Source organism: Chiloscyllium punctatum, chromosome 30, assembly GCF_047496795.1.
Source record: "Chiloscyllium punctatum isolate Juve2018m chromosome 30, sChiPun1.3, whole genome shotgun sequence".
NCBI classification, from domain to species: domain Eukaryota; kingdom Metazoa; phylum Chordata; class Chondrichthyes; order Orectolobiformes; family Hemiscylliidae; genus Chiloscyllium; species Chiloscyllium punctatum.
The window spans coordinates 42,096,701-42,163,685 of NC_092768.1; the positions used below are offsets into that span (position 1 = coordinate 42,096,701).

At 41.9% G+C, this 66,985-nt stretch overlaps 1 protein-coding gene across 3 annotated transcripts; it reads right to left on the reverse strand.

Annotated features, from left to right (window-relative positions):
• Window positions 1–30,502: 30,502 nt before the first annotated feature.
• On the reverse strand, window positions 30,503–57,744 carry LOC140455440 (major histocompatibility complex class I-related gene protein-like). 3 transcript variants are annotated; one of them, XM_072550314.1, is made up of 6 exons: window positions 57,554–57,744; window positions 49,965–50,225; window positions 44,998–45,273; window positions 44,557–44,823; window positions 36,447–36,551; window positions 30,503–31,219 (listed from the first exon to the last, which is right to left on the reverse strand). In XM_072550314.1, the coding sequence occupies exons 1-6, from the start codon at window positions 57,624–57,626 to the stop codon at window positions 31,203–31,205; spliced, it is 999 nt and encodes a 332-aa protein (XP_072406415.1). In that variant the 5' UTR covers window positions 57,627–57,744; the 3' UTR covers window positions 30,503–31,202. The 3 variants fall into 3 exon arrangements, with proteins under 3 accessions (XP_072406415.1, XP_072406413.1, XP_072406414.1); XM_072550312.1 differs by having other exon boundaries at window positions 30,503–31,790; XM_072550313.1 differs by lacking the exon at window positions 30,503–31,219 and having other exon boundaries at window positions 36,221–36,551.
• Window positions 57,745–66,985: the final 9,241 nt, after the last annotated feature.

Here is a 66,985-nt window from a genome sequence, read left to right on the forward strand (position 1 = left end):
ACCAACTCAGAGACAGGGGTGTCGTTGTTGAGAGAACTCGCTGTCTTAGCCATAGCCAATTAGTCTTACAGTGAAGGCTCTTCACCTGAAGGAGGGTGAATCAATGTCAAGTTATAGATTGAGTTCAATTTCTTGAGTTAGATTCAATTCATGGGTCACGATTAATTTCTGGGAGAGAATTGATTCCTCGGTTGGGATCCATTTCTTGGATGCATCCAGAGTTTACATAACGAGTTGTCTTTTTGAGTTTAATCTTACCTATATATTCTACTATTAGTTAAAAATGGACATATTATGGAGAGGAGTAAGTTTGCAGTTTGCTGTTGTTTTGTTGGTTGGTAACAGTTTACACTTCATACTCGGTTTATTTTACAAGCTAAGTTTATCAAATATCTACACGATTTATTTACAGTGTCTTTGCCCATTGCAATAACCATTACATCTCCCTTTGCCAATCAATGTGATTTAACTACCCAAATTATCTAAACTAAGTTCGGAACTCTCTCTCTCTCTCTGTCCCTATTTCTGCTTCCCCCGCCCCCAACCCCACCACCCACATTCTTCCTTCATCTCTGGTCTATGATGGTTTAAAACTCATCGCATTTCTAACTTCACTGTGTTACGAAGATGTAATATTATCCTCGAAGGATTTAACTCGCATTGTCTCCACGGATACAATCTGAAGTCAGTGTGGTTATACACATATTGATTTATTATTTTCAGTATAATTCTGTAGATTTGCTTTTGTTTTTACTTATTACGTAATTCTAACAGGATAGAAATAGTAGTATCATTTTAGACAACTTCTGTACAGAATATTTTCAAACTGAGTATGCTAGTAAAAGTGATTCAGGCCCTTCCCTTCTTTCTTGATGACGTCTTTGTGATTCTCTGACGTGAAAAATGTTTTCTTTTCTTCGAAAGGCAACATTTGTCGGACGCTGCCGTGCCAGTGGCAGGTATATTGATGGGATTATTTGAAGTAATATTGTATGAAATAAAAATATTTTATTTCTCATATCCATCTTCATAATAGACGAATGTTTGTAGTCTCAATGTGGAGAGCCTTGATTTTTTTCATTGATAGATTCCTTTTGTTCACTGTTGAATTTTATCTTTGATTGATATGTCGCCATTTCATAGTCATAGTCATACAGACACGCAACAGGTCCTCAGGGCCACCAAATCTATGGCAAGCAACAAAAAAACCAAACGACAGCAATTCCATCCGTCTGCACTTGGCCCACCGTCTCATGTGACCTGGCATTCTCAGTGTTCATCCGGAAGCATCTTGTTGACAAACATTGAGAATGATGTGGTGCACTAACACAAGGGCAAGGAGGGTCATTGTTTAATTATGAACTGAGATTTGTAGACAGAACTCCAATTTAGTCTGGCAATGACCCTTTGCAACAGATTGTCAATTTACTTTGGCTATGCTGTGTAAAAGCAAGTCATTCGAGTTCAGTTATAAGAATATGTTACATTATCACGATTGGCGTTACCTTTGTCAGTTATATTGCTCAAAGCACAAAATGTATGGGCATTCCATTGATTAAGAGAAAAAGTGAAGGGTCTGTGGTGAGCAATTATTTTGGAGGACCAGGATGACCTAGAATTGGGGAATACAAGGAAACCTATCAAATGCTGTTTGTCTTCTCGAGCAGCTTTACGTTCTTGTGGACGTTAACAGTTGAACATTTCCTCTGTTTACACAATGAAGATCTTCAATTTATGCTCACAGATAACAATGATCCATTCGCCATCGTGGAGCACGTGATTGATTTTTCAATGTTTGAGTTCACGCACAGAAACTTATACTTACAAAATGATTCAGGGTAATTTCAGAGAGAAATCGAAGAATGATATTAAACATCCCTTAACTTTCATTGTTAATGACGGGTTTCACAAATACCTACCTCAATCCTATCTAATCTAATTGCCGCAATTAACCAAATGCATCACAATATGTTATCTGGAACGATGTAAGGTGTCTGACACTCTGTATTCTATCTCTCTCACTCTTTCGCTCTCTTGTCCCTCTTTCTTTTTACCTACTAACAAAGGACAACACAAATTTAAAGAAATACTGAATCACATGACGGAAACAAAATGAGGTCCTCCAACCTAATATTAGTTTTTTTGGCAGAATTGCAAAGTGGCCAATGTTGGTAATGTCAAGCTGGCGCTATATCGCCGGAGGACCATCATGGAGCATGTCCCTGCTCACCTGTCAGCATTCATTCATATCCATGGGTGCATTAGACAGATCCCTCTTCGCACGACCGATATGTGACAAACGACTCATATAAAGCTGCTCAGCGAAGATTGGCTCTTAACTTCTCCCGAGTATTCTGACAACAGAAAAGTTTGTGTTCAAGTTGTGTTGGCAACAGTAAATTCTTCCCGAGTGAAAACAAACTGCAAATTTCATACAGCATTCCAAAATTATCATTCAATGTTATTATGAAATAATTAGACACAAGGTCGAGGCCAATATAGACAGCTAATTTGAATCAACTGGGTGTGGAGTTTAGTGTGGAACAGAACATCCAAATGCTTCACCGCTGCTTTAATTGGGGTGTATACTTTAGAAGAAAAACACTTCAGCAGAAATAAAAGAGGGGTAAAGCGAGGTCATGCTCAAAAAGTAGACACAAATGCGAAAGCAACATGCAATTTGATCATAGAACACAACAGCGCTGAAATGCGCCTTTCGATTTATTATAAGTGGGCCGGCCCATGATGCCGCTCAAAACTAATCCGATTTGCATGCACAAAATATGTATCACTCTATTCATGTGTTTGTCTTAATACTTTGTAATGCCTATCATATCTGCTTCTACCACCTCAGCGGCAGCGCATTCCACTCATCGACCATCCAATGTGTACAAATCTTGCCTTGACACGCGTTTTAAACATTTCCCGTCTTACTTTGAACTTAGTTTTTGACATTTCACACTGGGAAAAGTACTCTGACTATCCACCTTTTTCATGCTTCATTATTTCGCTGAGAAGTATGTAAAATTATTTCTTATTTCTTCGCCTCAGCCTCTGATAACGCAATAAATATATTCCAAGTTTGTCCAACCATTGCTCATGCGTTCCAATTCAGGCAATGCCCAGGGAAAGTTCTTTTTCGGTGTCTCCAAACCTTCCACGTCCTTCCTGTCGTGTGGCAACCAGAAGTGCATCGACTACTCCAAATTGCCTATCTAATATCTGATACAGCTGCAACATGAATTGCGGACTTTTATACTCCAGACACCAACTGATGAAGGAAAGCATGCTCGACACCTTCTTTTATCACATTATCCACTTTTAATGCCTTTCCAGGATGCCATTGGGCACAAGGTCCCACTGTATGCTACTTTCCTAAGGGCCCTGCAGTGTACTGTATATAGTGACATAAGTAGAATGTCGACATATTCTTCCCAAATTTGCACGCCCTTTTTCTTGCTGAACACTGATGTGAAGTACTTATTAAGTACCTCACAATCGTCTGCTGCTTCCTTGTCAAATTGACTCCTTTGTTCTTAAGTAAATGAACTTTATTGAGTTGATAGATTTTGTCGAAAATATGATTGCAAGTGTTAGAAATTCTTCAATATTACTTAGATATGCTTTTATTTGATATGAGAACATTGCTAAAAGAAAACAAGGTGCCAAACAATCCCACCTATTGAAGAAGGAAGGTGTGAAAACGCAGAAATTATGAGACTATCATTTAATTGTGAGGAATAGAGGAAGGTTCAGAACGAATGAATTAAATTTAATTGCAGTTTGACATATTGCGGTGCGTGACTGCAATTTTCATAAAATAACCACAAATTGGATTAGAATGAGTGGAATGTCTCCTGAAGCAGTGCAAAGTTTTGGTGAAGGCAACTGTGTTAATGTGGTCCATTAGCAAGTTAAGAATGCATTTGATAGCATGTTGCATTTTTGAATTCTTTGTGAAAATGGAGCTAATGCCGCTATATTAAACATACAACACTGGATCACGGAAATTAGAGCATGTTATTCTTACTACTTTGTCCTTAGATTAGATAGATTCCCTACAGTATGGAAACAGGCCATTTGGCCCAATAAATACACACAGAACATCTGAAGAGTAAGCAAGACCCATTCCTCTCATTTATATTTACCCCTGGCGAATGCACTTAACAAAATGAGCAATTTAGAATGGCCAATTCACCTAACCTGCACATCTTTGGACGGTGGGAGGAACCCCGAGCACCCGGACACTGGAGAATGTGGGCGGCACGGTGGCACAGTGGTTAGCACTGCTGTCTCACAGCGCCTGAGACCCGGGTTCAATTCCCGCCTCAGGCGACTGACTGCGTGGAGTTTGCACGTTCTCCCCGTGTCTGCGTGGGTTTCCTCTGGGTGCTCCGGTTTCCTCCCGCAGTCCAAAGATGTGCAGGCCAGGTGAATTGGCCATGCTAAATTGCCCATGGTGTTGGGTAGGGGGTAAGTGTAGATGTAGGGGTATGGGTGGGTTGCGCTTGGGCGGGGCGGTGTGGGCTTGTTGGGCCGAAGGGCCTGTTTCCACACTGTAAGTAATCTAATCTAAAAAAAAATGTGCAAACTTCATACAGTCGCTACATACGGATCCATGGCGCTGTGAGGCAGCAATGCGAACCACTGAGCCGCCCAAGACCACCAAGGAATGTGGCATCGGTTCTTCACACAATGTACCTATTCACCTGTCATCAGTTTCAAATAAAACGAAATCTAAAGTCTCCATGAAAGTGACCTCATTAGTTTTCAGCATTTGCTCAAATATAAAACTTGTTTGTGAAATTTCTCCTCGTGCATCACGGTCAGATTTGTCTTGACTTCACAATGTCCTCCCTCAAAAGGACAAATTATCATTTGTGATGTATCGCAACTTGAGCAAAACACATACAGCTAAATAAGGACTTTCTATCAGTGAGGCTGAGTGTCAGCTCTTTTATTTACTCGAAGTCTAATTTAAACAGAAAGCATTCCAAACCTATTAACTAGAGGCCTGTCAGCCTGATATCAGTGATGAGAAAGTTGTTGGAGGGGATTCCTAGAGATAGGGTTTAGGAATAGCAAAGGTCTGTTTCTACGGATAATGTCCATCAAAACTAGCCAGCACACCTTCCTAAGATGTGAGGAGAGAGTTATAAAAGAGAACTGATAGGCAAGTGTTTCAGACAGGGTGTGGTTCATTTGTGGAGTCAACTGCCAGACGAAGCAGGTACAGATACAACATTAATAAGATATTTGAATAGTTAGGTGAATAGGAATGATTTAGTGATGTATGGGCCAAATACAGACAAGAAAGATTAGATTAGGTTGGTAAACGTAGTCGCCCTGGACGAATTTTCCAAAGGATGTGTTTCCTTGCTATTCTTGCTATAGTTCTTTAAACATAGCATCAGGGGTGGATGGGGTGGTTAAGAAAGCGTTTAGCACGTGACGCTATGACGCTAAAGACCTGAACAGAGCATTCTGAGAGTGCAACTTGTCCCAACAAAGAAATGATACAACCCTGACTGTCAATTAAGTGCAGGCATCCATTTGGGAAAACATGGAATACATAAAATCTTGATGAGGTTAACCGCTTTTCTGTGGACAGGTAAACGGTGTTAAACTCCCACGATTGACCAAATCTTCACTTGTTGCTTGTGAAAAGATGGTGGAGATGCAATGAACCCATTAATAGCTATTCGTTTGGCACCAATGGCTTCAAAATTCAGCAGGAGTAGGCATTATTATATTTTCCAAGTTCACATTCAAATACTAGTCAGACAATTTAGTAGATTGCTGGATGAACTTATTCAAATGTGACCAAGTAAATGACTGAAAAATTATAGGTATGTGAAATAATAATTATTATTATTACTACGATTATTTTTATTGTTGTTGTTAATTCATGTGTCGTGGGCATCACTGCTGGGCCAACACTGATTGGCCATTCCTTGTTGGCCTTGAGAAGGTGATGGTCAGGGCGTCTTCTTGAACCACTGCAGTCCACATGCTGCAGGCAGACCAAAACTACCATCAGGGAGGGCAATCCCTGTGTCATCAGGTGTGACACAGAAGGAATAGCAAATATATTTCAAAACAGGGTGGTGTGTGACTCACAGGATCAAGTGGTAATGTTCCACGTTACCTGCTGCCCGTATTCAAAGTGATAATTGTCCTGTATCTAGGTGGTGCTGTCTGAGCTTGATTGGTGATTTTCCACAGTGCATCTTGTAGATAGTATACGCTGTTCCCATTGAGTGGCGTGGTAGGTAGAATGGATGTTTGAGCCATGGTGCCAATCAAGCAGGCAGCTTTGTCCTGGATGATGTCAAACTTCTTGAGAGCTGCGTGTACCCATGTAGGCAAGAGAGAAGACTTCCATCACACTCTAAAACATGAGTTGAGCTACTCATCATCGAATTGGAAACTTCCAATATGTCGTTGCAGCTACATTATTTATATGGACACGTCGATGGTGCGTTAATTTGTAATGGCAACATCACTGATTTCTAGAGTCAGAGGATCATAGATATCTGTAGCACAAACAAAGGCCCTTGAGCCTATCACGTTTACGCCAGTCAAAAACAATCAACTGAACTAGAAAAATCCAAGTTTGTAGCGATTGGCCCATATGCCTTCACACCACAAGTGCATGTCGAAATACTTATTAAGTGTTATAAGGGTTTCTGTCTGTATCATTCTAAAAGGTACTGAGTTCCAGATTCATACCACCTTCTGAATGACCGCGTTTCTTCGCACATCTTCAGTAAACCTTTGGCCCTGACCTTAAATGTGTAACAACCGGTTATTGATCGATCAGGAAAAAAAAAAGTTGATTCCAATTTAGCTTATCTATGCAACTCATAATTTCACAAATCTCAGTCATGTCCCCTCTTAACCTCTTCTACTCGAAGGAAATCAACTGCAGCCTGTACATCAAGAGCAAAGTTTTTTTTTGTTAGTTGGGGATTGTCATTAGTTGATATGAGTGTGTCGAGAATCTCCTTGCTACTTTCAGCTACAGCCTAAGTGTATTCCAGATCTTTTTGTATCTTAACATGGACTGTGTCCGTGTCTGAGGGGTCACTGATATTGCTTAAAATTGTACAATCATTAAAAAAGATCTCCATTTGTGGCCATTATAATGGATAAGTGGCAAATAGTGAGGATGCCATGAATCGCCTGCAAAGGTACATAGAGCAAGCTGAGATTTCAAGCTGACAAATATGAAGTGATACGTTTTAGATTAGTTAATAATAGGGATGAATGGATAATTGCATAATTCCATACATTGCACAAGAACATGGTTGGGATTGGGGTGGTCAGGGGTCGCTTGGAATGCATGGTTCTCAACTTTTAAAGGAAGCACACCACATTATGCAAGGTACATGGGATCCCTTGTTAGTACATTGTATCAAGATCTATCGCCACACTTCGTAAACATCTGAATGTCCATAATAGTAGAGATAAAATCACACAATACCGGGTTATAGTACAACAGGTTTAATTGGAAAGCATTGGCTTTTGGAGCTCTGTTCCTTCATCAGATGGTTGTGGAGTACACGATTGTAAGACACGGAATTTATAGGAAAACTTTACAGTGTGATGTAACTAAAATTATACATTGAAAAATACCTTGATTGCTTGTTTAAGTCTCTCATCTATTAGAATGACCATGTTAGTTTCAATTCTTTCATATGTGTGTATGGGCAGGATTGTTGTGGTGCCTGTGAGAGAGTGTATATATATAAGAGTGAGAGACTGTGAGAGAGTCAGAGGCTATGGCAATGTATGATTGGGCACCACACAAAATCAATAGTCAGGAGCATACCCTCCCATTTGGAGATCACTTCAGCAGTCCGGGACATTCGGCCTCAGACCTTCTCATTACCAAGCTCCAAGGTGGACTTTGGGACAGACAACAATGAAAAGTGGCCGAGCAGAGGTTGATATCCAAGTTCTGTACCCATGAGGATGGTCTCATCCAGGACCTTGGGTTCATGGCACATTACAGGTGACCCCATTGCAATAGACACACACACAGACACTCCTACACACACACACACATTCATACAGACACACACACTCACACATACACCCTTTCACAGAATTAGACCCCTTTACACACACGCGCATCCGCACTCTCTCACAACCACCCCCACCAACGCACACACACATACTCATATAAGTTTGTGAGTTGAATTTGTACTTGCAGAGTTACATTATACTTTGCTCCAAAACTGCACGAATCCATGTCAGATTCTGTTAATTCATCTTCTAGATGAGAATCAGTATAAACATTATGGCACAGAATGCAGCACACAGAGGTGCGAACACATTCAATACAATATATGGACTGAGATAAATTGTTAAAGTTCATTTGAGAATGCAACTTTTAAATGTGGTTTTGCCATTTACATATGAAAGAAGTGAAACTAACATGGTCATTCGAACAGCTAAGAGACTTAAACAATCAAGGTATCTTTCAATGTATAATTTCAGATACATTACACTGTAACCTTTTACTATAAATTCTGTGTCTTACAGTCATGTACTCCACAATCGTCTGATGAAGGAGCAGCGCTCTGAACGTTAGTGCTTCCAGTTAAACCTGTTGGACTATAACCTGGTGTTGTGTGATTTTTAACTTTCTACACTCCAGTCCAACACCGGCATTTTCAAATCATAATAGCAGAAGGCATTTATCAAACGGGCCCATTGATGTTGGGTTGTGTTCACAAAACCACGTTGAAAATGCTGTGTCTTCTTTCAATGGTGTACTTGAGATTGTCGAAAGATTTAATTAAGGTAAATGTGATAATGACAGACAGACAATATACCAATATTCGCATTCGCTGATTCTGCAAAGAGCCTGAACACAGATAGCTTTACGATTTGGTAGAATTGTTTGGGGGCACAAAGAATGCAATGTGTCATACTCGCGTTCAGTAGAAGAGATTGCAAGATTATTAAAGGGAACTTGTTTCTCACTTGATTGTCAAGCCTGCAATAATCCAGTGGGTATTTGCTGTTTACTGAATTGCTGTTTTTGAACCGCGGACAGCATAGATTAGTTAAACGACTTTCTGCAATGTTATGCTTGGTCAGTTTATCCTGTTTGATGGAGCACGACTTTGTACCAGTTCCATCACAACATCCTACTGTATTATGCGTAGAAGAGTGCAAAGTGAAAAGGCCCCCTACAGGATTATTAATGTCACTTGCAGTTGTTGAAACTTCTACTTGAAGAATCAAAGTTTCTTTCAGCTTCCCTACCTTAAACTCAATGAAATCAAAACAACCTGCAGACAATCACTTTGTGATTTTGACAAGAACACCACTGACGAATGCAGGTGCGGAAAGTTCTCCCCCTCCCCACCCCCTAACCTCCATACCCAAACCCACCACCCTCTCTCTCTCTCTCTCTCTCTCTGAGACCTATCCAGAGTTCCATAACTGTTTAGTGTCACTTCAGTACATTTTGTACTCATTGCCTATATTGATGAAGCGCTCAATCCCATATGCCTGATTCATTTTTCAATTTCTTTGGAATTCTGCCTTTCAGACCAACAATCTATGTGATGAAGCAGCTTAGATAAAGTATTATACACAAGCGTTTGTGGTGCAGCAAAGTGACCCTACCTCTGGACCGAAACTAGTGCTTTAATTTAGAGCCAGGAATGTGCAATCCTAAACAGGGTTCAACACAGACTAAAAACTCAATCTTGGCATTTTTCGATGACTTCCCAAAGTCTTTTCCTCGAAGGAACAGCTTTCATCACAATATAATCGAAACTTAAACTGTACGTGAGCTAACACATGAATTTTTTTAGAACATTCTTCAAATACATTTCTTCCAGAGTTCAATGGCATATTGTTTTGGTCTCTAATACATGGCATTTACTAATTCTAGAATGACAGCTACTTTGCTCTTTCACTGCTGTTTTGTTTTTAATGGTATGTGGATCGTGCAAAGTTGATCATGAGCCAAACATTTCAGTGATGATATCTGCTCAACAAACCTGCAATGTTTTTGTTTATTTACCAGATTCCGTCAATGCGACAACGAAAATTTCTTTCACATTGACTTCTACTTATTTGCCGCCGTCACAAACTGATTAATTGTATTAGCACAATATTTCATGGCTTTCCTCAGCTCCTCCCTGAATCTTGCTTGTGTAAGCGCATACATGCAGGTGCTTGTAGAGCAGTTCAGAACCCTAAGCATGCGCGAGGTTTCATTGACAATAGCAAATGGATCATTAAAGTCCCGGTAAAAGTAAGTGTTCGTCATTCGCGAAAACAGGAAGAGACCAACTGTCGCCATCCAAAGGATGATGAAACTTGCTGAGGCAGCAAAGAGTAACATCAGCGCTCTCCTCCGACTTTGCATCTCAGGGTCTCCCGCTTCTCCTCCACTTCCCCGAAATCCCCGCCGGATCTGACTAGCCACAAGTACATGCCTAATAGTCAGGAGGTTGAGCAGAACCACGCACACGTAGGGGACAAAGGGAGTTAAAATAGTGTGGAGCCAATAGAAGGCTCGCCACGCGGGAGATGTGTCAATGTTGGGATTTGTCTTACAGCCAAACTGTATGTTATTGTGCACATGGTGGGGTAGAATTGCAAAGTAATAGGGGAGGTTCCTGCAGTAGGTCAGGAGGTAAACAACTGTAATTACCAAAACCGCGCACTTCGGTGAACAATATATTCTTCTGAATCGCTGGAAGCAGATGATGACAAATCGATCGAAGGTAAACGACACTGTTAGCCAGACGGCGCAGTCAATCACTGCTGCGATCATGATCGAGATCAGACGGCATCCGAAGGTATAGACGTAAAAGACATGCTGGAAACGCGGGAGAAGGATGCGGTAGAGCAGAACATAAAAGATGAGGACCAGCAGATCGGCCGTGGACATGGACGTCAGGTAAATTCGAGTACTCCGAGACAGACCGCAGTCTCCCAGTTGCAGAGTCAAAAATGTGACCGCATTTGCTAGAGGGAAAAGAGGATGAAGATTAGAAAAGACAGTCTCGGGAGCTTTGCGAATATCAAGGTCTTTCGATCAACCCACAGCATCAAATATTCCTTACACTTGCAATTCCGTCAGAACTGGGACTCTCCAATTCTCCATCCTGGTCCAAAATTGACACCAATCCCTCAGCTGCAGTGAATCTAAACTCTGGAACTGATGGAAACACTTTTAAAACACGAGATTCATAGAATCCCTACAAAATGAAAGCAGGCCAAACGGCCCATTGAGTCCAGACCGACATTCTGAAGATCATCCCTTCGAGACCTACGCCCAATATCCTATCCCAGGAAACCTGCATTTCCAATGGTTAGTCCAAATAGCCTGCATATTCCTGAAGTATGGGGGCATGTTGGCATGGCTTGTACACCTGACCGCAAATCTTTGCATTCTCGAACCAAAAATAGACCATTAGCATTTCGAGCCTTCTCCCTATTCAACTTGATAATGGCTAATCACACAACACTCCCCGCAATGCTTCTTTTCCTTTCCGTCTTTACCTCCAAAAAAAACTGAGTATCAATGGATATTCTCTTCCTCTCCTTTATCTCACTGTAGCCATGTCTCAGTATCCAATATATATTTTACCTCTGTTTTATCTGTTTGTGTGACTTGTTTTTGTAAATGCTTGATGTATTCAGGGTCAAGGCTTTAGGTTTTGTCCAGTTAACATTGTTAGTCCAATACACACCGTTTTCCACTATGCTCCTGTTTGATTCTGAACTTTGACTTCGCTGTCTTTCACTTTTCTTATTTCTGGTCCTTCTTGTGTATCCTAACCTTTGATACCGTTCGCCGAAAAGAAAAAACACATCTAATTCATCTCAGTCTTCAATGCCTGTCCCATATACTTAACATGTGCTGCCTGGTACTGCATTTCTTCGCCATCCAAAATATCCTTCCTGTATGGACCTGGACAACATAGGTTCTTCTAGGTTTCTATGAGGTTTACCACCTCCGCCCATTCTTCCAAACTGCAGTGCACAGAATCCTAACCAATCAAGTTTCCGCCATTCCATCATCAGTCATCTAAATATTTGTTGCAGTTTTGCCATAGTCAGAATATCTTCCCCCGACAAGAAGATCAAATATGCAACATTTCAAGTGTGGTATCACCGGAACCTGCACAACTGCAGCAAAGTATGCCTGTCACTGTTCTTGAATCCTGTCGTTCTGAAAGCCAGCATCCTTGCCTACTTCACTGATTTTCAGCGGCTCTTTTACGAGGGCATCCAGGTTTCCTTGTGCTTCCCCTCTCACAATCTATCACAATTCAGATAACATTTTGTATTCTTATTGTTGATATTAAAGTATTCGCATTACACTCCATCGTGCATTTCCCAACTCAAGTAAATTGTCAAAATCATGGTGAAACATCATGACATCCTCCTTACAGTTCACCTTCCCAACCAGCGTTGCACCGTTTGTAACTTGGAAGTATAACAGTTGGTTTCCTGATGCAGGTCACTCACGTAAATTAGGAATAGCTAGGGTAAAATCATTAAATCTTGCCGTGTTTTGCTGCTCAGTAGTGGTATACGGAAAGTTGCACCTTTTGTCCTAATTCCTGTTTCATGATGGGGAACCAGATCTCTAACCACGTCAGTACATTGCCTCCAGTCGCATTCGCTTTAATTTTGAATGTTAATGCCATCTGTGGGACTTTATCGAGATCCTTCTGGAAGTCTAACCTAACCGTATTCATTAGCTGATCTTATCAACTCTACGAGATACATTTTGCAACAGTTGTGGTAGATCTGTCGTGTTGAATTTGAGTATGCATCAAAGACAAGATATGCAACAGGTTAACGCTTTCCAATAACAGTAATATGTGACAACTAATTAGTTGCCAATTCACTGAAGTGTCAGGATTAGTAATTGAATTAGGATCATGTGCTTGTGGAGTCAGATGTGAGTCAGACCAGGTAAGAATGGCAGAATTCTTTCCTGAATGCATTCGTGAACAGTACCTGATATTTTAACAATTCGATGGTTTGATGGAAATCAAACAGCCACAAATGGTTCAATTTCCATAATTAATTGCTGTCGTTGGCAAGCAATTTTAAGAGATAATTAATGACATAGCTTCTTCTTATTTCAGTCATGTATCTGAAGTAGACACATTCAACAGGTCCTTAAAATCAAAGATATAACTGCTCGTTCGTGTTCATTTTCCAGACGGAGGATTACATCAGAGACCAGGTTTTCCAGTCCATTCCATGAAACGTTGGCAATTGGCTTTGGTTTTTTAACATTTGTTTCGGAGAAGTTTTGAACATGTCGTGGGGATACCTTTGCCCTGAAACTGAACTGACCTAGCCTTAAAAATGCTGTGAAAACAGAAAACCGTCAGAGATTGAGGTGAGTAAATAAACTGCTCACTACCCAATACCTGCACAGCACATGCAAGGCGCAAGGCAGCATTGTGATGAAATTTGCGGATCTATGAACGAATATACCCCAAGTACCTTCAAGAATCTCGATGCCTTTCAGAAACCATTTGGCTGGCAGCCCATCAATGTAAACATTCTCTGTCTCCACCACGAATATAGAGTGGCAGACATGTGAAAACATGCTTCACTGGCAATGGCAGAATATTTTGATCCTCTCGAATGTTATTGTACTGAATGGTTTGTTAGCGCCATTTCAGAGTCAGCTACGCTCCTATGGATCTAAAATTAAGCCAGACCAGGAAAGAAGGCACATTTTCTTCCTTGACTGCATTCATGGATCAGATGGCATTTTTTTCCACAGGGTGGTATAAGTTCCAAAATTAATTGCTGTTTTAAAGATTTGAGTCCGACGACCCGTCTTCAGAACTTACCATCTTATGGATTCAAACTCAAACCCAAACACCCACGGGGAAGACATGTAACAGTTATCCCAATATAAGTGCATAAGTATCCACAACATTAGTGCGATTTTAAAGCAAATTGTTTGACGGGGAGTACTTTTCTACTTAATATGCGACATGATTAACTCCATAGCTCTGAGACAGTTGTCCGAAATCAGCAATGGTGAATAAAACTTTCTAATTGACTTTTCTCGAATGCTGACTCAACCCACACGCATTTGAACATCAAGCATGAAGACCTCGGTTTTGGGGGAAACAAATATTCCTACGCTTACAGTTCCTCAGGACAGGAATCCACAAAATACTTTAAGACACAATTTTAAAACAAACTCTCCAGTTTTAAAACACGAAAGATAAAAGTTTTCCTACACTCTGCAGATTGTTGGTATCAGAGAAGATGGTTGAAATCGTAGGAGTCATCCAAAATCGTTCCTGCTGAACTATCAGCAGTTAAGAACAGTGCCCATCGTGCGCTTTTTATTGCTGAGTGCCAGCCATCGTTCAACAGATGACGGTCACTGTTTTTTGTGATAAGAAGAGTGCATTTGAGGTCTATTCCAATGGCAATAAACCATCTAAACGTGGATAGCATCTCAAAAGTGTCATCTTTCCCTTCAGGCTTTACATCACAGCGCTGTCTCTCAGGCCTAAGTATTTCAAAGGCAGATATGTGAACACTCAATCAATATTCATTGCTCGGCCTGCATATCTAAAGCAGATTTTCTGAGCCAGCCAAGAAGACACAAAAATGATTGTCGGGTGATATGACCTCCGAGAAGTGGAACATTGGAGTGGAAGTCCAAAATATTGCCTTTACATAGGTAGAATGTGAATTTTGGCGATAATTGTAAATCGAAAATTCAAGAAAAAACCAAAGAAACAATGTTCATCCAATCTAACATGGAGAACAGTATTAGAGAGTTTTGAGAAGATTTCTGACTCAGATTGAGGTTCCAAATGGAGGTTTGTTTTGGTGCTTATTGAAAACTACGTATATGCGTCCCTCATTATGGCATCACATAACAGAATTTATACTATAGTTACCATCGGAGCTAGAAATGTCAAATTCATCTTCCGTGCAAGAATCATTCTTATGAAATAAATCGTATCCTGGATTGATGCGATTGAGGCAGTCTATAGCGCAGGATGGTTTTACAACTAGGCATAATACAGCTGTTAAAAGAAGTGTCGGGTTGAACTTGTACTTGCTGCAAACAAAGCAAAAGTCGAAATAATAGAGAATGGCATTGCGCTGAAGGGAGCATTTTTGAAAAGGGCAAGTACATAAGCCAAATACAGAGAACGAATGTAAGGAAAGAATGCAAAGAGTGGCACGAAAGTGCACACGACAGCACAGAGAAGGAGCCACATCACCCTGTCAACGTTGGGACCATTCGGGACTTCTGCAGAATTGCGTGAATGCTCTGACCATCGGTCGATTACATGCAGTACTAGAGTCTCGGTACTTTCTTGGCATCATGTGCAGTGAATGAATTGCTTGAGAGTAACAATCGATTACGCCAAAATGCATCTTCCACTCGGATTTCCGTGTATGTCTCAAAATAATTATCCAGTTAGACATCACGTGCATCCAGCGAAGGAAGGTAGTTACACTAAAAACACCAAAATTACGAATGCAATTCTAGTAATCAAAGAGACAACAGTAATACTGAACTGAACTGTTTGTGCCACAATATTCAGCCTAATGCAATCAGAGTTCCGAATCCTAGATGGGCATTTCGTCAATCAGACGGGCCGAAGTTAGACTGAAACATTATAATCTCCGGATGCTTCTGTCTCTTCTGTTCGCTCAGTGAGAGTCACAAGGTTTCCCACAGATTACAAATTAATCCGCAGTTGTAACGACACTGGCAACTGATAACAACAACTGACAAATTCCGTTGTTTACAGTTATTAGAGTCAGCTATTGGCGAGAAAGTTACACATTCAATGCAAATTCATCGACGGCAGTCTGTCGAATTTCTGCCATCTGTTGTAAAGAAAACAATCACCACCTTTTCGAGGAGAAAAGAGAAGCTGTCACGACAAGAATGTCAGGCAGCGCTTGGAATGTCGAAAGGTATCCGAGGGATACCTAGGAGTGTCATCAAAAAAAAATTGACACATCATTCGGTATTACGTTGGCATGAAGACAACTGGTTAACGACCTTGACAGAGACATAGATATTAGTGGGATCATAAAAGAAGAAAACAAAGTAATGACAGAGTTGCAGTGAGTTTGGGCAAGTCCACAGCTTAGGTCCCATACAGTCGTAGGGAGGGCTGCCAAGGCCTCTATATAGGGAATCCATTGGATCCCCTTTGCAGGTGAAGGAGGGGCAGATCTCATATCGCAGTGCATTCCGAGGCTGGTGCAGAGAGAATTGATAAAGGAAGGAATTAAATTTGGTTTGGCATTTTAAATATAAAGGCTTTCCTGCAAAGGGAGTCAATATACCTCAGTAAGAACAGGGGTGATACTTGAACGGAACATTGCATGAGTTGGAACAGTATGGAGAAATTAAAGATCCATTACCAGAACATTGAAAGGTTCTCTGACCTCACAACATGGAGGGTAAAACCCATTAATGCAATTACTGTACATTCCCGTATTTTAACGGATTAAATATTTACCTGGAATTCCTAGTACTACCAGAGCACAGTAGAAAATGTTGCCGACCTGGAGAATTGGAGCTTGTTCCATTTTTATGTGTTGATTCAGATAGAAGTGCAATGCGTCCAAACTGTATCTATATATATATATACACACACAAACCAACCTCAGTGAAGCAATTCACTTAAGCCCTTGTCGACATTAATAACAATCCATTGAACAAACACCATGATGACGTTAAATACACGGCAGCATATTTGCAGGGATGCCAAGCGCATTAATGCAATAAATTATCGAGGGTTTCAAATATCTAATCGCTTTCACCAGTTGTTTTTTTTTTAAATGATACTGATCTGTTAAACTATAGGAAGACTTTTTTTTAAGACTTCATCAATTGCTAATAATATTTCAGTACATGTCTACATGTGTAGTCATGTCAATTTTATTCAGCATTGCTGTAACTAAAAGCTTTTGTTCTCATGCATCGATGGAAAGTGTTGCTATTCATTTATATTCCACATGCTTTGTTATATGTGCTCGGTTATGTAAGGTTCCCAGCCTCACAAATGCCTTTGCCCATGCAGTTCGATTTCATCCCCAGATATCAAAGACCTGCTGAAGGTGCTGGATACTACAAGGTGATGAGCGATTACACATACTCCATAAACAGTACTAAAGACACGTGCTAAGAACTTGCGATCTCCCGAAACAAGTTGCTCCTTTCCAGCTATAAGACTAACAAACTTACAAGGAACAAAACTTCCCGGATACGTTCTGTGCACAAAACGAAGGAAAAATGCAACCTAGCCAATGACTGCTCCACTATATTACTGGTAAAGTGATGGCAAGTGCCATACGTGATATCAAACAACACTTGCTAAGCAACGAACTGCACACTGACGTTCACGTTACATTTCAAAAGTGTCATTCCGACCTCCGCTCGTTAAAAATGTGGCCAAAACAGAGATTTGTTTTTATTTCTGAAATCTGGTGTGATTGAATTTGTTTGATATTGTGGAGCCATTTAACCGAGCATAGTATCATGGAGCCCAGGAACATGAGAGTCAATGTGAATCTGGAGGAGAACGCTGTCCTGGTTTCAGTCACACCTGGAACAATGACAAATAGCAGTGGTTATTGAAGGTAAACCATGTCAGTTCCAGGAAATTGTGGCAGTGAGATAATGTCCATCCCAGATGTTTTTGGTGTTTCCAACAATGGATTTTTTTTTTTAACATCATGAGGTCAGAAGTGGAAGTGGTTGCGAAAGACTGTACAATGCTTAGAAACGCTCATGATTCTTTTGATACTGAAGTGGTTCGTGTCAATATGCCGCAAGATGTAAACAACATCCAGGCTTGAACTGAGAAGTAACTAGAGCAGTTGCCCTGCACTCATGCCAGGCAGTGAGTATCTCCCAGAAAGTCGAATCTAACAATTGTCCTTTGATATTTAATGACATTAACATGTCAGAATACCACACTATCACCTTCCGCGGGGCTGCTGTTTATAAATATAAATACTCCCAGCTACAAGATCATAACTCTGTCATTTGTAACTTACGTTCTGTTTCTCCAATGCCTGTACACCATCCACAAGGTATAAGTTACGACTATAATGGAGAACATTCGTCTTCTCCCAGCGAATACAATTCCATTAACACTCAACAAACTCAATGTTATCCAGGTCAAATCACGCATCGTGCATTGCACCCCATAAACATCGCCCTTCAGCTCACCATGACTGTGCTGTCCGTGATGCCATTCTAAACAAATCCAAACTGCTTGCAGAATCCATTCCCCACCTGTTGGTGTGCCTTTCTAAATGTCTCTTAAATGCCGCTATCATATCTGCTTCGACTACCTCCTGTCACTGTCTAGCTATCCACACCTCTCTTAATTTTTTTTAACATTTAACATAAAGTATACTTTTATATACTTTAATATGGTCTCGCCTTCGCCTCCAAAATCTATTGAAAACAAGCTATTTTTTTCAACCTCTCCTTCCAATTAATACACTCCTATCTAGGCAAAACGCTGTTAAGCTTCTTCAAAGCCTGCACATCCTTCCTAGACAGCCGCTACCATCCTACATACAATGTCCCAGATGTGGTCTGGCTAAAGTTTTACGCAGCTGCAACGTGACGTGTCGACATTTACAATCAATGCCCTGACCTCTGAAGGCATTAATCCCGTTTGCCTCCTTTAACAGCTGGAATACATACAGACTTAACCTCATACGTTTAATACATTCTCTGAGCTGAGATATCACCTTTTTTTCATAAAACCTTTATCTCGTGAATATAACTTGCAAGAAGTTCTTGGATTTATGTATTAATGAATCGAAACTGACAACCTATTCTCAAAGATGAATGACTTAACAGCAACCTAGGTTTGTTCAATATATCGCATCAGTGTATGACTGTGCTCTTTTGCTATAAATTCTGGGTCTTACGATCCTACTCCACTAGCTACCTGACAAAGGAGCAGCGCTCGGTCAACTTCTACCTTTCATATATTGTCTCCATCTTATTCCAGTCAAATTTAAATTCATTTCAAGACATTTTGGCGATCCCAGAAAATTTTAGATTAATATCGACAATATCAAAACATTCAATTCATTCCACGTGAGAAGCGCTGGAGACATTGGATACTGCAAAGGCTACAGTACCTGAAATATTCCAGCAATAGTACTGAAGACCTATGCTCCAGAAGGTGCGACTGTCCAAGACAAACTATTCCAGTAGAGATGCAAAATATCGGAGAAATCCAACCCAGCCAATTCCCACCCCTTCAGACGACTCTCAATCGTCAACAAAGTGGTGGAAGGTGCCGTTAACTGTGCTATCATGCAGTACCTGCTCATCAATAATCTGCTCACAGATGCCCAGTTTGAGTTTTGTCTGGGCCACTCAGGATCTGATGTCATTAAAGCTTTGTTCAAATTTTGACAAAACCACTGAATTCTATTGTGGCATCAAGGAGCCCGAACATATCTGGAATCAATGGGAATCAGGGCAAAACTCTACACTAGTTGTTTTTATGCCTGACTCACAAGAAAATGATTATTGCCACTGAAGGTCAGTCATCTCAAGTCCAGGACATGTCTACAGGAGTTCCTCAGGGTAGTGTGCTCGGCCCAACCATCTAAAGCTGCTGCATCAATGAACTTCCTTCCATCACAGGGATGGAATTAGGAATGTTCAGTCATGATTGCACAATATTCAACACCATTCGTGACTTGTCAAATACTGACGCAGTCCATGATTACATGCAGCCAAGCTGGACAAAATGTCGGCTTGATCTCATATGTGGCACTTAATGTTCATGGCAGAGAAATGCCATGCAATGACCATCTCCATTACGAGACCGTACATCTTGATATTCAATGGTGTTACTATCACTGAATACCCCAACTGGGAGTTACCATTGACCAGAAACTCTACCAGACTTGCCATATAAATAACTCCAAGAGCAGGTCAGATGTGAGGAATATTGCAGCAAATAGCTCACGAGCTCACTCCCATAGCCTGCCCACCATCTACAAGGCACGGGTCAGGAGTGTGATGAAATACTCCTACTTGCTTGGATGATTGCAATTCCAACAACATGCAAGCAATTTGAAGCTTTCCAAGACAAAGCAGCTCACTCAATTGGCACCAAATCCACAAACATCCATTCTCGTCACTACCTCCACCACTGGTAGCCATGTGTGATCTTTCCTACATGCAATTCAGAATTTCACCAAAGACTTTAGACAGCACGTTCCCAACCAAGAACTGCTCCCACATGGAAATGCTGTGGAGATGCTAATGTTGGGTCTCATGTGCAAAGTTAAAAATCACACAACATTACGTGAAAGACTAACAGGCAGTGGCCAAAGGTTTGTACTTGCAAATAAAACTGTTGGACTGTAATATAGTTTTGTCTGATTTTAAACTTTGTCCACAGAGAAAGATAAGGTCAGCATAGATGCAGGAAAACCGCCACCTGAAAACTCCCCTGCAAGACACTCACCACACTGATTTGGAAACATATCCGCATTCCTTGGCTGTCATTGGTGTAAAATCTTACAAATCCTTTCTTCCAGCTTGTGAAGCACTGCAAGAACACAACACAGCATCACGTGCTCAAGGGCAATACATGCTGACCAGCCAGGGACACACACAACCTTCGAGTGACTCCAAAAACAAGATCAACGTCGGTTTTAGTCTTGTGTCCATTTATTCACGGTGTTATATTGTATATCGAATGAATATTGGGCGCAAATTCAGCTTTGGTTGCCTTCGGTTATGAGTAGCTGACAATTTCTAGATGGTGTGTATTATAGATGCAATTTTTGCATTCAGCATATACTTGTTGAACCAGATCATTTAATGGAGGTGAATCATAAAGTAATTGATTCATGGAAATACAGCACAGAAACTGGCCCAGCAACCGTACCTGCCCGTGCCAACCAAGTTTCCTAAACTGAACTAGTCCTATTTGTCTGTTTTTGGCACATATCACTTGAAAAATTTTCATATCCAAGTACCTCTCCAATTATTTCGGTTAATTTCTGCGTCAGACAATTTTTTTTAAGTTGTAATTATTCAATGAGTTGGAATCAATTTAGAAAAAGTAGTCGCTTTATGTCTCGGGCCAATTTATGAAAAAATTTCATTTAATGGTTTGGGAAAAAAAAGTCGAGGAGCAAGATTAAACTCATGATAGCAAGCCAACTCAGAGTTAGGGGACTCGCTGTTGAGAGAACTCGCTGTCTTAGTCTTAGTCAATCTATCGGTCAGCAAATGAGGGTGAATTCATGCCAACTTATGGATTGAGTTCAATTTCTTGAGGTAGATTCAATTCATGGCTCACGATCAATTTCTGGGAGAGCATTGTTTCCTAGTTTAGGGTCCATTTCTTAAATGCATCCAGAGTTTACATAACGATTTGTTTTTTATCTATAATCTTGCTTTTATAGTTCTCTATTTGTTATGAAAGGACATGGTATGGAGAAGAGTCCGTTTGACGTTATTTTATGAGTTGGGGTCAGTTTACAGTTCAGACTCGGTTTATATTACAAAATGGGTATCTCAAAAAGTACTCAATTTATTAACAGTGTCTTTGGCCGTTGCAATAACCATGACATCTCCCTTTGCCTATCAAGGACATCTCTGATTTTACCACCCACACTGTCTCAATAAAGCCGAGCGCTCTCTCTCTCTCTTTCTCTCTCTGTAACCACATCTCTGCATCCCGCGTTTCCCCTTCTCAACCCACAACCCCACCACTCACATTTTTCCTTCATCTCTGGTCGCTGATGTCATAAAACCCATCACATTTCTATCGGCACTGTGTTCAGAAGATATACTGTTCTTCTCAAACGATTTAACTCTCATTGTCTCTCCAAAGATACAGGCTGAAATCAACGTGGTAATAAACATATTGGTTTATTATTATCATTATTATCCCTGCAGATTTGTTTTGTTTTTATTATTGTGTTATTCTAAAAGGATATAAATAGTGTTATTATTGTATGCAAATTTCCATTCAGAATATCTTCAAACTCAGTATGCTAGGAAAGTGATTCATGCCTTTCCTTTCTTTCTTGTTAATGTCATTGTCATTTTCTGACGTGAAAGAGGGGTTTTTTTTCTCGTCTAAATGCAATATTCTTCGGATGCCGGCCGTGCCAGTGGCAGGTATACTGCTGGGATTAGGTGAAGTAATATTATATGAAATGAATATGTTTTATTTCTCATATCCATCTTCATATTAGTCGACCGTTTGTAGTGTGAATATGGATAGCCGTGATATTTTTTCATTGATAGACTTCTTTTGTTCACCGTTGAATTTTGTATTTTATTGATATGTCGCTATTTCATGGTTATAGTCATACAGTTCCTTCTGGCCACCAGGTCTATGACAAACAACAAAAAAGCAAACAACAGTAATTCTATCTGTCTGCACTTGGCCCAACGTCTAAAACGCCCTAGCATTCTCAATGTTCATCGAGATGCATCTTGTTGGCAAATATTCAGAATGAAGTGGTGCACGAAGAGAAGGGCAAGGAGGGTCATTGTTTAATTATGAAACTGAGGCTTGTAGACACCATTCCAATTTATTCTAGCAATGACCTTTTGGAACAGATTGTCAATTTGGATTGGCTCTGATGTGTAAAAGCAAATCATTTGACCGAAATTATAAGAATGTTGTACGTTATCACTATTTGCACTATCTTTGCCAGTTGCATTGCTTATTGAACGAAATTTTGTGGGCATTCCATTGACATAGTGTAGGGGTGAAGGGGTTGCGGTGAGTAATTATTTTGGAGGACCAGGACGACCTAGAATTGGAAAATAAAACGGAAATCTATCCAATGCTGTTTGTTTTTTCGAGCACATTTACGTTGTTGTGGACGTTAACAATTGAACACTTCCTCTGTTCACATCGTGAAGGTCTTCAATTTATGTTCACAAATGACATGATCCATTCGCCATCATGGAAGACGTGATATATTTTTCAACGTTTGAGTTGACGCACAGAAATTTAGACTTATACAATGGATTATGGTAATATCAAAGAGAAGTCGAAGAATGTTATTCAACATCCCTTAACCTTAATTGTTAATGACGAGTTTCAGAAAAAGCGACCTCAATCTCATCTAATCTAAGTGCTGCCATTAACTAAATGCATCAGAATTTGTTCTCTGGAACGTTGAAAGGTGTCTGACACTCTGTATTCTATCTCTCTCACCCTTTCGCTCTCTTGTTCCACTTTCTTTTCAGCTAATAACAAAGGACAACAAAAATTTACGGAAATACTGAATCACATGACTAAATCAAGATGAGCTACTCCAACCTAAAATTAGCTATTGGTAGAAGTGCAAAATGGCCAATAACAGATCAACGGCCATTTTGCAAATCTTTTATTTCCCATTCTTTGAAACTTTTGTGATAGTGCCTTTGGTGATAATGTGAAGCTGGCCTCGGATGCTGCCGGACCTGCTGTGCTTTTCCAGCACCACTCTGATATAAAATCATGTAACATGTCCCGGCTCACCATTCCACATTCATTCATATCCATCCATACTTTAGATTGGCGCGCACAGACATCTCTCTTCGCATGAACTGTGTATGTCAAAAGACTTACATGAAGCTTCTCAGCGAATATTCGCTCTGAATTCCTCCCAAAGCACGAGTATTCTGACAACAAATAAATGTGTTAACAAATTGTGGTGTCAACAGTCAATGGTTTCAGAGAGAAAACAAACTGCAAATTTCATACAGCATTCCAAAATTATCATCCTATGTTATTATGGAATAATTAGACACAGTGTTAAGGCCAATATTGAATCCGATGGGTGTGGAAAAGAACTTCCAAACGTTTCTTCGCTGCTTTGATTGGAGTCGACACGTTTGAGATCAAAATAAGGAGCCCCCCAACTCAGACGGGCATGAGGAGAATCGTTTGCATTGCAGTGGAACTGAGGTCATTGGTTCGATCGGAGAATTAAATAGACACTTCTGATTAACAAGTGGAACAAGGGTAGTTTGGGAGGCGGGAGGAGAGAACAATCAAATCAACCGACTTTTATTGAATGATGAAGCAAGTTCGAGGGGTCTGATGCTGCTAATTCTTATGTTCTTATGAGTAGGAAATAAAACAAAAGTTCTTAAATTTCAGTACCGCCAAGGGATCATTAAAGAGCAGCACAGACATTTTTCAGTGAGACAAAGTGACGACAAATGTATGAAATTTCGAAGCTGTGCACAAATTTATTTGCATCTTTAAAATAAATACTGAAATACCTTCTAGTTGTTTTTGTTCTGATGTTTGTATCGCTAGTGAGATTCAAGTTATTCCCCAGTTCCTACAGTGCTAAGAATAGGCATGTCATATGCCAACTCATGTAGATGGGACGTGTGCCAATTATGACGTGGAAGATTATCTCTCCAGGTCTTCCTTCGATACATAGGAGCTTGATCGGCCACCTATCAGCTCTGTTCAGTTTTCTATAGTAAACTTCATCGTGGCTGGTAGAAAATGGAACGTTCAATAATTACACAGGTCGAAAAGATTTACTACCCTATACTTGCAATGTTTGGTGTTCCTTGTAAGTATTTCTTATCAGCGAATGTCTTTGCCAGTCTTTGACAGTGCAACTGCCTTCTGCCCGTATGACATTGCCATGTAAATCTGTTACTCGGTATAAATAACACTAGACACACTGTAAACGCGTTTATCAATCGTTACAGCTTAATAACTGATATTAAGTACGGTGTTCTGGGAGTTACCAGAATTTACGTTCTGCCGATTTGTTCGCATGCAATTTTGTGTAGAGTGGCATTCTGCTTCGAAGTCGGAGCGAGTAGAACAAATCTTCAGCCTGCCCATTACAATCGATTTATCTGGCCGTTTATTTTTGGAGCCTTTCTAAGCGAGGTGTGCCAGAAAGGGATCGCACAGCTCATTGACATATGACTGTTCTGTGACATTGAGTGTTAATAGACTTTTGAAACGTTTGAAGCGAATTAGTGAGGGAGAGCTGCAGAATGGCCAACGGCAGTAACTCTTCTCGGCAACACAAGTCTGCGTACTGTGAGTCAACAACGGTTTTCGCTTCTGAACTGAATCTATGGAACCAGGCCTGGCTGAATTTCGGGTTAAAAGAGATGTGTGGGTGTTTTCTCCTCCAAGGAGTCGGCTTATAGCGAGTCATCCTAATAACGCAGATGAGGTGTTGGAGCCTCAAATTATGATGCAAAAAGAATGGGAGCATACATAAAAGAGATTCCCATTTATTTCTCAGAATTACTTACAATTTGTTTCCAACTTTTTAACAATGGACGCGAATGTGAGCCGAGTGACAGCCCTCAATACGCACCTTGTCTAATTTGGCTTCTGTTTGACTTGCATTTTAATTTACAAAAGCTTGTGTCCAGAGCCTGGTTTATTTTAATTCATCTTCACAACATTGGACATTAACTTTCGGACTGGGAAGTGTCCAACCCAACACTGGATTTCTGAAGAGAGAAAACAAAATGAGTGAATATCCCTCGTAATAATTACAGACCATCAAGGAGGTGACATCAATCAGGAACGTAACTGCAAACTTTCGTGGTGGTAGGCAAAATTGCCTCCTCTTTTTTCGGGGAGAAGAATATTTATTTCCCATGTGCTGGAGATTTTCTATGTTTCTCCAATGAAGCCGTGCCGCAAGAAATCGCCTTGTGAATGTTGGACTCACATTTGTGGTAGCAAATAGAGTTACAGTATATGTTTTTCAAATGCTATGGGTACGTAGAGTAATATGCACAATCAGTGATACCGTAAACTAGCAAACGAGCCTCTCTTCATTGTCCGTGTTCTAGACAGCTTGCATTTACGTTTGTTTTGTTAGTCATGGGATGTGGACATCGCTGGCTAGAACAGCAGCAATTTCTCAGCCCTAATTTCCCTCCAGAAGGTGATAATGAGCAGCTATCTTGAACTGCTGCAGTCCTTGTGGCGAGAGGCAACCACAGTGTTGATTGCCAAAGTTTCTTCATTTTGGCTCTTTCAACAGGAAAGGAACTGTGAGAGGTGCATGTCACGGTGGTGTGGGGAGAATATACTTAGACCAAAACATGTAAGCGTGCTATTACCATTCATTTGCTTCCTTTGTCCTTCGGCGTGGTAGACGTATTAGGATTGGAGTAAGCTTGAATGAATTATTACAGTGCAGCATGCAGATGGAAACACTGCTGCCGCGATGCCTAGGTGATGAAGGAAATGGATATTGAAACGGGCACAGGTTGCCATTCAAGTGAGCTACCTTAGTATGGTCGATGTTGAACTTCCTGAGTTGTGTTGGAGCACCCTCCATCCATGAAAGTGGAGAATTTTCCATCGATTCATGACTTCTGCCCGGGGGACTGGAGACAGTCATTGACGAGACAGGGATTGAAATACATGCCTCTGGAATTGAAGTTTCTGACACGCTCTTACAGCCACAGTCTGGTCTGGTTCAGCTTTTGTTCCATGGAAACTTCCAGGGCATCTCTTTTGGAATTCAACGATGGTAATGCATTTGAACAGAGAGGAAGTCCGTTAAATTCTTTCCGTTGGACGCTGTCACTTCCTGGTACTTGCATGGCATAAACTACAGAATCTCTCGAGTGGGTAAGGTGGCCAGTCGGTCCATCGAGTCCACACCGATCTGCCTAATTGTATTCTTCCCAGACTCATTCGCTTACCTTGTGCTTGCAACCCTACATTTACCATGGTTAAAACACCTAATCTGCACATCAGGGGCATATCCAATCCACCTAACTGCACATCTTTGGACTGTAGGAGGAAAGCAGAGCACCGTATTTTAACTCCACACCAATCATACTGGGGTGGAATTCGAATTCGGAGCCCTTACACTGTGAGGCAGCCCCACCAACCACTCAGGCACCGTTCGACCATTCACTTGCACTCCTGTTGCTAACCACTTCTGGTCCAAGCCTGAATGTTGTCTAGGTCTTACTGCCTCTGGAGCCAGTGCTACAGTGTCTCAAGAAGAATGCATTCTGACTGTGACAGAGATGAGCATACAACAAGATTAGAGTGGTGCTGGAAAAGCATCCGAGGAGCAGGAAAATCGACGTTTCGAGCAAAAGCACTTCATCAGGAATGCTCCTCGGATGCTGCCTGGCCTGCTGTGCTTTTCCAGTTCCTTTCCAATCTTGTCTCTAGCATCTGCAGTACCCACTTCAAACTCGGAAAAGAGAATGGCACCATCTATTTAATACACAATTGCAATGGTGTACCCCAATTTTTAATAATTGCCGAAAGGATATGTTACTTCCCAGTTTTGAACTTTGAAGATAAACTTCATGGATTGCAGCAGTCGACGTGGTTCCACTTTTTAACAATTAGTTCATTATACGTGTCCGTTGCTGATGTGTGCCAACAATTGTTGCCCCATCGCTAACTTAGGGTGGTAAAGAGTCAAATTGCTATGGGTTTAGATTACCGGTATGCCAGATCATGTCAGGATAACGAAAAGGACAATAGTCAACCACGCACATTACTGGGCAGTGGTTAAAGTAACTTTTTTATAGAATTAAAATTTCACCAATTATCATGGTGCGATTGAAACTCATGTCCTTCAAATTTTTGCTTGGGCTTCTCGGTTGTTCGTCTAGTAACAACGTCAGGAACCCATTCATTTCACCCATTAGTCATCTGCATGAAAGTAACTTTCACTGAGGAGATAAAAGGAAACATTAATACTGTGATGGTCTATTTAACTTGGCCTCAAATTAAGCTAAATATCTAGAGAAACGTTTATTGACTGATGCATCTGGTAATAATTTTCACCAGTGCCTAGATGAAATTCATAACCCTGTCCAGACTGTTACTGGAACCTCATCGAGCGTATCAATCACCGAGTTCATACTTGTTCAGCGTTGGATTGGAAGAAAACGGATTGATCCTTATCTTCACAGCCTTTTCTGCTATGTCTTATTGACTTATATCGTCGATCTGGAGGAAAATTTTGAAATGTGGCACCAATTATAAAGTGTAGGAGTTGCAAGCAGTGAGAATACTGCAAAGTGTCTGCAACAGGGCACAGACTATCAGAATCCATACGTCAGTATGGAACAATGTAAAAAAAGTTTCTTCGATATATTTTGAGTGAAGAAATAAGGTAGGATGGCATAGATGGGATGCCATAATTCCGAGGGAACTTGCAGATGAGAAGACTAATAGGAGATTTGATCATACTCATTTGACGCCATTCCACACCATAACCGTGATTCCAAGGTTCTCGGATCATCAACTGAAAAGAGATAAACAAGCAAGCACTCTCCCCATAAGTGGATTGGATAAGCACGAAGGGACACAGATTTAGGATTGTAGACAAGAGATGAAGGAGTTCTTTTCTAAGGCAGTGAGTTGTAATTCTCTGATGCATTATGGTCATGATGAGATGGAAACAGAAATAATTAATGCTTTCAAGAAAAGGTTGAATAGATAGTTGAAGTAAATAACGTTGTAAACTGAGTAAGATTGAGCAGTAGAGCAATCGTGCCATATGTGTCAATAGTGACTGTGTTGCTGTACAAATGTTAGATTCAAGAGGAACAAATCATTATTTTGTGTGGTTTATAATATCATTGAGAAAATTTGTCACAATACATTAAATCTGCAAGAAATCTCTGAATTCACTGCTTGTCTGTAAGATTGTTTGAATGCAAATTAGAGAATTACGCACCAATTTCACAGCACCTCATTAATGTTGTTTCAAATGACTCTGACAATAAATGATATTTTACTGATGTGCATCCTCTGTATTATCAAATTTATTTTGGATGACTGTGAATGATGAGTGAATGGAAAAAAATGATTATTATTGCTTATTTTGCTCAAATAATTTTTCAATTTTACACACCTCATTTATTCCATTTCTTTTCCACTTACAGCCAATTTGGTGACAATTGTGATTCTCTCCCACGGAAAGTGTGGCCTCTCCAAATGCATCACAATTTACCTGGTATCCATGGCAGCAGCGGATCTACTAGTCCTCATTTTTGATGTGGTTGTTTATGAGATGAATGAAATTTATTTCCCAGATTCCTTCCTGGACTATACACCTGTCTGCAGTCTGAATTTCTTCCTAATTTTTGCTTCCATTGAATGTTCTGTCTGGTTGACTGTAGCTTTCACCTTTGACAGATTTATTGCCATTTGTTGTCAAAAAACAAGAACACAATATTGCACTGCAAAAACTGCAGCAGTAGTTGTGACTATGATATGGGTATTAAGCACCCTGGAAAACATTCCAATTTACTTTACATTTGAACCGCGTGCAATAATTGATGATACATTATGGTTCTGCAATGTAAAATTAAGTCTGTACACTGTCCCTCTGTGGGTTACATTTTTATGGATTGATATCACATTCATGCCTTTTATTCCCTTTCTCTTGATCCTTATATTCAATAGCCTGACAATCAGGCATATTCTACTCACAAGCAGGATCAGGAAGGGACTCCGGAGCAGTGACAAAGACCCAGAAATGGAAAACCGACGCAAATCTGTTGTTTTACTGTTAGCGATATCTGGCAGTTTTATATTGCTGTGGGTAGTCACATTTGCTCATTACATATGTGTGCAAATTATGGATGTGGAATACTTGCACACAGATTACAGTAATCCTTTCACCATTATGGAGCAAGCAGGCTACATGCTGCAACATTTGAGTTCCTGCACAAACACCATTATTTATGCAGTTTCCCAGACTAAATTCAGACAGCAGTTAAAAAATCTACTTAAATATCCGTTGAATCTTGTCAGTAATTTACGGAAATAACACAAAAATCTCACCTTAATTAGAATTGACCTCGAAATAAATAACTGCCTCGATAGCAGTGCAAATAGGAATGAGCAGATAAGACTTGTGACATGCCCGAAACAGCATTTTCCACAAAGAACAATAAACACCAAATGTTGAGCAGAATATATGATGGCAGCTAACAGCTCCCAATTTGGGGTCGTTAGGGCTGACTGCCTGCCCCTCTTCCGCAGTTACGTTCGAGCCTGGGTGACTCTGGAAAAGGAGCATGCAGAGTCCACCAATGCCCTGAAGTTGTTCAGGGAGAGGTGGGCACTGCAGGGAGTGGAGTGCATTATTTCCCCCTCCAATTCTATTTTGATTTAATCGTGCCCTCCCCTTCACTGTTTGCTCACACAGCATTGCCCTTTGATGTGAAGGGCACTGCTTGTCACTGGCAACTCGGGTGTTACTTTTCTTCCTGGTGGTGGAAATTTAAATAAAGCTTCGTGCACCTTGTGTCTCACTGTGTCTCACACCTGCACGCACACAACATGGGTGCGGGGGAGAAAAAGCACGACTGCAGTTATGTGGTAGTGTGGGGGAGAAACAAAATAGACAAAAAAGAAAAGAATACAAAAGACAACTCCCAATCTGCTGTGTTTTTTCATTCCCAATGCATATGGAGATTTATTTCCTTGGAAGAATGAAACAACAGTCTCTGAAAAGGCTAAAGTCAACTTATGCAAGGTTTGCAGTTGTCTCCATTCACTTTTAAAGCTTCCCACTGAAACACTCAGAAAACTCCTTTATAGTATGTTGTTGATTTTCAGGAGATGAACTCCATTTAAATGCTGACGGCTGAAGATTGAGCACAGGTTGGAGAAGATCTCTTAGTTTTATTTTCATTCGAATCATCCTGTTGCCAACAGAGGTGATACATATATATTTATAAAAGGGAGAAGTCACCTCAGAGCTCCCCTGACCGACTGAAACATGGAATCAATAGTTCGCTGGTAACTATGTCAAATGCTTGTGATCCTCAGTTGCATGTCCGCTGATTGAACATAATCATGATCTAACCCCACAATTTCAGAGCCTCTACCTGAGGCAATTATCCAGGAAATGTCAGGAGTGTAATAATATTCACAACACACATGCTGAAATGCCAGAAATGTCTAGTTGTTGTTAGATAATTTGTAGAATAAGTCAATACAATTGAAGATCAAACTTGTCAATGGTCATTTCCAAAACTGAGCAAATGGTTAATGCTAATGATTAATGATAAAAAGATAAAACAAGCATAGAATGATTTGCAATTAAAGCAACCACAGTTATGAAGTAATTGTCAATTTCGGTCTGTCCGTGCTGTCAATTCTAGCATTTAACCTTGTAAAAGGCACTGGTTAAACAAAACTGTAATCTAGAGAAAGGAAAATAAATGTTAGAAAATCCAGACATAACAGTGCAGACCATAGTATCATAAAATACAATGTGTTCATGCTCTTTTCACAATGGTTCCCTGCAGATTAGCTACAAGAGAGTGAATTTTATTAGGCCATTTCCTAACATCTCAACATTGGCTAAAATTAAATTTTCACACATTTTGCTTAAAAGTAATTTGAATGACCCCATTGTACGTGAATATTTGACGACAGCCTGTCATCTACTTCCGGTTATATGTTTGAATTCCAATCAATGAGAGGCAATTATTGGAATCATTGCAGAGGAATATATTGGAAGGAAAATTCTAAATAGGGAAAAGACCACCACAAGCAACTTTGTCATGCTTGCGTATGGTGACAGTAGGTCATGAGCTTAGAAGTTAAAAGTTGAGGGAACATGACGCAGAAAGGTGCAGATCTTGGCTATCCATTCAATCCTGTGGACACCCGCCAGTGAATGAGGTGAAGTGAGAAATCAGTTCTCCAATGAATACTGGATCGTGTAGCTCCTCAGAGTAGACACTGAGGCGAGCAAGCCCCTGTGAATCACTGTTAACAGGAAATAATGTTGAAAAAGTAGACTGTTATGACCCAGGATTTTGATGGTAAAAAAGATTACCAGTTTTTTTAAAAATCACGATTGGAAGATTTGAATCATAAGGAGAGGCTGGGATAGGCTGGGACATTTTTCCCTGGAGGGTAGGAGTGTGAACACACGAACATAAGAACTAGGAGCAGGAGTAAGCTTTCTGGCTCTTTGAGCCTGCTCCAACATTCAATACGATCATGGCAGATCTTTTCCTGGACTCAGATCCGCTTAGCCGAGCTCTCACCATATCCCTGCATTCTTTCATTGTTTAAAAAAAACTACCTTAGCTTTAAAAACATTTCCTGAAGTAGCGTCATTAACTTCCCTGAGCAAGGATTTTCATAAGTTTACAACCCTCTGGGTGAAGAAGTTCCTTCTTAATTCAGTGCAAAATCCACACCCGCTAATCTTGAGGCTGTGCCCTCTTATCCTAGTTTCCCACGCCAGTGGAACCATCTTTACTACTTCTGTCTTATCTATTCCCTTCATAATTTTAAATATCTCCGTAAGGCTCGCGCCCCACCCACCACCCGCCCCCCCCCCCCCCCCCCCAATCTTCTGAACATAATCCCAGTGTCCTTAGTCTCTCGTCAGAAGCCAATTCCTTCAAGTCGGAATTATCCTTGTGAACCTCCTCTGCACCCTGCCAGCACCAGTAAATCTATTCTCAAGTATGGAGACGAACACTGCTTGCAGTACTTCAGGTGTGCAGCACATTGTAAAGCTGCAACATAACCCTTCTGATTTTAAACTCATCCCTCTTGTAGTGAAGGTGAATTTTTTTTTGCATTCTTATTTATTTGTTGCACCTGCAAACCAGTCTTCTGTGCTTCATGAACAAGGACACTCAGCTCCCTCCTCAAATCAGCATGCTGCAATTTTTTACCATTCAACTATTTATCTTTAAAACTGTTACTCCTTGCAAATGGATGACTTCACATTTGTTAATAGTATGTAAACATCTGCCAGACTTTTGCCCTCTCACTCAATGTATCTATGTCCCTCTGCAGAGTTTCACAGTCCTCTGCACACTTCGCGCTGCCACTCATCTTCGTGTCATCTGCAAACTTTGACACTACACAGGGTCCCCAAATAAAAATCATCAACATAAATTGTGAATAATGCAAGACCAACACGGATCCCTGAGGCACACCATTAGTCACTGATTGCCAGCCAGAACACCACTCACGTATCCCCACTCTTTGCTTCCTGTTAGTCATCGAATCCTCTATCCATGCTCATACTTTACCTGTAACACCATGCATCTTATGCAGCAGCCTCATGTGCAGCACCTTGTCAAAGGTCTTTTGGATATCTAGGTACACCACATCCACTGGGTTCCCGGTGTCCACCTTCCTCTTAATGTTGTCTTAGAATTCTAAAAGATTTGTTAAGCATGACCTGCTCTTCATGAATGCACGCTGCATCTGCCTAAAAGGACAATTTCTATTGAGATGCCTTGCTACTTCTTCCTTGATAATAGACTTCAAGCATCCTCCCCAATACAGAGTTTAAGCTCACTTTCCTATAATACCCCATCTCTTGTCTACCAACATTTTAAAACAGTGGTGTTACATTTGCTGTCTTCCAATCTGCTGGGACTGCACTGAAGTTGAGTGAGTTTTGGAAAATTACCACCAGTTAACCTGCGATTTCTCCCACTATCTCTTTTAGTACCTTAGGATGCATTCCATCAGAGCCAGGAGACTTATTTATTGTTAGCTTGCCCAAGACTACCTCTTCTGTCATAATGATTGTTTCCAACTCCTCTGCTATCTTTGTTTCTTTATCAGTTACTTGCAAGTCAATAGTGTCCTCCACTGTGAACAATGATACAAAATACTTGTTCAATGCATTGGCTATTTCATTATATCCCATAACTAAATGTCCCTTCTCATCCTCGAAATGACCAAATGTAGCAACTCTTTTTTATTTTATATATTTATAGAAACTTTTGCTGTCTGTCTTTATATTCTGAACTCGTTTTTTTTCTATGCTCTATATTTCTTTTCTTTAGAGCTCTTTCTGTGGCTTTCTGTTGACCTTGAAAGCTTTGCCAATCTTCTCATTTCATGCAGTGTTTTTCCACTTTGTATGCCTTCTCTTTCAATGTGGCAGCCTCCCTTATTTCCTGAGACCCCCATGGCAGATTACCCATTTTCTTGCAGTCCTTCGTTTTCACTGGAATACATTTTTGCTGAGTGCTTTTAAAAAATTGCTTTGAAAGGTCTCTACTGATCGCCAATTTTCCCAACATAAATGCTTTATTTCCAGTCTACAGTAGACAAGACGTCTCTCATTCTGTTATAGTCTCCCTTATTTAAGCACAGGGCCATGGCATTTTGATTTTGTCTTCACACTCTCCAGATTTATTCTAAATTCAACCATACTGTATTTCTTTTTCTTCTGAGGGGATCCCTAAGTATGAGGTCATTAATTATTTTTATGTCATTACACAGGACCAGATCGAGGATAGCTTGCTCCCTCGTCAGTTCCATTATATACTGTTCAAGAAAACTTTCATGAATACACTCAACGAACTCTTCCTCAAGGCTACTCTCTGGAAGCTGATTCGATCAACTTACATGCAGATTAAAATCTCTCATGATATTCATCATCCCATTTTTCCAACATTAGTTATTTCTTTGTCTATTGCCCACCCCAGTGTGATGTTATTACTTGGAAGCCTATCAGTGACTTCTTCTTCTTCGAATTTCTAATTTCCAGCCAAATTGTTTCAAATTTATTCTTAATGGAACCTATACCATCTCTCAGCATCGCCCTGATTTTGCCCTTGAATATGAAAGATTCACCACCTCCCTTCCTTTCTTGTCTGCCCTTCCGAATAGTCTGATACATCTGAATATTTAACTCCCAGTCGTAACCATCCTGTAATGTCTCCGTAATGGTTACTAAATCATATTCTTTCACGACGATTTGTGCTGTTAACTCATCAACCTTTTTAAAATGCTATGAGCATTCAAGCAAAATGCCCTCATGCTAGTATTCTTACCCTCATAATTTCCAACATCTCTAATAATCTCTCCTGAGTTATCCATCCTTTTTGATTCTTTCATTTTCTGCATTGAAATTAAACCTTCCTGCACACATGTTAATTTGCTGCTTACCTTTTCAATTTACCATCATACTCCCTGTTGTTTTCCCTTTCCCTTCCTCCAATTCATAAGTTTAAACTTCGAGTGACCGTCCTATTTATCCTTTGCACTAGAACACAGGTTCTATGTCAGTTCAGGTGGAGACCGCCACCATCAGTACACATCCACCAGTTCCAAAACTGATGCCAATGCCCCATGAAATGGAACCCCTCTTTCACACATCACTCTCTTAGCCACATGTTTACTTCCCTAATTTTATTATCACGAGCCCAATTTGCACATGGCTCAGGGAGCGATCTGGAGATTATGACACTTGAGGATTCGCTCCTTAATTTTCTTCCTCATGCTACTGGTCATCCTTCCTACCCTTGCCTATGCTGTTTGGCCCAAAGTGAATCATAACAACTGGATCCTCCCCCTCCTGCTCCACCAGTCTTTCAAGCCGGTCAAAAATGTCCTGCACCCTGGCACCGGGCAGGCAACACACCATGTGGGACTCCCAATCTGACCCCTAATTTCGAATCCCCTATAACGACCATTTGTCATTTTCCTCCCCTCTCTTGAATGGCTTTCTACCCCATGTTGCCATGGTCAGTTGACTCATCCTCCCCACAGCCCTTTTCCTCATCCATGCTGGGAGAAAGTATCGACTACCTGTTGGATAAAGTCAAAAGCAGAAGCTCCTCCATTCCTGAACTCAGGATCCCTCTACATGCCTCACTTCCAGTCACACCCTGTTGTCCCATATCACTAACTGAATTTCAATTTGTTAATCTGTCTCTTGCTGCTGTCCAAACATATCAACTCACTCACCTCCTGAAATCACAAGTCAACTGCAATGAAGGCTGCTGCTCTCAAGAGGTAAGTTTTTAAACAAAAAACTTACCTTCCTGACAGCCCCTGATATCCGCTCTTGTCGCTCCCACTGCAGCAATGACAGGATTCATTACTGAGGTCTATACAATTGTCAAGGGCAGATATAAGCCAAGATCTTTTTTTATCCCAGGATAAGGGAGTCCAAAGCTACAGGGCATAGGTTTAAAGTGAAAGGGGAAAGAATTAAAAGGGTCCCCAGGAATGGCTCTTAAGCACAGAGGGTGGTGCATGTATGGAACAAGCTGCTAGTGCAGGTAGGTTCAATTGGAGCATTTAAAAGGACATTTGAACAGGTGCACGATTTAACAAGATCACAGCGTGATCATCAAAATGACTCTGCACAACATTTCCCGTGGTCATGTCACTTCATTTGTATTGAGTCTTTTTTGATACCTGTTGCTGGGTTTATCGTCCCTTCTTCACTTGACAATTTATGTTCCTGATGAAGCATAAAATTTCACTTGAAAATCTATCCTCAAGGAAACTGCAGTTCTTATGCAATAGAAACCAAGTGTCAATTGTTACTGCTATATCTGAATGTTGCAAAATCAACCATAATCATGGGCGTGGGTGAGAAAATACTGCAAGGTTCTTCTGTGATACATTAAGAAAAATTTGCCATACCTCTTCGTCTTCTCCACCATATAAATATGATAACAATGATTGCTAGTGAAACGAGTACAGCCAAGACAATCATCCCCACATTGTTGCTATCCTTCACTTTTCCTTCTGAAAAATATTAAGTAGCACTTTTTATTATAAAGTTTTGAATTGATGGACAATAATATACATGATAATCATCCAGTCATGAAATTGCTGAAGTAATGATGATGTTTAATATGAATTCTATTCCCATGACATGAAGTGCACAATTTATCATTTTACTAAGGAGGGAGAGGGAAGGGAACATAAATCTGAGGCTGCATCGGGGTTGAAAATCAAAGAAGAGGAGGGGAAGATAGGGCCAGAAAAAGTAGTAAGTGAGGTGAAGACAGAAATGATGAGGCATTGGAATGGAGGGCTGGCTACAATTCTATTGTCCAGAAAAAAGCTTCTCAATCCAATGATGGGAGAATACGAGGTAAATTACACTCACACCTCTGTGCAGTGGACGCAATGGCAAAATCTGAAATTTTCACAGTGCTTGAGGAAAAGGCCAACAGATGTCAGAATCTGCTTGTTGAATCAGAACATATAACCAAGGTGCAGCAGTATGACATTCAGTCACTCCAGTCTTTGCCACTGTTGGACAAGATCATAGCTTATCTGATGGCAACATCAAATCCACGCATTCACTTCGCACGGCAACGTTTCTGCTCCGGCCTGAACAGCAATATAACCATCCCTGCCTTCAAAGTATTCAAGGGCTCTGTTCCCACTACAATTTCAGGAAGAAAACAGCAAACACTTGTGTCAATCCAAGAGAAAAACAATTTTTCTCACACTTTGCATTGTTTGTGAGCCATAGATCATGATTCTTTCATAAGAGGAAAGATCTTCTTCACATCTACCCTATCACAAACCTGCAGACCTTTATACATTACAAAATGTGATCACTTACTCTTCTACATTGTCGCAGATACAAAGATTACTCAGCCAAACCTATCTCAGTGAGACACTCCATTCATTCCAAGTATGAAAACAGAAATGCTAAAGAAACTCATCTAGTCTCACAGCATGGTTGAAGAAATCAATCAAATCAGTAAAAGATCTTACTCCCAATATAACATTGCGGTCAGAGGCCTGCTGTTTTGTTCCATCAAAGATCAAAGAGTGCTCGATAGGCAGCATTTAATTTCCCACTTAGACATTTTACAGCATTCAGGATTCAAAATTGAGTTGAATATCTTCTGAGCATGAACACTGTCCTTCATTTGCATCACAAAATCACCTAACCCCATGCCACTTGTTTGTGTCTTGTTGGATTTGCCTCAGAAGAGCTGACTTATTTTCTCCTGTACAATGTAATATGAATTTCCATTTTGTATCTCAATCCCTCCTTTATCACCTTCTCTGTTGATCTGAGCACCTTTACTACCTGTTCTGCTTTCTCCTCTTCCCTCGTTATCAACATACAAACACACAAAAAAAATCATTTTCCAGTTCCATTCTGTCTCAAGGAGAGCCACTTGACTAAGAATGTTAACACTTGTCCTCTTTCCACAGATCCCATCAGAACTGGTGAGTTTCATCAGCACTTTATATTTATTTTTAGACTTGCAGCATCCACAGTATTCGGTTTTTATAAGCACTTATTCCAGGTGTTGATCAGGGATATCTTCGTTCAACTGTCACCAATTTATTTACACCCTCCCATAAATATCAAAATGGGTAAATGCACAGTAGTCAACCTGTAGTTTCACCAGTGCCCTGGATACCAAACTGCACTATGTACTGAAATGTTACATTCGGTCCTTCCAGCATGTTTCACTCTTTAGTGTGATCACGACTGTTTCTCTGTCGCAATGTGATATTCCTGCTTTCTCCCCAAACACCTTGATAGTTTTTAAATCTTCAAACATCTCTATTTCTTTGTTAAATATCTTCAGTGACTGTCTCCACAGCCAGATTTGGTAGAGAATTCCAAAGGTTCAGTCCACTTCAAGTGAAGAAATGTTCTCTCATCTCAGTCCAAAATCATCAACACTGTTGTGAGATCATGTCCCCTGGTTTGCAACTACTCAACCAGGGTAAACAACCTCACCTCATCCAGTCTGTTCAGCCTGTATGTTATTCAATCAGATCCCTTCTTATTCTTGAAACCCAAGTGACTACAGACCGAGTCATCCCCTGCATCTGCAGTGTAAACTTCCACTGCATTTTCTCTCTGGTAACTACATCCTTTCATTGGGAGCGAGAACAAAACTGCATGCAAAGCCCCAGTTTGGCTTCACTGTACAACTGCGGTCGTACGTCAGTATTTCTGAACTCAAATCCTTTTGCAGTGAAACATTTGCTTTCTGAATTGCTAGTGCACCTGCCTGTGTTCTTTCATTGACTATGTACAAGGACACATAGATCCCTTTATGCATTCACATTTCTAAATGTAGCTTTCAAGTTGTGGGTGGCATGGTGGCACAGTGGTTAGCACTGCTGCCTCACAGCGCCAGAGACCCAGGTTCAATTCCCGCCTCAGGCGACTGACTGTGTGGAGTTTGCACGTTCTCCCCGTGTCTGCGTGGGTTTTCTCCGGGTGCTCCGGTTTCCTCCCACAGTCTAAAGATGTGCAGGTTAGGTGAATTGGCCATGCTAAATTCGCCATAGTGTTAGGTCAGGGGAAAAATGTAGGGGAATGGGTGGGTTGTGCTTCGGTGGGTTGGTGGGGACTTGTTGAGTCAAAGGGCCTGTTTCCACACTGTAATGTAATCTAATATGCTTTCTTTCTGTTATTCACACTGAAGTGGAAAACTTCACATTTTGGGAAGCCAATGGTATGATCGTACGACTATTAACTCAGACTCCCAGATTCGAGTCCCGCCACCTCAGACTGGGAAATTTGAATTCAATTTTAAAAATAGAATTAAGTATCTACTGATGAGAATGAAACAATTGCCGAATGTTGGAAAAACTCATCAGGTTCACGAATTTCATTCAGGGAAGGAAGCCTGCCATTTTCTCCTGCTCTGGTCTCCATATGACTCCAGTCCCAATCTCCTGTGCTCTCAAAAATGGCCAAGCAAGCTGTTCAGTTGTCCAAAGTTTCAAAGAAATTAAACTGGATGGATCATCAGGTACCAGAAAAGACAACGGCAGAAACAGTCCAGTCGACCTTGTAAACGCCTCCTCACTAACATCTGAGGTTTAGTGCTAAAATTGGGAGGGCTGCCCAACGGATTAGTCAAGCAACAGTCTGACATAGTCATACTCATGAAATTATGCCTTACAGACAACATCCCAGATGCCACCATTGCCGTCTCTAGATATGCCCTGTCTCTCCAGCAGGACAGAGCTAGCAGAGGTGGTGGCACAGTGGTATACAGTCAGGAAGGAGTTTCCCTGGGCGTCATCAACATTGACTCTAGATTTCCTGCAATCTCATGGCTTCAGGTTAAACGTAGACAATGAAATCTCCTGCTGATTACGATGTACCGCCCTGCCTCACCTGATGAATCCGAACTCCTCCATGTTGAACAACACTTCCAGGAAGAACTGACGATGGTAAGGGCACATAATATACTCTGGGTGGGCAATTTCAATGACCAAGAGTGGGTCAGCAGCAGCACTACTGATCAAGCTGGTCGGGTCCTAAAGGACATATCTGCTAGACTGGGCATGTGGCAGATGGAGAAGGAACCAGCAAGACGAGAAAACAGACTTGACCTCAATCTGCCAGCTGCAGATGCATCTGTTCATGACAGTACCAGTAAGAGCGACCACTGCATAGCCCTTGTGGAGACAAAGTCCCACCTTCACTTGAGAATAACCTACATCGCTGTGCATCATTATCACTGTGCTCAATGGGAAGACTTCGAACAGATCTAGCCACTCAAGGATGCACATCCAAGAGGCACATGAGCAACCAACAGCAGCAGAACTGTACACCATCACAGGCTGTAACTTCATGGCCTGGTATATAGCCCACTCAACCTTGGTTCAATGGAGAGAACAGGAGGGCATGCCAGGAACAGCACCAGGCATACCTGAAGATGAGGTGTCAACCTGGCGAAGCCACCAAATAGGATTACTTGCACTCAAAAAAAAAGCAGCAACTGATAGATAGAGTAAAGCGATTCTACAAACAACGGTCATACATAAGCTCTGCAGTCCCTCCGCATCCATTCGTGAATGATGGTGGATGATTGAACAACTCACTGGAGGACGAGGCTCCACAAATATCCCATTCCTCAATGATGGAAGAGCCCAACATGTCAGTGTGAAAGATAAGGCTCAAACTTTTGCAGAAATTTTCAGCTAAAAATACAGAGTGGATGATCCATCTCAGCCTTCTCCAGTTGTCCCCAGTATTACAGTTATCAGTCTTCAGTCAATTTGATTCACTCCATTTGTCATCAAGAAATGGCTGGAGGCACCTGATACTGCAAAGGCTATGGGCCCTGAAAGTATTTGAGCAGCAGCACTGAATCCTTGTACTCCCGAACTTACTGATCCCTAAGCCAAGCTGTTCCAGTACAGTTAAAACACTGGCATCTTCCTGACAATTTAGAAAACTGCCCAGTATGTCCTGCACATAAAATGCAGGACAAATCCAACCCAGCCAATTACTGTCCCATCAGCCAAATCCCAATCATCAGTAAAGTGATGGAAAGTGTTTTCAACAGCGCTCTCAAGCAGCACTTGCTCAGCAATAACCTTCTCAGTGATGCCCAGTTGGGGTTCTACCAGGGCCACTCAGCTCCTAACCTCATTTCAGTCTGGTTTCAAACATGGATAAAAGAGCTGAATTCCAGAGGTGAGGTGAGAGTGACAGCCCTTGACATCAACACTACGTTTGAATGAGTGTGGCATCATGGAGCCCAAGCAAAACTAGAATCAATGGGTATTGGGGGAAAGCCGTCCAGTGGATAGAGTCATACCTCACACATCAGAAGATGACCATGGTGGTTGGAGGTCAGTCATTTTAGCTCCAGGACATCTCGGCAGGAGTTACTCAGGGTAATGTCCTAGGCCCAAACATCTTCAGCTGCTTCATCAATAATCTTGCCTTCTTTGTAAATTCAGAAGTGGGGGATGTTCACTGATGATTGCACAATGTTCAGCACCATTCACAACCCTCAAACACTGAAGCAGTCCTTGTTCAAATGCAACAAAACCTGGACAATATCCAGGCTTGGACTAATAAGTGGCAAGTAACATTCATGCCACATAAAGGACACTCTATGACCATAACCACAAGAGACTATCTAGGCACCGCCCTTGATATTCAATAGCATTACCATCACTGAATCCCCTATCTTCAACATCCGCGGAGTTATCATTGATCAGAATCTCAAGTGGACTCACCACATAAATGCAGTATCTACAAGAGCAGGTCAGAGGCTGGGAATACTGCAGCGGGTTACTCACCTCCTGACTCCCAAAATCCTATCCACCATCTACAAGGCACAAGTCAGGAATGTGATGGAATATTCCTCATTTGACTGGATAAGCACAGCTCAACAACACTCAAGAAGCTTGACATCACCAGCACAAAGCAACCCGCTTGAGTAGCACTACATCCTCAAAGCATCCACTTTCTCCACCACTGATGCTCAGTAGCAGCAGTGTGCACGATATGGAAGCTAAACAACTTAGAGAAATAAATGGTCATATATTGAAGTGGGTCCATATTACAAAGCATGTGGTACTGGACATCTTAAAATAATGGTGGATAAACACCCAGGACATGATCAGGTGTATCCCAAATCTTTGTGGGAAGCTCGGGAAATGAATGCACGGTCCCCTGCTGAGATATTTCTCTCATCAAGAGCCATGGGCGAGGTGCTGAAAGGTTGTAAGGTGGATAATGTGATGCTGTTATTTAAGAAAGGAGGTAAGGAAAAGCCAGGGAGCTATCAACTGACAGGCCTGACATCAGTGGTGGGAAAGTTGTTGCAGAGGATGGGTTCTTTCTGTATTTGGGACAGAGTAGGAATAGTCAATATGGCTTTGTGAGTGGGAAATCATCTCTCACTAATTTGACTGAGTTTTTTGAAGAAGTGGCAAAAAAAAACTGATGAAGGCAAAATGGTGGACTTTGTCCATATGGACTTCAGCAAGGGGTTCAACAAGTTCCACACAATCGACTGGTTAGCAAGGTTAGATTGCATGGAATCCAGGGAGAGCGGGCTATTTGGTTACAAAGCTGGCTTGAAGGTAGAAGACACAAGGTGGTGGGAGAGGGCTGTTTTTCAGGCTGGAGTCATTTGATCTGGGGTGTATCACAAGGATTGGTGATGGATCCACTGCTTTTTGACATTTATACAAATGATTTAGACGTGAACATAGCAGGAATGGTTAGTGAGTTTGCAGATGGCACCAAAATTGGTGGCGTGGTGGGCAGTGAAGAAGATAACTTCAGGGTACAGTAGGAATTGATCAGATGGACAATAGACTGAGAAGTGGCAGATGGAGTTGAGCTGAGATACACTGTAGAGGATATTGCATATCAATAAGGCAGCAGATTTACAGTTCCTTGAAGTTGAAAGCACGGGCAGAAGGCGGCATTTGGTACACTTGCCTTTGTTGACCAGTTTATGGAGCATAGGAGTTGGGATGTCATGTTCAGTTGTACAGGGCATTGGTTAGACCAGTCTTGGAATATTACATTCAGTTCTGGTCTCTGTGCTAAAGAAAAGATGCTGTTAAACTTGAACGTGTGCAGAAAACATTTACGAGGATGTTGCTGGGATTGAAGTGTTTTGGCTGTGCAGAGGCTGAATAGGCTGGGAATATTTTCACCGGCAGAACGGAGGCTGAGGGGTGACCTTATAGAGGTTTATATATTCATGAGGGGCATGGATTGGGTGAATAGTCAAGGACTTTTCCTCAGGGTAGCAGAGTTCCAAAACTAGAGGACACGGATTTACGGTGAGAGAGGAAAAGATATCAAAAAGAACAAAGGGCATTTTATCACACAAAGGACTCAGTGTATGGAATGAGTTACAGAGGAGATGGCAGAGGCTGGTTCAATTACAGCATTTAAAAGGCATCTGTATGAGCACATGAATAGGAAGGGTTTTGAGGGATATGAGCCAAATGCTGGCAAATGGGAGTAGATTAATTTAGGATAACTGGTCTGCATGGACGATTTGGACCAAAGGGTCTGTTTGCATGCTGTACATCTCTATTACCCCACATTATCCTGCCCCCCATCCCCGCTCTCTCACTATACCTGGCAACACCTCATCAAAACCTTTTTCAAAATCAACGTGCACCCTAGTTATTGCTTATCTATTCTCTTAGTTACATCCGCAAAATACGTCAGCAGACTTGTTAAGCCTGATTTGCCTTTCAGAAACCCAAGCTGTCATTGTCCAATCCTGTTAATCCTTTCCAAATGTCATTTATCACATCTCCTGATGGTTGGCTAACTGATCTGTAATTCACTGTTGTTTCTTCCCTTCCTTTCCAAATAACAGGGTTACCCTTGTCACTCGCCTTTCTGTAGGAACTGCTATAGAAGTTTGGAAAGCACACACCAATTTACTTAATTGTTTGTGGGCCTGTTCCTTGGTCAGGATCTGAACTGTAGTAACTGAAGCCCAACCTCTTTAATTTTGCCTTTACGATAAATGATAACATTCTGTTACTTTCCCAATAACTTGATGCACCTGCATGCAAATCATTTGGTGATTCATGCAGTGGGATACCTGGATCCCTTTGCATTTCAGACTCACCATTCTGAGAGTATGGTATCGTTATTCCTCCAACAAAAACTGATTTACAAAAAATGGCGGTTATGGAGAGATGCAGGAGCTAGTCAGGATTTTTCTTCTGTTTTTGAAACTACCTTCAGCTATGTAACCTGGTTGAAATATACAATATTGAAGATTTGGATTTGGAGATGTTGGTGTTGGTCTGGGGTGTATAAACTTAAAAATCACACAACACCAGGTTATAGTCCAACAGGTTTAATTGGAAGCACACTAGCTTTCAGAGCGACGCTCCTTCATCAGATTTGGAGGAGTAGTGGAGTAGACTGTGCTCTGATAGGCTTTCAGAGATTCAATTGCTTCAGGGCCTGTGGAGAACACATCGATCATTAGTTGTAGGAGGATCTAATGATACTGCTTACCCCACAGGACAGTCTTTCCACCCGGGATGCTGCTGTGCTCAATATGACAAGCATATTGGTTGCCATCATACGGATCAAATTGGAGGGTTGTCTTCAGTTGGAAAGTCCCATCTTCGTTGGGCAATAACCCAGTAGAGGTTGTCTCATCGGCGTGTTTTCCATTCTTCAACCAGGTCACATTGATGGACTGTGGGTAAAATCCAATCACAATGCAGTGCAGGAACCAGTGATGGCCATCCTTGGCAATAAGTGAGACCTCAGGAGAAACTGTATGACACAAAGACATCGACATCAACACAAATCGCAAGTTACATCATGAAATTAATGGGATTTGAAACAGCCACTGGTTAAAACGTACACGGTGAGAAGTGTAACATGTAAGTCAATGTATTCCACAATAACTAAGCGGAAAATTTAAAATAGTTTTTTTTTGGAACTTACTTTTTCTGCTTAAAGAGGCATTTCCAAAGAAATAGATTGCCTTCCATTGATCTATACAATCATTTTCCAGCAGATTCTTGAAGTAATGGTTCATCTTTGTTTCCTTATCCCATTTTGTTTTGAATTCCTCTGCAACTGGATCATGTACAATCCAAACTAATGCATCTTTGTCAAAACTGAGGATGTATTTGCCATCAAGAGCAAACTTCAAAATCCCTTCACTCGGAGTGGCCTCATGTAGTTCACAGCCAAATAGTCCTTGTAAGTAATGGGTACCTAAAACATTAATTCAGTGCATGAGTCCTTCAACATTCATTGTCTCTGATCAAATCAAATCCGAGAATTTCAGTTTTCCCTTTGTTACTTCACATCCAGTTATTCTCATCATTAGTTAAGTACTGAATGAAGTACATGAAACAAGTGTCCAAGCATTATCAGGTACAGCACAAAATTTACCTGTTGCCACCAAATGAAGCCAAAGTTATGAAAGAGTGGGAGATGAGGGGAGGATGAGAGGCTGGGGCAGGTCTAGTATTTGGAAGACAAGTGTAGTTGAAGCCACAACCAGATTACGCATAATCTCAGAGGTGGAGGGGCAGGATCAAAGGTTTGAATGGTCTCCCTCTCTTACGTTCCTATGTGAAATTCAAAACTGCTGCCTCCAGTGATTTGTCTCTTCATTTATGCATTATGTTCAGTTCTCAGTTATGCTGCAACACCAGTTTCAGTAATCATGCCATTGGTACTCGGGGATAGAGGCTGGGAATACAGATTTTCACTGTTACTCTCAAGTGTCTGGGGTGTACTTTGTTAACAATCAACCATGAGAATGCCCAATCTTGAGGAAATCCCTCAAATATCAAGTTAATTTCAAACACCTGAATTCATCTATTTCTGTGAAAATAAATTTGATTTCTCAAATACTGTACAATGGTGGACTAGAGGAAGAACACCTCATCTTCCATTTTAGGACCCATCAACCACACGGCATCAACAACAACTTCACTAATTTCCAAATCACCCCACCTCATCCCAGATCCAACTCTCCAACCTGGCACCGCCATTGTGACCTGTTCATCTTCCTTCCCACCCAGTTGCTCCACACTCCCATCCCCACCGACCTATCCCAGTTCCCTCCCACCTGCATCCAACTCTCACCTTCCCAGCTACCTTGATCACCGCCACCCCCCCCCCCCCCCCCCCCCACGCCCCACATCTCCCTTCACATTCCTGATGAAATGCTTACACCGGACACAGCGACTCTCCTGCTCCCCAGATGCTGCCTGACTGGCTGTGCCTTTCCAATGCCACACTTTTTGACTACCATACAATGGCTCATGACACATGGATCACTTCCCTATGGCTGTTATTTGTGGTTAGTTTCTCAAAGCCACTTGCAGGAATTTAAAAAAGAAACCTAGGTTTCCTTCAGGCCAGAGACCCATATTTCCATTTCAGGTGTAAAGCTGCACTCTGTTGTTCATATTCCCCTGATAGTGACATGAAAATGTCTCCTGGCAGCTGAGCTCCAATTCTGCAAACGATTGGCCATGAGCAATCAGACAGTCAAGCACCCTCTTCAACTATAGAGTCAGTCACAATTGTGAGGATGAGTTACAATCGTATTGCTAGACTATTAATCCAGAAATGCATTAATGTTCCTAGAATTATTGGCAGATGTTGAAATTCAATTCAATAAAAATTTCAAGAAACCGAGTTGATTCTTGAAAAGACCCACCTTGTGGTCCTTCAGAGAAACAGAGAAGATTCCTCATGTATGAGGAAGGGTCACTTGACCTGAAAAGTTAACTCTGATTTCTTGCCACAGGTGCTTCCCGACATGCTGAGCTTTGCCAGCAATTGCCCGATTTACACCATTTGCAGGTATTTTGTTATATTTTCATATAAAATAAGCTTTCAACTCCTGGTCTGGCCCACATGTGACTCATGTGGGCCAGGCCAGCAAGCCATTCAGTTGTAGCCAATCGTTGCGAAGGTGGAAGCAGCAGGGTAGATGGTGCTTGACTCCCACTCAACGATGACTGACCGCATCTTTTTTTTTTCCATCGTTTGAATTTTGAATCAAATCCATTTTATCTTCTTTCTGCAGCTGTGGTGGTGGAGAGAGGTTGCAAAAGCTAAGACTGAAGCAGAGGTGCCGCACAAATGATCCACCTTGGCCTCCTCCAGTGATTCCCTGCATTACTGTTGCCAATCTTCAGGCAATTTGATTCACTGACATCAAGAAATGATTGGAGACACTCGTTACTAAAGGTCGATGGATCATGACAGTATCTCGGCAATAATATCACGCATTACCACCCCATCAGTCTCCTCTTGATCATGGTTAAAGTGATCGAAGATATCGTCATCACCAGCATGATCAAGCATCACCTACTCAGTGATGCCCAGGTTGGTTTTCAGCTAGTCACTCAGCCCCTGATTTCATTACAATTTTGGTGCAAGCATTGAGTAAAGAGTTGAATTCCAGAGGTGAGGTGGGATTGACTGTCCTTGATGTCAAGCACACAACTCACCAAGTGTGAAATCAAGGACCTCTGGTGAAACTAGAGTCAACAGGAATCAGTGGAAATGTCCTCACTGGTTGAAATCATGCACAGTACAAAAAAAATGTTCTTTCTTGAAATCAGAGAACCCTTACAGTTGGAAACAGGCCATTTGCTCATCGAGTCCACATCAACCCTCCGAAGAATATTCCACCCAGACCACCCCATCCCTGAAACACTGCATATTCCGTGATTAATCCAACTAACCTGCACATTCCTGAACACTATAGCCAATTTTGCATGGCAAATCCATCTAACCTCCTTATATGTACTGTGGGAGAAACCAGAGCGCCTGGAGGAAATCCTTTCAGTCACGGGATGAACGTGAAAACTCCTCACAAACAGTTGTCTAAGGTTTGAATTGAACACGGTTTCTTGGCGCTGTAAGGCAGCAATGCTAACCACTGAGCGACCATACTGTGCTAACCACTGATCCACCATTCAGCACTATTCACAGCGCCATTCTTGTTGGAGATTAACCATCTCAGCTCCAGGACATCTCTGCGGGAGTTCCTCAGGGTAGTGATCTTCAGCTGCTTCAATGATCTTCCCTCCAACATAAGGTCAGAAATGGGGATGTTCATTGATGATTGCACAATGTTCAGCACCATTCATGACTCCTCTGATACAAAAGCAGACAAGCTAAAATGCAACAAGATCTGAACACTACCCAGGCTTGAGCTGACAAGTGTCAAGTAAAATTTGTACCACACAAATGTTAGGTAATGACCATCTCCAATAAGAAACAAAATAACTATCATTCTTTGGCACTCAGTGGTGTCACCAACATTAAATCTCCCACTATTAACAATCTTTGGTTATCACTGACTTGAAACTCAATGGACTCACCATGTAAATAAAGTGGCTTCAAAAAACAGGTCGGGGTGAGGAATACTGCAGAACATAACTCACCTCCTGACTTGCCAAAGCATGTTCTCATCTGAAATACTGAAGTCAGGAGAGGGATACTCACCACTTGCCCAGATGGAACAGTCAATCCCAACAGCACTCAAGTCGCTTGATATGTCTCAGTACAAAACAGCCTACTTAATGGGCAACACGTGCATAATCATTCACTCCTTCCACCACTCACATTCAGTCTGCACTGCTGCTGTTATCTACAAGATGCACTGCAGAAATTCACCAAAGCTCTTTGATAAGGTGCAGAGTATACATCGGGTTAATGATCGGTGTCTTTTCTACTGGGTAGGGGATTTCAATCCAAAGGGGAACATTATTAAGGTGAAAAGAAAGAGTTTTGAAAAAGATATGAGGGGCAATTTCCTTACACAGAAGGTGTTTGTAAGTTCCCTCACTGAGCTGGTAGGTCTGTTCTCAGACATTTCGTCACCATGGTAGGCAACATCATCAGTGGGCCTTTGGTGAGCACTGGTATTCTGTCCCTCTTTCTATTTATGTGCTGCTTTCCCCTGTTAAAGGTGGGGGAATATCATTTCTGATTCTTTTTTCTCAGATGTTGGTAAATGGAGTCCCCATTGACATGTTTCTTCATGGACTTTGAATGCCAGGCCTCTAGGAATTCTTGTGTGTGTCTCTGTTTAGCCTGCCCTAGGATGCAAGTGTTGTCCTAGTCGAAGTGCTGTGACCATATTTACCTACCTCTGAGAAGAACCGGAAATGATATCAGCCCCCTTAACAGATCAGGACACATAAAAGAATATGGGACAGAACACCAGCGCTTCACCAGAGACTCACGGATGACGTTACCTAGCATGGTGACAAAGTGTCTGACAACAAACCTTCCAGCTCAGCGAGCAAACTTACAACATCAACTCCAACCTGAGCTATAAATCTTCTCAAAAATCACACAGAGGGTAGCTCGTGTGCAGTATTTACTTCCAAAGGAAGTGGTGGAAGTGGGGCATAGTTATAATGTTGAAAAGACAATTCAAAAAGAACATGAAAAGGAAAGATTTAGATGGATAAGAGCCAGGATTATCGATCACTTCTATCCAGAAGGACAAAGGCACCAGATACATCGAATCACCACATCTACAAATTCCCCTCCAAGCCACTCACCATCCTGACTTAGAAATATATCTCTGTTTCTTCACTGTCACCAGTAGTACCCTCTCTAAGGGCTTTTTGCATCAACCTCAAACCAATGGACAGCAGAAGTTCAAGAACACAGCTTCCCACCACCTTCTTGATGGCAAAAAGGCACAGGCAATAAATGCTGCCCAGCCAGCGATGCACACATGGCAGAATTATTTTTGTTAAAAAGGGAAAGGTCAAGGAAAATCAAACTGGATGCAGAAAGGGAAAGGAAAGGAAAGGTCAAACACGCAGCAGAATAGTTCAACACTCCTGGTGCACAATAATCTCACATGAATATCATGTCTGAACCTCACTGCAATGACTTCAAATGGATAAACTCACGTGATGTTTGATTTTCTTTCTGGAGCCATCCATCAGCCTGTCCCTTGATTAGTCCATGGAACCCAACTTCAGTGATAGTGCACTCATCCCAGTAAGCCTTGTCGAATGCATCCACCAACCATTGTTGCCTTGGAATAGTTACTTTCATATTGCTGTCAAAATAGAATATCTCGCAGTCGTCCAAAATTCCCAGGAAACTGTACTCCGGTAGGTCTTTGTCCCCATGATTGAGATTGTACTGATAGAGCAGAGAGTGAGACTCTGGAAGAAAGCAAAAAGAAAAACCTCAAAATGAACGAATCAAACACTAGAATTATCATAAAACTACAACAAAATAAAGAACTGTGGATGTTGGAGATCTGAAACTAAAGGAGAAACTGCTGCAGGTCTGGCAGCAGGCTGGAGAGAGAAAACAGAGTTAATGATTCAAGTCCAGTGTCCCTTCTTCAGAATTGATTACAGCTTACTGAAAGGTTTGAAATGATAAGCAAGTTATGACACATTACACAGAAAGTAAAAGTCCTTCAATAAACACAAAAAAAAGCCTGAGAAAACACATTTGTTGAGAAGAATGTGTCTATGTTCAAGAAATTTGTTCCAACAATCATATTTTATGATAATGTGTGGTGTTGAATGGAGCTCCAGGAATTTGATTTGGTGACAATGAAGGAATGGTGACATAAGTTGCGTGGTGTGTGGGGTGGAAAGAAACACGCAGGCAATGATGCTTTCATGTATCTGCTGACTTCAGCCTTCCAGACTGGAGAGTCAAGGTTTGAGTTTTGAAGATCCTATCAAGGGAAAGTTATAGAGTCATAGAGTCATACAGCATGGAAACAGACTCTTCAGTCCAATCAGTCCTTGCTAAATATAATCACAAATTAAACTAGCCCCACCTACCTGCTCCTGGCCTATAACCCTTCTGGAGAAGTAGTCAATGCTCCTGACCCGTATCCCTCCAAGTCATTCCTATTCATGTTCTTGTCTAAATGTATTTTAAACATCGTAACTTTGCCTGCATTCACCACTTCCTCTGGAAGTTCATTCCACACATGAACCACCTTTTTTGAAAAACATTTGCCCCTCATGTCTTTTGTTAATCTCTCGCTTCTCACCTTAAAAATGTACCCCGTGAAATCTTGAATCTTGAAATCCCCACCAACCTAGTGAAAAGAGAGGCACCATTAACCCTATCTATATGCCGCATGATTTTCTAAGCATAAACACTGATACGTTGCAGACTCTCTGAACTGTCATAGCACACCTCTGACTCTGATCCACTGACAGAGGCTTGTGCACTGCCATGCTGTACATTGGGTCACACCTACAACTGCAGCTGCAGGGATACCTTGGACATTTGGACTAACACCCAGCTCTGCATTAGACCAGCCTGCATCTCAGAGCTGCTGGCATACTCCCTTTAAGCTCACTCACTTAGTAGCTCCCTGAATGTTCACACCATCACCGCAGTGCCTTGCCTATGGCATTCTTCTTCATCAACAGCACAATATATGCTCAGTACATTTTTTGCAACTTGCCTTTTAGCACACACATCAAGCCAGAAAGTTTGTCACACTTATCAGAAGTCAGAAGTCTCATGTTGCTGCTCATTATGATAACATGTCAAGAACAAACCTGCCACATATGACAGCGTGTATGCGGTGAAATCAGTTTGCAAGTCAATGGCAAGGTCTCAAAGTTGAAAGGAAGCCATCCTTTGTCACGTCAATGGGAGCCACTCTTCACTACTAGTCCAGGAACTTGGACATGGTCAGTCAGGAAGTGTGTGGAAGCTCACAAATCATCACCATAACACTGCACACAATCAAATTCTGGGTCTCCAGTTTAACACAAACTTCATCTTTAATCTTTGCTTCAATATCAGTTTGCTTGCATTCAGGGAAATATCAGTGTGGTGACTTTGGGAGTTAAGCAAACATTCCAGGTTGTTCTGATGAGAACTTTTGTGAATCATTTCGCTGTGTATGCATTCAGATAGGCACACACTGAACTGGAGAAAGAATTTGCTCTGGAAACGGCACTTGTCATGTTCACTGGGGGCCACCCACAGACCCAGGAAAATCCCGAAAAGTCAGTTCTGCTTTTCCACAGGAAGTTGTCCAAAAGCAGATCTGACTGAGGTCATGAAAGGTCTTAAAAGAGTAGACGTTCCTGCTCATAAGAGGCTCAAGATGAGGGTGCAGGTCAGAGAGACTTGCAAACTTGATCAATACATGATGAGAAGGAAAATGGTTGTTGACCTAAAAAGTGATTAGGGTCTCAAATGCACTGCCTGAAAGTGTGAGGCAACTGAGGCATTCAACAAAGCATTAGTGATTTAAATGAAAATGAGAGAAAGTAAATGGGAGCCTGGCAATCAAACCTCGATGTTCATTCAAGGGAGTTAATGCAGATATGATGGACTAAATTACCTTTTTCTGCACTGTCATAATTCTATGAACCATTGGAGACAAGTTAGACACAAGTGTAGTAAGTTGTGCATCCACTTCCTTATTTCCTTTCTGTTCCTTTAGGTGTCGACAACAAAATGCCACTTCACACACAATGGAAGTGGTGGAGATGGTGTAATAGTCATGTCACTGGAATAGTATTATCCAGTTCCCCAGGCCATTGCTCTGGGGACGTGTTTGAATTTCACCATGGGAGACGATGAAATTTGAATTCAATAAATTTTCTGTCAATTGTTGTAAAAGCCCAGCTAATTCATTAATACGCTTGAGGGAGGGAAATTTGCTGTCCTTACCAACAGGTGGTGCCAGACCCACAGCAATGTAGCTGACTCTTAGCTACATGATGGGCAATTACGAAGGAGCAATAAATACTGGGACCAGCCAGTGATACACAAATCCTTGAACAAATACTAAAAACATGTGAATACTCTTGAAAGTTGAATGTGCACCTGTGCTAAATATGTAATAGAAATCTGCATGTTACTGAAGCAACAGACCACATCTTCTGAAGATTAAATAAACATCCGTGCTTAAAGCGTGAATACAAATCCAATGAGAACCCAACTTCATATTTTAAAGAAATGTCAGATGTAGCACAACCCTCAAGTAGTAATAATTCTTCAAATTGTACAAACACTGTCTGAGTTAGGAAGAAGAGAAGGAACACTGCAGCCTTTAGCTCTAACAAACTCAAATCATGACAATTATTACTTGCCCAAAAAAGTCTTCCAAACCCACAACCACAATAGTTTAGAAGGACAAGGGCAGCAGATACAAGGGAATGCCCTCAGCTGTAATTTCCCCTCCAAGCCGCTCACCATCCTGACCTGAAAATACATCATTCATTCAATGTGGCTGAGTCAAAACACTGGAACTTCCCCTTTAAAAACAACCAACAGCACGAGGACTGCAGTAGCACAAGAAGGTAGTTCAGCATTGTAGAGTTTCTCACAAAGCCAGATGTACATCATAGAATGTGAGTTCCCTAACTGGGACTGTTAACCTGGTCTAATCAGGCAATCCTGAATAAACAGGAAAAAATAAATAAATAAACAGGAGATTCAGAGGTCTTCCCAAATTAGGGGACTGACCCTGTGCTGGCTGGTGTTACAGTCAGTGTGTTACTGTTGGTTTCTGCTTCCCTTTTTTCTGGAGGGGGAAAATCTGATTCCAGAACTGGCTGAATTATTTACCCAGTTTGTTAACTGGAATTTCTTTTAGTGAGGACGGATTGTTAAACTCCTGATGCACTCAGGTGTCTCAGCTCTCATTAGTGGATTATTGTTTCACTGGCTGGTTACAGCTGGTTTCACTTTTCTTTTGTCCTTTTCTGAAAAGTTTTTTTAAAAATGTAGATTTTTGTGGTAAGGCTTAGCCCTTGGATTCTAGTTTACTTTGGTTTTTTTTGGTATGTATCCTCACTGTTTTTTGGTGTTTGGACTGAGCCCTTGTGGAAGACATACATTTTACCAGAGGAGCTGTTTCTGTGGGGAGGCCTGGGACTGGGCCTCTGAAGATTGAACACCTCTGCGTGTGCTGGGAGGTGAGCACTTGCAATATCCTGGAGTTTTAGAGAAGACCTTGCCTTCAGGTGTGGACCAAAACCCCTGGGAGTTAACTGCACCTTTTTTGAAAAATACTGTGTTCCTGTGAGTGGGCCTAGCTCTCACAAGGATGTGCCAGGACTCCATGGAGACTGAACACCTGTGTGCTGTGGGGTGTGCATTTGCTGCCTTTGGGAGTGGACTCTGCCCTTGGTTGTGGACCCTGTTTTTAGTGGTTAACTCTGCAGTTGGAGTGGATTCCATTTCTGACAACGCACATTGTAAACTGGAGTGGACTCTGTTCCTGAGAATGGACTCTATATTTTGAAGACTTCATACTTGGACTCTGTGTGTACCAGAACGCACTCTGTTTGTTCACAATTAACTCTATTGTATTGTTTGTTGGGCTTATCACCTGCACTGTCTTGTGTGTCCCTGGGTCTGGCAGGCCTTACTGTGACCTAGGAGGCTAATGGGACGTCCTGAAAGCTGTTACCCCGAGAGCTGCAGGGTGGGTAGGCCATCCTGTGAACCTGCAGGTTGGTAGGCTGTCCCGAAAGCCAGAGGGTGGGTAGGCTACCCCGATGCCAGTCGCCCCGAGAGCCAGAAGGTGGGTAGGCTGTTCTGAGCGCTGTCTTCCCGAAAAGGGGTAATTGGGACAGGCTGTGCTGGAGGTGGTCGAAAGGTGTGTTAGAGCAACCGAGAGCCAGAAGGCGCGTAGGGGCAGGCTAAGATCTGGAAGGCTTGTGGGCTCCCTGCACGCTGCCGTCCCTGGGGGAGGGGACAGGCTGTCCTAGAGGTGGCTGGAAGGTGTGTCAGGGTAGTCCACCGGCCGGATGGTGCATCGGGCTGGGTGAGAGCCCAATGGTACATTGGGGCAGACCAAGAGCCAGAAGGCGGGTAGCCGTCCTGACTGCTGTCACCCTGGGCGGGCACCAGGGCAGGCTGTCCTAGAGATGGTCGAAAAGTGTGTCAGGGTCAACTGAGAGCCGGAAGGTGGGAGGGACGGGAGCTTGCTGGGTCTGTATTGTATGCTCGGTTTTTATGGAACTGGAATGGCTTTTTATGTACAAATGTCATTGTTGCTGTCTTGTCATGTTTGAAACTGGGGTTTGGGGTTTGTCCTCATCTCCCAATAAACTGGTTGAACGGTAGGATTTGGGTCTTGGTTTGCCGATCCTCTCCATTGTAAAATTGCTGTCTCTTGTATACAGCTGTAAATATTAACTTTCTTTTGTAAAATTTTTTTTTAAAGTGTCACATGGGGCAAACCGAGAGCTGTAAGGGGAGTAGGTGCAGACTGCCTTTGAGTGACCGGAAGGTGGGAGTGATGAATGGTTTGCTATGTTGCAAGGGGTGTCTGTTATATGCAGTTTTATTGTTCAGTTTATCAGACTGTCTGCATGTGATTGTGTTTTACTGTTATCATCTTGATAGTGCAAGTTCGGATTCGAGGTCTGGCCTCGTTTCACTGGAAACTGGTTGTACGGTGGGGTTTGGGGTCTGGTCTTGACATCCCTTTCCCCTGTAAATTGCTGCTTCTTGTACACGGCTGGTTATGTGAATTGTTTGCCTGTAACTTGTACTAGTTAATACAATAACAAAACGAAACAAAAGGGTCAGGGGCTCTGGTCACTGTGAGAGCTGCCTCTGGGCTAGGTGTGTTGGTGTCATGTACTGTGCACATGTATATCAAGGGTGATTCAGTACCAGCTTCTGTACAGATATATCACCACCTCAAAGGCAACTGGGGGCCATCAAAATAAAACGCTAACCCAACACCTACATGCATTGAATTAAAAAAAGAAATAAAAATTTACAGCCATCTAACCACTGACTCTCGCATTTACAGTTTCAGAGTTAATTTTAGAGGAAAGCAACAAGTCCCATAAAGCAGTAACCACACTGAGAAAGAATGCATTTGACTCTTTCTTTAACTTTTTGTGTGCATTATGTTGCAAACCTCATCAGTAATCATTGTAAATGGGTGCAAATGTGTTGTTTGTGAGCAATCATTCTGCTGTAAAAAGTGGTTGAGACGACAGAATTGTATCTCTCATGGAACTGAGTCATCATACTGAGAAGCTTGGGAAACAAGATGCATATAGCTTTCTCCCCCAAACAACACAGTGTCTTGCACAGAACTGAAAGAAAGGATGACTTCATTTTGAAAGGCGAACAGGTGCAGTCAGAGGATACTGGTTCTTGAACAGAGAATGGAAGGAGGCGCATTTCAACAGGATTATGGGGCCAATCACTTCAAGCGTGAAGACACAGGAGACTTTGACCACCCTCAGCTCCTCACCTCAATTCGCAATCCTGTCTCCATGGGAGGCCAGAGTCACAGATTTTCTGTGCTCTAAAAACAAACCACCCCAAAACGTAAAACTGAACAGTCAACCCTCGGTGTGATCACGCTGGTGACAACAATGAAACAGCCCTTGGCACACTGGAGTTAAAGGGTACACATGCTCAAATCAACCACTGCCTTTCCTGCAACAGATTTAAAATCCTTTTCAATCAGTTCAGAGGCTATAACGGAATGAGGAAAGGCTTTTGTCTCAGGTCCTTCCAGAACTATGTTGAGGTTGTTCAGGAGGTTGTTGAGGCCTGTTCTAGAGTACTGTGTCCAGTTCTGGTCTAGCGGTAATAAAAAAAGATATTATTAAGCTGGAGAGGATTCAGAAAGGTTTTCCCAGAATGTTACTTGGAATGGAGGATTTGGGTTATGCGTACAGGCTGGGCCTTAATTTTAACTGGAGTGGAGCAGGCTGGGGGGTGACCTTCTGGAGGTTAATAAAATCTTGAGGGGTATAAATAAGGTGAATGACATATCTTTTTTCTCTAGGGTAGGAGATTTCAAAACTTGGGGCATATTTTTAAGGTGAGAGGCGAAAGTTGCAAAAAATTATTTTTATACAGAGTATTGCTGCATGGAATGAACTTCCAGAGGGAGTGATGGATGTGGTACAGTTCCAACCGTTAAAAGAGATTTAGATAAGTACATGAATAAGAAACAATGGAGGGACATAGGTCAAGCCCGTTTAGGTGGGGCTACTTTAGTTTGGGAACATGATGTGGACTGGTTGGACCAAAAGGTCTGTGTCTATATTGTGTGTCTCTTTAACTCTTAGTAACATATGCTTGCAAACATTTTAAGTGAATTATTGGGAGGTGCGTGGTAGCTACATGAAAGGTGCTACATAAATGCAAGTCATTTTCATGAGCGCAGAGCATCAACAGGTCAGGAGGGCACCTTGCTTTCACGGCTAACGTTTAAGAAGCTCATTGAGTCGGTCTTGACTTTTGTGACCTTGAGTAATGTCGGCAGGACGTCTGCTTTGGACAGTCGAGAGCTGAGACAAAACGGACCTCCAGTGACAACAAAAGAAAACAAACAAAGCCATAAATATTGCCTGTGTGCAAAACAGAGGATAGGTTTCGCAGCTTTACAAAGGCGCCAAACTCTATCCCTTTTTAATAAAACTACTTCAGAAACCTCCCTGCCTGTTGCAGTCTCGGGTCAGAAGCGGCGAGCGCACAGCAACTTGGAAACACAGCAGAGAATACTCACCGGTCAGGGATGGCTGCACTCGGAAGACATTCAGGAGAAGTAGCAGCAACACGCCATGAGGTCCTCCTGTCATTTTTTTAAAAAAAACTTCCTACCTGCTGCTGGTGAACACAAATGAGGAGGGGTGAGGATAAGAAGAAAATATGAGCTGAGTTTTACACACATGAGGTCATCTCGCAGGCTCAACTGCCAATTGCAATGAAGGGAGGAGGAGAGAGGAAATGGGGATGGGGAGACTAGAGGGGAGGTGGAGGTGGAGGAGTCTAGAGGGGAGGTGCGGGTGGCGAGGAGACTAGAGGGGAGGGGAGGGAAGAGGGGAGATGGTGGCAGTAGAGAGTAAGTGGGGGGAGTAGAAGGGAAGGAGGAAAGTAGAGAGGTGGGAGAGAGGTGAGGGGCGCAAGGAGAGTAGGGGGATGGGAGAGTAGAGGGTGTTAGAGTAGAGCGCAGGTTAGAAGAAAGAGTAGAGGGGAAAGGGTAGGGTAGAGAGGTGGGGTTAGAGAAGAGGGGAAGGGGGTGTGTTGAGGGAAAGGAGCAGGGTGTGTAGAGGGAAAGAAGGAGGGAGGGAGAGACTAGAGGGCAGGGACATGGAGAGTGAGTAGAGGGGAGGGACAAGAGTCGGGAAAGGGGACAGGGTAGGTGGAGGGGTGGACCAACAGAGTGAAGGAGGCGAGAAGGGAGGGAAGGGGTCGAGGGAAGGGGGGTGGAAGGGGGGGGTAAGGGCAGAGAGTATGGGAGGGTGTAGAGAGTTGAGGGGAGGGAGGTTGAAGAAATTGGGTGCTTTGGGAGTGGAGGCTTGGGGAGAGAGGGGAGGGGAGTGCGTAAGGGTGGAGGGGAGGCGAAATGAGGAGATGGCTGCGGGAGGAGGAGAAGCAGGGACAGATGGGGTGGGGAGGAGAGGTGGGAGGGTGATGGAGAGTGGGTTGGGAGAGGGGGGAGAGAGTACAGGGTGGAAGAGAGGAGATGTCTATTCACCCTATCCACACCCATCAAGATTTTATGAATTACTAAGTTCTTACTGAGCCTCCAACACTCCAGCAAAAATAGCCCCAGCATATTCAGTGTCTCCCTACATTTCAAACCTTCCAAACCTGGCAACACACTTGGAAATCTTTTCTGAATCCTTTCCATTTTCTCAATATCCTTTCTATAGCAGGGAGACCTGAATTGCACACTTTATTTCAAAAGTGACCTCATGAGACAGCACGGTGGCACAGTGGTTAGCACTGCTGCCTCACAGCGCCAGGGACCCAGGTTCAATCCCTGCCTCGGGCAACTGTCTGTGCGGATGCAGTGTTTGCGTGGGTTTCCTTCCACAGTCACATAGATGTGCAAGTTAGGTGAATTGGCCATGCTAAGTTGCCCATAGTGTTAGGTGTAGGGGAATGGGTCTGGGTGGGTTGCTCTTTGGAGGGTCGGTGTGGACGTGTTGGGCCAAAGGGCGTGTTTCCCCACTGTAGGTAATCTAATCTAATCGATGTCCTGTACAGCTGCAACATAATCTCCCAACTCCTATTCACAATGCTCTGATCAATAAAAACAAGCATACCAAAGGCTTCTTCAATATCCTATGTACCTGTAACTCCACTTTCACAGAAATATGAACTTGCACTCCCAGGTCTCTTTGTTCAGCAACACTCTATAGGACCTTACCATTAAGTGTATAAGTGCTGCTGAGATTTGCTTTCCCAAAATGCAGCACCTTGCATTTATCTGAGTTAAACTCCATCTGTCACTTCTCAGATCATTAAGATCCTGTTGTAATCTGAGGTAACCTTCTTCACTGTCCAGTACACCTCCAATTTTGGAGTCAGCTGCGAACTTACTCCTATGTTTGTGTCCAAATCATTTATATAAATGATGAAAAGCAGTGGATGCTGCACCAATCCTTGTGTCAGACCGCTGGTCACAGGCCCCTAAAAGAACAATCCAGCAATGCTCTCTGCCTTCTACCTTCGAGCCAATTCTGTATTGAAATGGTTAATTCTGCCTGTGTTCCATGTGATCTAATCTTTTTAACCAGTCTACCACAAGGAACCTTGTCGAGTGCCTTACTAAGTGCCATATACATCATGTCCACTGTTCTGCCCTCATCAATCCTCTTCATTACTTCTTCAAAAAAACTCAGTCAAGTTAGGGAGACATGATTTTCCATCACAAAGCCATGTTGACTAACACTGATCGGTCTTTGCCTTTCCAAGTACATTTAATTCCTGTCCCTCAGGATTTTCTCCAAGAATTTGCACACTACCGATGTCAGGTTCACTCCTATATAGTTCCTTGGGTTTTCCTTACCACCTTTCTTAAATAGTATCACACATTAACCGACCTCCAGTCTTCCATCAGCTCACCTGCAGCTGTCAATGACACAGATATCTCAGCAAATATCTCCCTGTGTCCTGTGAGTCATTTAATTCTTCGCTACCATTTAAGACCGTTCCACAACTGGATGTAACAGGACTGTAGAGTTTCGATCTGATCTGTTGATTGTGGAATTGTGGTCAACACGGCCTGTGAAACCTTCCACTCACATTTTGTGTCAGCAAGAATGTGACCTTTCCATGACTGCGAACCTAGCAAGTGTTTATGTTACATAATTTCTTCATATTAGACCTGCTATATTTAGAATGGAAAGTTGTTAATAGAGTAAAACCATAAAAAATGCAAATTAAATCTGTTAACTAAAAAATTAGTTTGCTATTTCATGTCCCCACATTGCCTCCCTCCAAAATTGTTGTCAGTCCAAACCTGAACAGAAAGTGTAGACAGGCAGTAAATGGACTAACACAGCAGGAGAGAAAATCAATTGATGTATGGAACACGATTATCAGCACATTTTTCCCAACTGAGTCGTGACAAGAATGTTAATGTCAAATAACTGAAAGAGGAAGTCCGAGGGAAAGGGTAAAAACCACACTGGGAACCACACAGCAAACTGTCATCTGGTTTTAAATCAGATGGTGCAGTTGACTTGTCTAACTTTTGCAGAAACCTATTCTTGATGTCAGCATGTACAAGGGGGCCTAACTACAAATTGAGAGGTGATAGATTTAAGACAGATGTCAGAGGCAGGTTCTTTACGCAGAGAGTGGTAAGGACGTGGAATGCACTACCTGCTAATGTCGTCAACTCAGCCACATTAGGGAGATTTAAACAATCCTTATATAAGCACATGGATGATTTTGGGATAGTGTAGGGGGACAAACTGAGAATAGTTCACAGTTCAGCGCAACATCGAGGGCCGAAGGGCCTGAATTGCGCTGCATTGTTCTGTGTTCTATGTTCTAAATAGACACATTCTCCCACTGGAAATTGTGACCTATTCCCGTATTGACCATGAAGATTTGATTCCCTACAGTGTGGAAACAGGCCCTTTGGTCCAACAAGTCCACACAGACCCTCTGTAGAGTATCCCAACCAGACCCATTCCCCTACCCTATTATTCTACATTTCCCTCCCCTATTATTCTACATTTCCCCTGACTAATGCACCAAACCTGCACATCCATGAACACCATTTGCTTGGCCAATTCACCTAACCTGCACATCTTTGAACTGTGGAAGGAAACTGGAGCACCCAGAGGAAACCCAAGCAGACATGGGGAGAATGTGCAAACTCCACACAGACAGTTGCCCAAGGCTGGAATAGAACCTGGTCCCTGGTGCTGTGAGCCACCATGCTGCCCATATGCTCTGTCACATAAAGACAATCCACAGCTCAGAAATAATATTTCTATAAACACCCTGTGTCATCATCAGCTTGGGCTATTACATTTTAATGATATGGACATCTATGTTTCCAAGTGTCCTTGTGTATCAAATTCATTTGGTTTATCAATCTCCAGAGAATTGGAGAATTATCTGGGTCTCTCTGTGCAGGAAAAGCAGGAACATGTCAGTGTGGCTAAATCCTACCTCACTAGCAAAGTAATTCAGTATGTTATTGAGAGTTCAATCATCCAACTCTCACTCATCTGTTCACTGACACTTCTTGTGTTCCACTGGGCCATCCTTAGATAAAATAGTTAAAATCACAATGTGACAAGAAAGTGCATTCATTTGTCGTCACAGTAACACTTCACCAAGCAACATAAAGCAACACTCATGGAATCCAAGTCAGTAAGAATTATAAGCAAAGCTCTCCACTGGCTGGAGTGGGAGTTACCTCAAGAGAAGAAGGTTGAGAAAATTGGAGGCAAATCATTTCAGCACCAGGAGATCCTGACAGTAGTACCCTAGACCCTTAGCTACTTCATCAATTAACTTCCCTCCATCACAATGGATGAAGAGGGGAAATCATAGAATTTCTAGCGTATTGAAAGGGGCCATTCAGCCTATCAGGTGTGCACTGACCCTCCAGAACATCCCTCCAAAGACAGCCCCCCCACCTTATCCCTGCAACCCCACATTTACTGGGCGGATGAGTAATCCACTTCACTTGCACATCCCCAGACAGTACGGACAATTTGAATTTATCATAGTCAGTCCACCTTACCTGCTCTTTTTTGAACTGTGGGAAAAAACGGGATTAGGCAGTATAAACCCACACCGGCATCAGGACAACGTGCAAACTCTACACAGACTGTTACCTAAGGCTGGAGTCATGTCTAGTTCCCTAGAGGTGTGAGGCAGCAGTGCTCACCACTGAGCCACTGTGCAGCCCTGCTTGCTGATGATTCCAAATATTGAAGCTTCTGCGTCCTGTGAACTGGACAACATCCAGGCTCAAGCTGATAGGTTTCAAGTAATAGTCACACCACAGACTGACAGGACATGATCAGTTTCAACCTCACCTTGATACTTAACAATATTATCATCACTAAGTCCTCAATTTGTTGGTGTTATGATTGGTCTTTGAAACAGCAGTAGTATCAATACTCCTGGGTTGGAAAATCCCTGAGTTATTTTACAACATGTCTGAGCAAATTCATTAAGAACAACACTTTTTGACATGATTCTTAAATGTCACCTTTCCTACTTATCTTAAACCCTTCTTTTCAAAACCAGTTCTATGTTCTCATGGCCTTTCTGAGTCAAGATGTTTCTCTTGAATTCCTTTGTGGACTTATTAGTGGTCGTTGTATATTTACAGTCCAATATTTGAGACGTGTAAAAGTGAAAATGTGTCATCTAAATCTAATCTATTAAACAACCCACATAATATTAGTGAGTTTTATCCAGTTAACACTCTGTGTTGTCTTTACTGCAGCAGAGATCATCAAATAGTTCAGTCATTCTTGATTTAAATATGTGGCTGAGGAACTGGTGCAGGAAGCGAGGATTTAAATTCTTTGATCACTGGGGTATGTTTTGTGGTAAGGATAAATTATATGAGAGGGACGTGTTGCACCATAATAGGGTGGGGGGCCAGCATTCTGGCAGGCAGACTTGCCACTGCAACACAGGTGTGTTTCAACTAAGTATTGGGGGTGGGGGCAGTGGACAAACTGGAAATTCAAGAAGGAAGTTCAAGGGAACGTGAGAATAAGAGAAGAATCAATGGAGCAGAAAACTCAAGAAGGGATTATACAGTATGGTCAATTGAAAGAAGGGCTGATAGGAAGGGTGAAGGAACTGACAAATTAAGAATAATATATATGAATGCATGAAGCATAAGAAATAAGGTGGAAGAGCTTGAGACTCAGTTGGAAATTGGCAGGCACGATGTTGGGGGGTAACTGAAACGTGGCTTCAAGTTGACAGGTCTGGGAAATGAATATTCAAGGCTATATGTGCTATTGAAAGGACATACTGACAGGCAGAGGGGATGGGGTGGCCCTGTTGGTGAGGAATGATATTCAGTCCCTTGCGAGGGGGAACACAGAATCAGGAGATGTCAAGTCAGTATGCGTATGGCTGTGACATTCTAGGGGTAGAAAGTCAAAAAGTGGGAGTTATCTACAGGCCCCCAAACAATAGTCTGGATACAGGGTGTAAGTTGAATAAGGAGTTGAAATTGACCTGTCGCAAAGGTATTACTACCATTGTTATGGGGGATTTCAACATGTAGGTAAACTGGGAGAATCAGGATGGTACTGGCCACCAAGAAAGGGAGTTTGTAGAGTGTCTCCGAGACGGATTCTTAGAACAGTTTGTACTGGAGCCGACCAGGGAGAAGGCACTTCTGGATCTAGTGTTGTGCAATGAACTGGATTTGATCAGGGACCTCGAAGTAAAGGAGCCATTAGGAGGTAGTGACCATAATATGACTAGTTTTAATCTGCAATTTTCGAGGGCGAAGGGAGCATTGGAAATTTCAGTATTGCAGTTAAACAAAGGGAACTATGGAGCTATGAGCTGGTCAAAGTTCAACGGTTCAATACCCTAGCAGGGATGGCAGTGGAACAACAATGGCAGGTATTTCTGGATATAGAAGGGAGAAGATCAGTTCACTCCAAAGATGAAGAAAGACCGTAAGGGGAGGCAGGGGCAGCCTTGGCTGATGAGGAAAGTTTGAGGACTGTATATAAAATAAAAGCGAAGTATAGCATCGCAAAGATGAGCGGGAAGCTGGAGGAAAGGGAAACGTTTAAAGAGCAACAGAGGATAACTAAAAAGGCAAGACATGGAGAAAAACTGAGGTATGAAGGCAATCTGGCTAAAAATATAAAGGAAGATAGTAAAAGCTTTTATAGGTATGTGAAAAGAAAAACATGGTTCAGACTAAAATTGGGTCCTTGAAGTCAGAAACAGGTAAATTTATTATGCGGAGCAAGGAAATGGCAGAAGAGTTGAATGGTGCTTTGGATCTGTCTTCACTGGGATAGACACAAGCAATCTCCCAGAAGTAATAGTGGCTGAAGGGACCTAGGGTAATGGATGAACTGAAGGGAATTTATATTGGGCAGGAAATGGTAGTGAATAGACTGTTAGCTCTGAAGGTTGATGAGTCCCTGGAACCTGATGGTCTGCATCCCAGGGTACTTAAGAAGGTGGGTCTAGAAATCGTGGACGCATTGGTAATCATTTTCCAATGTTCTATAGATTCAGGATCAGTTCCTGCAGATTGGAGGGTAGCTAATGTTGTCCCACTTTTCAAGAAAGGAGGGAGAGAGAAAACAGGGAACTATAGACTGGTTAGCCTGATGTCATTGGTGCTGGAGTCAATTATAAAAGATGAAAATATGACTCATTTGGATAGCAGTGACAGGATAGGTCAGAGACAGCATGGATTTACGAAGGGGAAATCATGCTTGACAAATCTCCTGGAATTTCTTTGAGGATGTAACTATGAAAATGGACAAGGGAGAGCCAGTGGATGTATTGTACCTCGACTTTCAGAAAGCCTTTGATAAAGTCCCACATAGGAGATTAGTGAGTAAAATTAAGGCACATGGTACTGGGAACAAAATACTGACTTGGATTGAAAATTGACTGGCTGACAGGAAGCAAAGAGTAATGGTAAATGGGTCCATTTCAGAATGGCAGGCGGTGACCAGTGGGGTACCACAAGGTTTGGTGCTGAGACTGCCGCTGTTTACGATGTACATTAATGATATAGATGAAGGTATTAAAAGTAATATGAGCAAATTTGCTGATGACACAAAGCTGGGCGGCAGGGTGAAATGTGAGGAGGATGTTATGAGAATACAGGGTGACTTGGACAGGCTCGGTAAGTGGATGGATGCATGACAGATGCAGTTTAATGTGGATAAATGTGTGGCTATCCACTTTGGTTGCAAGAACAGGAAGGCAGATTACTATCTAAATGGAGTCACGTTAGGTAAAGAGGCAGTACAACGAGATCTAGGTGCTCTTGTACATTGGTCAATGAAAGCAGGCATGCAGATACAGCAGTCAGTGAAGAAAGCTAATGGCATGCTGGCCTTCATAACAAGAGGAATTGAGTATAGGAGCAAAGAGGTCCTTCTGCAGCTGTACAGGGCCCTGGTGAGACTGCACCTGGAATATTGTGTGCAATTCTGGTCTCCAAGTTTGAGGAAGGACATCCTGGCTATTGAGGGAGTGCAGCATAGGTTCACGAGGTCAATTCCCAGAATGATGGGACTATCATACATTGAAAGATTGGAGCGACTCAGCTTGTATACAGTTAAGGATGAGAGGGGATCTGATTGAGACGTATAAGATTATTAAAGGATTGGATACTCTGGAGGCAGGAAGCATGTTTCTGCTGATGGGTCAGTCCAGAACCAGAGGACACAGTTTAAAAATAAGGGGTAGGCCATGTTGGACAGAGTTGAGGAGAAACATCTTCATCCAGAGAGTGGTGGATCGATGGCATGCTCTGCCCAGAAGGTAGTGGAGGCCAAGTCTCTGGATATTTTCAAGAAAAAGATTGATATAGCTCTCAAAGATAGTGGAATCAGGGTTATGGGGAGAAGGCAGGAACAGGATACTGATTATGGATGATCAGCTATGATCATAATGAATGGTTGGTGCTGGCTCAAAGGGCCGAATGGCCTATTCATGCATCTATTGACTATTCCTAATAGATTTAATTGCAAAAATTGGAGGAGCAACATTTCATCTTCAAACTAAGTTAAAAATCACACAACACCAGGTTATAGTCCAACAGGTTTAATTTGAAGCACACTAATTAAACCAATTAAACCTGTTGGACTATAACCTGGTGTTGTGTGATTTTTAACTTTGTACACACTCCAGTCCAACACCGGCATCTCCAAATCACATCTTCAAACTAGGTACTTTACAACATTCTGGACTCAGTATTGAGTTCAATGGCTTGAAATTGTGAACCTCATTCCTGTCCTTTCTTTAAGTATCGCTTATTACATTTTCTATGAGCTCTCTCCCCTCCCCCAACTCCAGCGGGATTGTCAGTCTTTTCCAGTCTGGTAGTTCTACCATTGTTCTGCCTTTCTCACATTCTGATCACTTGATCTGAACTATCAACATCCTTCCTCTCTCAGCACTCCATACCCTACCCATCACTATTGTGTATATGCTGCCTCCTCCACACTTCATTTCAGCTCTGATGAAGAGTCATCTAGACTTGAAATGTTAGCTTGCTCACTCTCTCTCTCCATGGATGCTGCCTGACCCGCTGTGATTTCCACCATTTTTTTTGCATTCAGTACAGATTCCAGCATCTGCAGTAATTTGCTTTAGATTCTCTCTCTGTCTGGTATGACAGTAGTTTCCATTTTCTGTTTTGTTTTCAGACTGTTGTTTTTGTTTGGGTAATGGAGATTACAGCTTTGCACTATGATGCTGTAATAGACATTCTGTGTAAATTTCACCAGAACTTTCTTCTTCTGGAAGATACAATGTTTACAATTTCCACAGCTTCATTACCATGGGTTATAATTAAACACATGCAACTCTCAAGATTTAAGGACGTTGCTTGATAATGCTGTTGGTGATAATAATCAAGATGAGACTGACTGAGCAGTAATTGGCCGGGTTGGATTTGCCCTGCCTCTTGTCTGAAGGATATACTTGAGCAATTTTCCAC

Bases quoted from the DNA above. Each gene is read 5' to 3' on its own strand.
- LOC140455440 (XM_072550312.1), bottom strand. From the start codon at position 57,626: ATGACAGGAGGACCTCATGGCGTGTTGCTGCTACTTCTCCTGAATGTC. The intron at 44,824-44,997 runs GTAAGTTCCAAA...TGTGTCATACAG, and splicing joins TGCCTCTTTAAGCAGAAAAA to TTTCTCCTGAGGTCTCACTT. The intron at 31,791-36,446 runs GTATGGCAAATT...TCCTGTTAACAG, and splicing joins ATGGTGGAGAAGACGAAGAG to TGATTCACAGGGGCTTGCTC.